The sequence below is a fragment of the Camarhynchus parvulus genome, chromosome Z, assembly GCF_901933205.1.
Source record: "Camarhynchus parvulus chromosome Z, STF_HiC, whole genome shotgun sequence".
Classification (NCBI taxonomy): Eukaryota; Metazoa; Chordata; class Aves; order Passeriformes; family Thraupidae; genus Camarhynchus; species Camarhynchus parvulus.
In genome coordinates this window covers 57,437,505-57,508,680 of record NC_044601.1, presented here as the reverse complement: position 1 = coordinate 57,508,680, position 71,176 = coordinate 57,437,505, and the positions used below count along the sequence as shown (strand labels likewise).

Sequence of the window (71,176 nt, the reverse complement as noted above, 5' to 3'; positions counted from 1 at the left end):
AAATTTTCATTCAGGTGCTGCCTTTCAGGTACTGCAGGTTCTTTTGGGCATATTATAATTTCTGTTTACTTTTGGAATTGTGAACTGAACATATAAATGTAAGAAATTACATATGACTTTAGAATCAACCTACCTAAAAATTTTATTTTCCTGTTATAAGAAGTTCCTGTACTGGAACCTGGGGGAATCTACCAGATCCATGTTATTCCTGCTAACTCTTTGGAGAACTGCAAGTTCCTTTGTGAAAACAAATTCTTCTGGTTGATGTATGTGTGTGTCAATTTTTCTTTCCTTTCTCAGCAATTTTTTTACTTTCTGCTCCCCACACTCTCATTTTGTCCTTATTTCTCTTCTCCATTTTGAATATCTGAATAAAACTGTGTAGTGTGGGTAGTAAATGAAAATATGGGAAGTAAAATTAAAATAAATTACAATCATTATACCCAGATATTGTCAAAGTTACTAAATTTCTCATTAAAAAAAGGAATTTAAGTAATTACAAGAGAATAAAATCCAGCTGCATTCAAAAACAGATGTTTTAATTCATCACCCCAATTCAGTAAGTTTCAGGACCCATCTTAACTATGAACAGAACCCAAGAGGTCAATACATTTGAATTCAGGAAAAATAAAACACATCACAGTGCAGGATGGGAGCAAAGGCAATGAGCTAGTCCCACTGCACTGGGCAGGGGCCATCTTTGGGTTCCATGAGCCTTCTTCCCAGCTTACAGTGGCAGCGAGGGTGCAGCTATGGCAGATACATTGATACATACAATTCACAAGTAGGACCTGGATTTCCTGTGTGAGTTAAAACATAAAGCTTATGGTACAAACTAGGTAGGGTTCTGAATCATCTGTCTGTAAACAAAGAACTATTGCTACAAAACATAATAAATAACTGTTGGAAAAAAAAATAGAGGTTTAAGAATGAACTGTGACTTAAATTACTATGGTTCAGCAAGTGCTCAGTGGTCTGTTTTTTTTTTACTTCAATAATAAAAGCTTCTTAATTGGGCTTTTGCTCCTTTTGCCTTCCGTTTGATTGTATCTCATTACATAAATAGCCTGTTAAGTTAGAGTAGTTATATATAGAGAGAGAGAGAGAGAGACTTCTGCAACTTAAAGGTAACTATCCCAGTCTTTTGGCATTGCCAAAAAGTTAAATCTTTCCAAACTGATTGTGTTGAGCCACAAATTACTTACATTAAATGCAGCCAAAACAAGATGGACATTATGAAACTTATACCCAGTGACCACATTGTTGGGTATTTTTGTACATATAAAGAAGGGAGGAAGTACACATTTACTATGGAGGTTATCAGGGTTAAGCCATATACTGCTGTTTGATGCATACACACACACACACACACACACACATACACAATTACATTGCAGAGGTATGTATATGCGTCACTAATCATTCACGATTTGTCCCACAATACCTCACAAGGCCCTGATTTTACCCAGGTTAGACAATTCAGTGCCAAAGAGAATAAAAAAGCCTTTTGTCTCTGATTTCTTTTGACTTTGTACTAATTAATGATTTTTTTTCCTAAGGTCTGTAAGAAAATCTAGACCACCAGAGATACTGTAATTACAGCTTATGTCTGAAGTCTTCAGACCTTCTAAGTTAGGATTTGATCAGCTGCTTGGCCAGCTCAGCTACTAATTTCTTTTGAAAGTCATAGCAATAAACTAATTTCTTTTCTACTTCTTCTATTTGAAATATAAGAAAATTGCAACAGCAAAATTACATTAATTACATGAATTACATTCATACATGCTTTCAAATGCACTGAACCATTCATTCCTGCCATGCCAGGAGTGTCAGTAAATTTTTTAAAATAAATTTCTTCCCAACGCTGCGAACAAACCTTGCCCTAGTCATGCATATTTACAGGCCCAGCAAGAACCTTTTCCTGGACATAGGGAAGAGTATAGAATTAACAATAAAGCCTCTTCCATCTACTTGGTAAAGGGAATAGTAAGAACCAAAACAGAGTAAGAAACTTGGTCAAATATTTCTGCTTCTCTTTAATGTATGTCATCAGCTTCTGCCATCAAAAGCTGTGTTACCAGCCATGCAGATTTTAATGCAGAGCCTGACTGGTCAGGCAGACAGAGGGGAACTGGGGAAAAAAGAAAATTTTTTGTTTGTGGCCCTGATCATAGAGTAATCGCCACAATTTCTGTGCTTCCCTTCCCAGCAGCAACAACAGTTACCTACATCATTATCACATACAGTAGGTTGTAAATCATGAAATGGGAACTTGAAAAGATTCTGAAGAGAGATTAAGTTCCCCCTTCCCTTCCCCTCTAAAGTGCAAAGAGTCTGTGCAAAAGAGGACTCTCATGCAAAAGCTACTTGGATTATTTTCTGAACTTTGTCTTTGATCTCTATTGGAAACCCTGTGCAAAATATTTTGGCTTTTCAGCTTTTGATCTGAACTGCAAGCAACACATAAGGAGCACAGTAAGATTTCCTTTATTATAAGACAGTTGCATTATTCAGGTGTGTTTACTCAAATCTAGATCAATACCTACGTGTTAGCTCTCATGCCATAGATACATTTTTATACACAGAGCTCTCAGAGTCTCCCACTGCCTTCAGCAGAGACTCACAGAGGTATCAAGTTAAACTTGTACAGAATTGTTACACTACACCTTAGTTACACCTCAGTGTCAACAAATGCAATTCTCCATAATTTACGATATGGCTGGACATTTCTGTACAGAAGTACACTGTAATGAGAACACAAAAGTACGTAAAAAAAATTCAGCTGCATTCTTCCTGAATTTAGTATGGATATTTCAGTCTCAACTGGAAGCCTGAAAAAAAAGGTTTTTTGGTTTTTTTTCCTTGGTATAAATCTAACTTTATTATTTACTTTCCTGTCTTGGTGAAGCCAAAATATTATTTCAGTTCAACTTCCCCTTGAGGCCAAGCTTTCTTTAAACAGCAACACTGGATCAGTGAACAGAATAGCAGATGTGTGTGCATACAATCATTAATTAGGCAAATGAAAAATATGTAACTTCTGACTGTACAAAGAATTCAGTCAAAATACAAGCAGATTTGATTTATAAAGGATAAAACTCCCATCTTTTATCAACTGTAACTTTTACATTTCTATTCACAATTGATGGGGGTCTAAATATACCCTTTAAAACTTAAAATTAGATCTTGGTGAGTTTGTTAGAGAGTAATAAAGATTATAAAACTATCCCTTTAAGAAGAAAACTATACTTAATTATGAATTCTTTGATAGTGAAATAACCAGTGAAGTTAATAACCACTAAGGGAATTGAGCTCCAACCTATTTGCAGGATATAAGGAATAAGAAAATGGACAAAAATTACAAGAAAAATTACACAGAGAACTACAGAAAAATACAGATCTGAAAATTATTTCGCAACTTTATATGTCTGATGTAACTCCTACTGAAGTTGGTCGATTTGAGGCAGTCTAGCTTTTTGTTTATGTCCCAGTGCCATTCTAAAATTGTGATAAATTATTGCTTGACTACTTTCTTTTCCAGACACCTCAGAATTATCATTATGCAAATTTGTTGTTTCCAGAAGCGATTTCCAAACTGCTTTTCTTCCCCTTGAGTCTAGTGTAATTACTAGCTCAAGAGCCTCTCCAAGAGTAAGTGCAGCATTTGGAAAGTGAAGTTGAGAAGTTGCAATGCTCTGCACCTATAAATGTGTGTAGCAGAAGCATGAAAAGAAGACAAAGAGACACAGTTTGCTCATAAAAGACTTGCTAATACAATGATTGGTATGAAAGAGAAATGAGCCCTTATCAGACAATACTTAAGGATGAGGAGACAGGCTATTCTTCTGTCTGGGGTGTCCTCTAGGATGGAGAGGATGGAGAGAAATCTAAGGGATTCCCCAGTGAGAGGCTGCCAGCCCCTGAGTTACCCTAAGAGCATCATTTCAAACATCCCTCGAAGACCAGCAAGAAAAAACCAGTACACACATGAAGACATATGGTTGTCAAAATTGGACAAGGCAATATTCCAGCCTGGTCACAGTGTAGTCTGTATCTTTTCAATTGTGCATTCCTCTACATCCTTCTTATCTCTCTTTTGCCACTTTTTCTCCCTTCTATTGAATCATAATACTATCTATTCATACTGAAGAAAAATAAAAGGCCAGTTCCAGATGAGTTTGAGACCAGGATGAGTGAGGGCATAGGGCTTGACCAGAGCAGCCGGATTACATCCCATCTTGTTCCCAAACTGCTTCTGTCAAAGACAATCCATGAAGTCAAGGTATCAATAGAGGCATGATCATCTCTTCATTCTAGGTCCTAACAGGCTTACGACAAAGTTTCTCTCTACATGGATTTTTTTGGTACCTGTTTAAGTGAAAATAAGAACTATCAACAACTGGCAACTTGGTTTTCAACAACAGACGCCTGGTGGCTTCAATTTTTTTATCAAGAATTTGTACCTGATATAAACAGAATACTTCATATCCATTTCTGTAAAATGATTGCATTTTTGTAACATGGTTTTTCCATAAACACAAAATTTCATGATACTTAATAATTTTCTTCTAAGAATTATTTTTCTTGTGTGCCTTCTAATATCCTTTATCAATTATTGATTTCAGATTAATGTAAATTTTCTCATGATCTGCCCAGAAATGAAACAGATTCCTTTTCTCTCAGAACCCTATATATGTATAGTGTATACAGTAACTGTCTTATGAATGTCTTACTTGTCTGGTTATCCCACTAAAGTGAATGCCCCAAGTCTCAAGGAAGAAAAATTTGAATTCCTGTCACTGCGAAGTTCCTAACATTATTTTGAGAATTTCAGGACCCCATATGATTTTAAAGGAAATTTTGTTTAATTTAAAGACATTGAGCAGTATTTTGACTCATACCTGGAAAGGAAAATACTTTCCATGATGAACTGCTAACAAAATGCATACACTGACATCTCAATCCAGAGTACAGTACATTAATTTATAACCTACCCATAATTTAACAAACAACAAAGCAAAGGGAATAACTAAAAAATAATTGCATTTGAGTTATATCATTTCTGCTGTTATTCAAAACGCAAAGGCCACTTAAATTAGGACTACTTTTAGTAAAATTTCAGAGAACCACAAAACTAAATTAGGACTACTTTTAGTAAAATTTCAGAGAACCACAAAACTCTGAGACAGAAAACTCCATTTTGTCAACTTAGCATCTTTTCAACTCCTAAATGCAGTAAAATCTACAACTAGTTAATCAAGCTGTATTCAACACCTTGTACTGACTCTATTTCTTCTGGAACTTTCCATACTTATTTTAAGACAAACATGTGCAACAGTTTACCTGGATATCCCAAAGCTCTCCAGTATTTTTGAAACGAGCAGTAAAACTGGCTCCCTCAATGCGACAATCCTGGGGTGTAACAACTTAACAGCCTGGTCTATTTGCTAAAGAGGAGTTCTGCTTCTCACAGAGGAGTTCTTGCTTCTCACAAGATACACTTGTGGGTTTCATTATCATGAACAGTAACTGCTCGCCACAGGATATTAGGCAAGAAGTGCTGGAGGAAAAGGGAACTAAAGTGTGTTCAAACTGGTTGGTTGCTTCCATCAGCAGTAAGCACCATGTGATATCCAAAAGCATTGCATTTACCCCCTATTGCGTAGCCCTGTGAGGCATCCTCAGTGCACACAAGCCTGAGCCTTTACAGAACAGCTGCTAAACAAATATGTGGGGCAATTACAGGCATATAGGGTGGACTGGCCACAGGTCCAGTGCCCTGCTACCACTAAGAACCCCACATACATGTCAGCTAGCATGTTCCTTTGCTGCCTCACATTCACCAGTGGGATCTTGAGATTCTGCTGGCCAGTTTTTAAAAACTTCTGTTATGTGACGATACTAAAAATAAAACAAAACAAAACTGTGTTCATACATTTCTTTTGTCCTTCCTCCTGTGTGTTGGAGTTTGAAGGATGGTATAGGATAGAAAAGTCAATACTGAGTAAATAAGCTTCACAAGAAATTCTAAATGTGTGTTTGTGCTGAAGGTAAATCAAAACCACCAAGACTGAACCCCCTACAAAATACATCTCAGTGGATTTGCTGGAGCAGTGCATGGGGAGGAAATTGCAGAAGAAAAGCTGTGTGTCTTTGAATTTAATTAGAAGTCAACTGAATCTTCCTCATGGTCTACCACTCTCCTTCTGCACAAGCTTCTTAGTATTCTTGAAATATTTTGAAGTGTTAAAGGAAAGCATTGGAAGTGCTTGATATTTCTAGCTAAATTTTACAAAAAGTTGTAGCTTAGCTACTTCAGAAGTTTGTTAGGGGGCTGAATGGAGCTTATTTGAGTTAGAAACACTGCTGTATGCCAGTGACAACTGATGTTCTTCTAACATAACATAATGGTTTTTTGTAGTGGGAGAAATGCCATTCTTTATGCTATTCATTCAACTAAACATTGCATTTTATTTCTAAAATAGTATTTATTTGTGAATATAAACAATTATCACAGATCATAATGCATTTATTATTAAAACTAAGGCTAAGTATTAGAATTTGTGACTTGCTGATGTATTTGGCAGCCTTCATGACTGTTTTAAGATGGTAACTGTAGCAATAAAGTCATTTTATGTAGGTAAACACCACTGCAAGGGTTTGCTCACAGTATCAGCTCTAGACAAATCATGCAATGATCAAAGAACCAGCTTATCTTCATAGCTCTGAATGCTAGACAGTTCCTGTTGTCTTCTCTTTCATCCAATACACAAAAATAAATATATCCCTAACTGACAGAATGCTCATGAGAATGTAAATTGCAACAAACACAATGAAAATAAGTTTAAGATGTGAATTTCTATGAAACTTGCCTATCTGCAATATCCACCATGTGCCTCATTTTACATTTGCAGGTGCAACAACTTCCTGAAATCTCTGGGTTTTTTCCCACTTATTTCAGTGAAGGTTATTTGCGAGTGATATAGGGAAATTAGCTAATTTTAGGTGAAGAAAGAATCTGAATAAATTAGTCTTTTAAGTAACAGGACCCAAAAGCAGTGTAAAGTTATTTTGCCTTTTTCACTTTTCAAAAAAACAACAGCAGCAGCAGCAACAACAACAAAATCACTAGCTCATATTCAAGGAAAACAAGGATGCTAATAATGATAATACTTTCTCATGTATACACATGCCATCACATCCTCTGTATAGATCAAACCTAGCATCTAAATTCCAGCACACCAGTGGTGTCTCACTGCTCCTATGTGGAAATGTTATGACTGCGACTTTATTTTTTTTAATCAGAGCATTTATTTGGATGTTTCCATGTAATGTTCGGAAAAGTGGCTACATAGGAATTAAGTTTGTCAAAAATTAAGGAAAAAAGAAAGGGAAGGAAAAGCATCAGAACCTTGGCCATTCAGGAAGAGTGTGGCCAGCAATCCTCCCCCTCTACTTGGCTCTGCTGAGGCCACATCTGGAGTGCTGCATCCATTTTTGGGCTATTCACTACACAAAAGAAAACAAAATATTGGAGAGCTTCAGCAAAGATCAGAAAGATGATTTAGGATGTGGAGCATAGCACTTGTGAGAAGAGACTGTGGGAGTTGGGTATGTTCAGTCTGGAGAAGAAAAGACTAAGAGGGCATCTTACTAATGAATAAAAATATCTCAGAGGTGGGTGCCCAGAGGGTGGAGTTAGGTTTTTTTCAGTGGTACCCAGAGACAGGACAAGGAGCAGTGTCCATAAACTAAAACACAAGATGCACCTCAATGCGAGTAGGAGCTTCTTTCAGTTGAGGGTGGCATCTCACTGGAACACCGACCCAGGGCAGTCATGGAGTCTCCCTCTCTGGAGATACTCAAAACCCACCTGGACATGTTCCTGTGTAACCTTATCAGGAGGGTTGGACTGGAATCTACAGATTTCCCTTCCAGCCCTAGTGATTCTGTGAGACTGACATAAATGTTAGTTCATCTTTTTAAGACATTTTCCTTTAATCTACTGATGTTCTTTGCTCCAAAATGGTTTGAAAAGTCAGGAACTTCCATCTGAATGCCTCCTGCTTTCCAACCCAATGGTCACAAAGAATATCATAGTTAGGATGTTTTTACCTCCACAGTTGTGTCAATATGATTGTTCAAGTTGCTGTAAACTGAAGGGACACGATACAAAAAAAATTCTTTATCTTTTGACATTGTTTTTAACCTGATTCATTTCACTAACTGTAAGTGTATTATATGATTCCAAATAAGGAGAGACTGTGTAACAGAGTTAATTGTGGGGGTGGGTGGGAGAAGAAAAAGGCAAAGATGACTGGTTGGGGCAGCTAATCTTTAAACCTGTGTATATAGTGGGAGCAGGACTGCAGGACAGTATGTGGAAGAACACCTTTGGACAGCTGCATTAATATCATTAAAGCAGTTTGAAAAACTCTTTCCTAAATCAGAATAGTGTTGCTCTGTAATATACAACACATGCAAATATGTGCAGCACAGAGCAAGAGAAAGTCAACATTAGCAGGGTTTTTCACTGAAACTTTGCTTCCTGCCTTCTCCTCCTCTCATTCACAGGGCCTTTGCCTCCTACTTTTTACTGAACAGGTTATATTTCTGTAAAAAGCAGTCTATGCAGCAGTCAGGGAAGACGTTGGAAAATTATTTTAACTTTAGCACATTAGTGTATGGTCCCCGTATTCATGGTTAATGCTTAGTTTTGTACCATACAGTGCTTAGTGCAAATACCAGAGATTAATTTGGCTTTGTGTTAACTCCCTACATCTGTGACTAATAAGTCTTGTGCCAGCTAATGCTTCCTTGTTTACTTCTGATTAATATGTACTAGCTGATATCTTAGTTTTGAGAACAAGGATTATGTGTCAGAGCTAAGAATGGTAAGAGAAGTACATTATGACCTGACAGTCTCAAGGAGAAAAGTTTCATCACAAGATACGCAACCATATCAAAACAACTGAATTGAAATAATTAGTATATATACTTGCATTCAGGAAATATGATGAATGTGTATTAGTTTCACAAATATAATTTGGTCTGTTAGGTTATTGAACACATACATTCTAAGGAGAATTCCCCCTGCACCCAGTGTTACTAATAAAGTAATGTTGTTTTTCTTAACTAACAAGTTTGTTGGAGATTTTATTTCCCAGTTTTTGATGACATAGGGACAGACTTGGCACAGGAGAGAAATAACATATTTATCAATAATCTTTGCACATACTCGTACTGAAAGTTTCAAACTACCTGGTTTTGTGCTACTTCTGGGGTAATATTTTGAGTACATGAACCTCATCGGGGGCAAGGCAAAGAGTCAGCACTCCTGTTTCACAATGCCGTGCCACTCCCCAGTGTCAGAGTTCTGGGGTGAGGTGCCATCTTGCCATGGCAGTGATCCTGTTACAGCATAATTTTGGAAATTACCTGATTTTCAGAATAAACCTGATATTCCTGAATACTGGTAGGAGCTTCTACTTGCCTTTGCTGCAGCGTGCTATGAGAACCAACATTTTTGGTAGTGTAAGTTTGTGTTATCTTTGTGTCTGCAGACAGAGCTAGACTTCCTCAAGTACGTGCTGCTGCATTTCCATCATTTTCTCAATTGAAGGCAGTTTTAGTATTTCTGACAGAAGTTTGGTCATAAGCAAATTAACAGCATTTCCTTGTGTCTACATGCAGTGTCATGCTTATGGGAACAATCTGGCTTTCTAGATGCTGTTTGGGGAATACTGACATGCAGGATTCCCTGGAAGATCCTCATCTCAGCGCTGAAGCTCTTTTAAATTCTTGCTATTCAATATTTATAATCTTATAACTATTTCCTATTATTAATATATTTATACTTGCCTGAACAGGGAATGAAGAAATCTGTTTCCCCTATTTATTTTCTTCTATACTAGAGACAGGCAGGATTGACAAATTCAAGAAAGAAGTCAAAAGACACTGGCAGTGTCTTTGCCCTGACTGTGCCCTGTGAGGGGCACGTTTCTGTCATGAAGGAAACCCCAGTGCACTCCAGGGCATCACAATAGAGTGTGTGTTAAGATCCTGGTTTTCTGCTGGAGTTTATGTACTGTAATAAACCACAGTCCTTCCTCAGAACAGCTGAAGCTGATGCAAAGCACTTGCTGTGTAAAAAAAAATGTTTCATGCAAAAAGCACAAAGTTGCTTCTTTTTGTGACTTGAGGAGAGCTCAAATCCCGAGCAATTTTTATTTCAATACAAAGCTCATATTCAGGCATTAGCTGTCATGTTCGACCAAGGGATTCACCTGCACTGCCCTCCATGCCTGTCTCTGACCCCCAGTGCCCACTGCTGTGTCACAGGCTCCTCTCTGCCCCTTTTGCTGCTGAGCTCACTCACACAGGGGGCTTAGGTGAGGTGGGTTTTGAATGAGGCTTTTTTCCTGCAAGCAGTGTGGGTTCTGCTCACAGCAGCACTCCTGTGTTCTGTCTGCCTGAGTTCAGCAGCAGGAGCTCAGGGGGAATTGAAAGCAGCGCCACAGCAGAAAACAGACAGACCAAATGGGACCCAGGCTTTTGCTAAACCTTCCACAGGGAAACCCCCTGGAAGGCACAGAGTTCACTATGGCATGAAGACCCCCCGTGAATGCAAGCCTAGAGTTCACTATTGTTATGAACTGAATTTTGTTAAATTTTATATCAGTAGAAAAAAACTGAGTTACAGCATCTATAAACCAGAGCTGCTGAGGCAGAGCTGCTGGGCAGGGTTACTTGTTAAGCCGTTAGAGTTAATAGTTCTCTTTGTATCACTTAACGACCCTAGCCAGGGCAGGTTGATAGCCCTCCTTTTGTGTTGGTAAAACCCTGCCTAAGGCAAAACTGCATTTCTCCTTACCAGGCAGGGAGAATCTGGGGTGGAGGGAGGCATTACAATATGTAGATTTTGAGAACCAGTGTACCATAGGACGTATTGAACTTATAAAAACCCCAAAACCAACGAGCCAAATATAAAATTAAAGAATTAGAATGATTCGTGGACGTGAGGAATAGAGTGCTAGACCTGCAGAGATGTTGAGAGACCTTGGTGCCCCTCGCCCTGACTAAAGAAGCTGCCTGGGACCGGGACCTGGAGCTGGGAAGCAAAGAAAAGCGAGAAACACCGGGGTCCCGCCCAGGCGTTCGTGTGAGGATATGGACCCCTAGCTCTGCTCCTCGTGGACAAAGCTGCACATCCTCCTCCTCTGAGCCACGCTGGGAAGAAGACGGAGACGGCCGCCTCGTCGAGCTTCCTAATCCTGAGCTGATCACTTTAATAAAGGCGTTAAAAGGAGAAAAGTCTCCTCCCCTGTGTTTTTGTTTCAACTATGGCATGAAAAGCCCCATAACTGCAGGCACAGAGCTCACTATGGCATGAAGAGCTCCCATAAATGCAGGCATGGAGTTCATTATGGTACGAAGAGCCCCCATAAATACAGGCCTAGAGCTCACTACGGCATGAAGAGCCCCCAAGAATGCAGGCACAGAGCTCTCTATGGCATGAAGAGCCCCCATAAATGCAGGCACGGAGTTCACTATGGCATGAAGAGCCCCCATAAATGCAGGCCCAGCCCCGTGAAACAGGGGCTGAGGGGGCTGACAGAGTTCCACAGCACCACAGTCACACACACCCCACAGCTCTACCTGACTGAGGGCCACCACTGCTCACCAGGGGTAGCTTGGTTACACCATTTAATGAGCTCAATTGCCGGTGATGTGAGTGTAGCTGTGATGGCTAAGTTTGCAGTAACCAAAGCCTCCTAGTCTGAGGCAAGGGGGATGTGGGGGGGACGTGGTGGCCATCTCGGTAAGGCAAGCTAGGCTCTCAGACACTGGCTGGCTAGGAAGTTGCTAGAAGCTGTGTATGAGAGGAAATCAGAAGAAACTGGGGTAAGTGGGAAGATGGAGGAGCAGGGCAGGGCTGCTCCATCCTCCAGGGAGTTGCACACGAGCAGTTTGTGTGGGGAGAGGGCCTCTGGCAGCTGGGTAGGGTTTGTCCTGGTGAAGTTTTGCTCCCTCAGTCCCCCTCCTCCGTGCCCCTCAGGAAAGGCTGTGCCTGTGCCCTGCCTTCCCGCACCATCCGCTCAGCGAGCCCCGGCTCTGTGCCTCCCTGCCCGGGCTCAGGCTGTCCCGGGGGGACGCGGGGCTGGATGGGGCCGGTGCAGGCCTGAGAGCGCGGGGGCGGCGATGGCAGCAGCTGCGCCGGGGAGGGGAGAAGGGAGCGAGCCCGAGCTGCGGGAAGTGCAAACTGGGACGTCAGAAGGGAAGGGAAACTTTCTCAAGGAAGAAGTTGCTTCAGTTTCCACCCTATATACCCTCCTGTAAATGGCTAAGCAGGGGGTTATCAGCTGGTCTGGCTTCCCCTTCAGCATCCCCCCCCAGCTGCTGATACCAGGAGGAAGTGGGAAAGCAACAGGGAGAACTTTAGCAAAACACTCCTGACTTCCCCTCCTCTTCAATATGTCCCTCCCTGCCTCCGCCTGGAGGCAAAAAAGGTATGCAAAGAACCCATGTAAATACCTCACCAGGAGTTGTGTAAACCCTGTGAGAGAAAAGGACATCAGAATATGCAGATTTTGAGAACCAGTGTACCATGGGACGTATTGAACTTATAAAAAAACCCCAAAAACAACGAGCCAAATATAAGATTGAGAAATTAGTGATTCCGGGATGTGAGGAACAGCGTGCTGGACTTGCAGAGATGTTGGGAGACCTTGGTGCCCCTCGCCCTGACTAAAGAAGCTGCCTGAGACCGGGACCTGAAGCCGGGAACGAGGGGAAAGTGGGAAAACGCTTGGGTCCTGCCCAGAAGTCCTTGTGAGGATCGCAACCCCCCCCCCAGCTCTGCTCCTCGTGGGCAAAGCTGCACATTCTCCTCCTCTGAGCCACGCTGGAAAGAGGACCGAGACTGCAGACCCCTTGAGCTTCCCAATCTTGAGCTGATCACTTTTAATAAAGACATTAAAAGGAGAAAAGTTTCCTGCCCTGTTTATTTCATAACACATTTTCCTATATTAGCTTTTATTCCTCCTCCCTCCCCCCATTCTCCACAAATATGAAAAACTTTAACAAATAAAGATCATATGAAGGGTAGTCTTCTGCATCCTAAGCATGTCTGCAAATATGTTTTTCATCCAAGTTGCAAAGTACAGGGATGGAGAAGGTTTCAATTCATTCAGCATCTCTTAAATAGGCTGAAATATTGCCTGATTTTAGTGTGGATGGTAGACCTGGCTTGCCAATATGATGAGGCTCTGAATCTAGCAGGACCTAGGAGTGTCGGCGAGGCTCTGAGTGCAGCGTGTCCCTCTGTGCCAACAGAGGGCATTCTGCACACACAGAGCGGAGCTGCCCTCGGGTGCTGCCGGCAACCCACCTGCTGCTTTCCGGCTTTACCCTTACTGTGTTTTTCCTACTGTCTTAAACAGTGAGTAAAAAAGGTATTTTTGGATTTAATTGGGGCAGATGTTAGTTTACAGAATTTTTGAAAGTAGCATAAATATCCGGGAAAAAAATTTATCTCTCAGTGTTTCTCTACTTCTTATGGTCCAGTTCAGCTTGATGGACAGAAAACCCATGCATGTTTAACAAAAACAGTGATATCCTGAGCAATTAATTGTTTTTAGCCCTGAGAGCTGTATTCTGCACAAACCCATTTCAAAAGTCTGCTGAGTTCCCAGTTATACAATATCTGCTGGTCTTCTGTGGCTGTCAGAAGTCCAGTAATCTCAGTGATTTTTGCAAGCAGCTAGAAGTCCCTTCACACAGCGTTCCTTAAGAGATGATTCCTTCTGAATGTGGTTAAACATTCAGCATTTTATAACCAACATATAATTGTATATAATATAATGTATTTCTGTACAGAATCTGTAGGATTTATTTTTTATTTAAACAAAGAGTAAATCCAAATAGATCAATCAAGTTCCTTGGCTGGCCTTATTTCCATCAGATTTATTACTGAATTCACATGTCTTGAAAGTTATTTTCTTCTTAGAGTATATCTGAGAATTACCAGTATCACTGCAAAAAGACAGACATGTTTAGGGGTCTTTCTCTAGGTCAGGAATCAAATGCAGCCTGTCTTGGCTTGAAATCAAAGAAAAATGCAACCTTTTTCCTTTGGGTTAATAAGCTTCAATCTCATCTGTCTGAGCTATTATTGTAGTTCTGCTATTTTTTCATCTTATATTATATCCAAGTGTTTTGGTCTAAACTTTCCTCTGTGGTGATGATCAGAAATGAAATAATGAATTCTATGTTTTGGTAATCATTTGGATTTCAGGCTTCTGCAGACCTAACTTTCTTCTCTATAGCTCTTCCTGTATGTACTAAAACCAGATTATACCAAATTTCATGTCACATTGACACTTGACAGCAGAATTCTTCTGGATACACAAATTAATTTGTCAGTTTAGCCCTGAAAGAAGTTGTTTTCCTTAATTTTTAATGCCAAAATCAGCAAATCGAATAGAAACCAATTCAGATGATGAAGGACCTAAGAAAATAAAAAAGTTTTCTCATGCCCTCAAAAGAAGAAAGCCAGATTCAAGGATTTGAAAACTGTTAGAAATAAATTTAAAGTTTTACAGTCTCATCCACAGCAGTTTTAGTGCTAATGCATTCATGTAGTAAAAAGTAAATTAATAAAGTCCTGTACTTACCATAATTTCAGTTTTTCTGTCTCTAGAAGCCTGCTGGGAGTATGCAGTGTACTAGAGGGAGAAGAAGATGTTCTTTGTCCTTCACTGTGAATGAAGAGAATAGAGAATATATGTGGTCTATCCAGCCTTCATGTGAAAAGATATCAGCAATATTATTGTTTTGCACAGTATCAGAGACCTAGCAGAATTGTAAACAGTATTTGTTTGGGTTACGTTGCACTGCTGTGAAGGATGAATAGGTTAATTATTTCCAAGATTTTCATGAAAACCAGGTCCATGCTGATAATAAAATTATATAGTTATTCTTTTCAGTAAACTTTGACTGAAGTAAAAAGGCAAATGTATTTTGGTTTTGTTTTTCATACTCAGGGTTCCTTAATTTACATATATTTAGGCTTCACTGTAAATGCTATACATGTTTCCTTCTGACCCAGACTTTCATGGATGTTCAATGTCTGAAGGAATTTTCTATCTCTAATAAGCTGAACTATATCTCTATCAATTAGCCTTTAATTATTGAGCTTATCATAGATGATACTATCAGAAAAATAAGATTGTCCTGGTCTGACAGGATATTACAGTTCTATAGTGCTGCAGAATTCCTGTGCACAAAAATTAAAGGAAGAAGGGCATATGGCCATAAACTTCAGTGAACTAGATCTAGGAAAAAACCCAAAAACTAAAACAAAGTGCTTAATGAAAAGGGGTGAAAGAAGGAAGAAAGGGAGTGAAGTCCTGGCTAATACAGGAAAGAGGGTAGTGGTATATGTTGGTGATGCCTAACTTCTAGATAAAAATCAGCTGAGTTTTCAGTAAGCAATGTTCTCAGTATGAATTAGTGGGGATAAATAAATATTATAGTAATAAATAACAGAGAGTACTGTATCTGTGTCAGAAGCAAGGTTTAAACTGCATTCTGTGGGGAAATCAGAATTTCCCTAAAATCTCAGGGCTATAGCAGTGAAAAGATTACTGTATTGCTGTAAGTCCCAAACCATTTGCTTTCTATTAAACTTTCAATGGAATATATAAATACAACATATAATATAGATAATAGCAAATACAACTACAGATATTTAGAAGGACAATTAGCAAACACACTACCTATTTTCCTAAAACCAGGAAATCACCAGGACAGCAACATTCTTATTTTCTTGAGCACAAGAACAATTTTGAAAAAACTATTTGAATGAGAAAACATCAGATATATGTAGCTACATCTAATGTAGGTTTCACTAATGAAGGATTATGTCTGAATAAATTCATACCTGTTTTGCAAAGTTTAGCTGGTATTTAAGGCAAAGGTAATACAATTTACTTTATTTGTCTAGATTTCAGCAGACTATTTCAGGTGATATCCTTTGTTGAATTTTAAGTAACAGGAATTGGGAGAAGATGTGATCTGTCAGAAAGAGTGTAAGGTAAACTAGGAGATGGTTAAAGCTAAATCACTTTAGCGGAAAGGGAGTTACTGAGTTTAATTGGGATTACTTGTAGTGTTCTGCAGGCATCAGTCATAGGACTGATCCTGTCTGATCCATTACTTGGATCTGGTTCAAGAGAAGATTCTTGAATTAGGAATCTTGTTCAAGGGCCTATAGTGATGTTATCTGAAGGTGTTCTAAACTAAGTAGTTCCCATCCTGAGAGGAATCAAGTGGTTATACAGGAAGGAGGAGAAGAGTTTTTGTATTGGAGTGACTCAACCAAATTTTAATTACAAAGTAATTTACTTAAGGCTGGAAAGAAAATTTTTTGCTTTGTGCCAAGGACACAATGAGTCACTAACAGGACATGCACGTGTGGAAAGTACATGTAATTTGAGTGCAGATTAGGCAAATTGGTTTTGGGATAGGCAGGAAAAGAATTTGTGCAGAGGACTGATGAGGGCTTGTTTAGAGTCTTGTGTGCAGCTCTGGTTGACTATGTTGAGTGACCAAGTGGAGACTTACAATGTGAGTAGGCCTTCCTGGCTTCTGAAAAGACACTGAAAGAGCTTACCTTGGGTAACTTAAGAAAGTGGAGATGAAAGGTTATGACAAGGTCTGTAAGTATCAAGAAAGAAGGAGTATTTATACAAAAAAATATGGGATTGAAATCAAGTGTGTCTAAATAAGCTGCAACTACATTTAAAGTGGGAACTATATAATAATTTATATCCATTCATGGTCAGAAATAATCTTCCAAAGACCATAGAGGAGGAAGGCGATCAGTAAGGCTTGCTTGTGCTACATCCGCAATTCAGAAAAGACATTTAATAGCAGGACAGGGAGAATTCTGCTGGAAAAAGATTTTCTTATCAGAGACAGATTACTAACTGTACTGGAAAGATGCTTGGCCACCATGTCTGCTCATACTGTGTGTTAAATCTTAGATTATGGTGGGTTACCCTAAGCCTATTCTCTTAGTACTTTTTTTGAAGTAGGAATGTATTCATGACCAGTTCTTTAGGATTTGCTCTGTCTATTAAAAGTTTTCTGATATCTGATAATCTGATATCTGATGACTCTCCACCACTCTACTCTTGGTGGAGAGTTCTACTGCTCCCACTGTGAGACAGTAACACCAGAACTTCACCAAGAGCTTTATTACAGGCGCACTGTAGACTAAAAAACCTGTCAGTTTGAGGCTTTCTGAAATGTCCCAGGAAGACTGACGGAATGCTGGGTGCACATGTGGACATAAATTAGCAGAAACCTGTTGCCACTCCTGTGGTCTGAAGGGACTATTCATGATGGCAGGACCAGTGAAAGGACTTTTTTCCATCTAATTTTTGTAGCAGAGTAGATTTTGTGGTTCACTGTTTTCTCTCCTGCTTTCTTTTGTGATGTTTAATCTTGAGTACTCAGTCTTTAGAGTCACTCATGGTGGGCAGGAGGAAGGTAAAGAATGTTCCAGGGGACTCTTCCAGATCTGGACTGCCACTATGCAAAGGACTAATCTCATTGATCTGATGTCATCTACTATTTCTGTATTTCCAAACCACTCAGCCCTCATATATCTTTGTTATTAACTGTTTCCTTATATCTTGCTTCCAAGGGGATCTTCTGATGTAGTATAGCTAAGTTAACATGGTTACCTTTTCCTCAAAGAGGACACTGATTTATTTTTGTTTTCCCAAGTTAGCTTCCTTTTAAAATGATACCTCTTTGAGAACTATCCTTCCTCCTCATTCCAAACAAATTTTCCAGTAATTGTCTGCTGGGTTCAAAAGTCACTGAGGAAGGCAGACATGTAGGTTCATCGACAACACAATTTCATCAGCCTTGTTTCCTTGTTTTGGAATTTCTGCTAAAAATCTGGATAGTAATAGGACAATTCTTCTATCCCTTTGTAATGTGGCACTGATTTCTCATAAAATCTTTAACTCATTGACATGGTCAAGACACAGTGATGAACTGTTCTGCAAGTATTGTGAAGAGCAAGCATAATAGCTCTAGTGAAGCTGCACGTCTTCATAAACATCCTGGTGACCTGTACCATGAATTAGAGGTAAAACACAGGGCTGAAATAAATCTCCAAGGGCATTTTGCTGAAGATAATGACTCTTCAAAGTTCTTCTCTAATGATATACCATCAAGCAAATGATGCTATATACATAATTCTTATAATTGTGCTGGATATGAGTTCTTGAAAATCAGTTTGAAAACATGCTAGAAATAATTGTAGAAAAACATTAATAAAGAGACACTCCATTGACTAACAAAGATGCCATATTCGTATTCTAACGACAGCAACAGACAAATAAAAGGTTGACCACAGCTACTGTATCAGCACATCTCTGTAAGTATGTTTATAGTTTATTACTTTGTTTTTATTACAGATCATTTAAGCTGCAGGTGCTTTTAAATGACGCCGTTACACTGTCCTGGTGTAGCTAGCTGGCCAGCAGAAACTGTGATTTGTGGAACTGGTTTGGAATCCATTAATGTTTTCTGAAAGAAGATGAAAAATAGTGAAGAAGTGATATGAGATAGTAGCTACAACATATTTATTTGGTCAAAATTTAAAGGAAGTTTTACTCTCATAGCTCACTAAGGTCGTGATTTGATTGTGTCCCAAATATGACAGTAATGTAAAAGAATTGTTGTGAAGAACCATCTGGACACAACTGTGTGCCACGTGCTCTGGGATAAGCAGGGAGATTGGACCAGATGACCCACTGTGGTCTCTTCTGACCTGATCCATTCTGAGACTCTGTGTGATTCTGTGAAGAAGCCAAATTAATAAGGCTAATATTTTTTCTTATGCCACAGCAGAGGAAACATTGGTGAAATGTGCATGTCATGAATAATCATTGCGGTGTTTGCTCTCATGGCTGAAGAAGTAAATGTTAATGATACAGTGCAGGAATAAAATTAAGCTGCTTATGAGGTTTGTTTTTATTTTAATAACACCAGCTTCATTGAATCAAGCAAAGGCTAACTTCGTACCCTGAATTTAACAAGAGGGCAATAACACTGACCTAGTGAATATCCAGGAGTAGGGAAACACATAGCAATATGTTCCCAGAATACAGAATCACAGAATCACAGAATCAGTAGGTTGGAAGAGACCTTCAAGATCATCGAGTCCAACCTATGCCCTAACACCTCAAGTAAACCATGGCACTGAGTACCGCATCCAATCTTTTTTAAACGTATCCAGGGATTGTGATTCTACCACTCCCCAGGCAGACCATTCCAGTACTTTATCACTCTTTCCATAAAAACCTTTTTCCTAACATCCAACCTATATGTCTCCTGATGCAGCTTAAGACTGTGTCCTCTGGTTCTGTCAGTTGCTGCCTGGAGAAAGAGACCAACCCCACCTGACTACAGCCATCTTTCAGAAAGTTGTAGAGGGTGATAAGGTCACGTCTGAGTCTCCTTTTCTCCAGGCTGAACACCCCCAGCTCCCTCAATCGTTCCTCACAGGGTTTGTGTTCCAAGCCCCTCACCAGCCTTGTTGCCCTCCTCTGGCCACACTCAAGAGTCTCACTGTCCTCCCCAAACTGAGGGCCCAGACCTGGACACAGCACTCAAGGTGTGGCCTCACCAGTGCAGAGTACAGAGAGAGAATGACCTCCCTGCTCCTGCTGGCCACACTGTTCCTGACACAGGCCAGGATGCCATTGGCCTTCTTGGTCACCAGGGCACACTGCTGGCTCATGTCCAGGCAGCTGTTGACCAGCACCCCAGGTCTCTTTCCCCTGGGCACTGTCCAGCCACAATAGTTTCCAATACTGCAAAAATTGATTCTTGAGAGACTTCCTGAGTGAGCCTGACTATCTACCTGTAATAACCTTCTATTTGTTGTGTTGAGCTTTTAAAATGCATACTTACTTTTGATATGCCCGTTGTGTGAAGGATGGGTCTTCAGTCTGTTTAAAATCTACCTCTTGCTGGTTTATTCAATTTGTACTACTTATATCTGTCCTTCCAGATCTGTATCATATTCTTTCAATGAAAGTTTCAAATCTGCTTTAACACTAGCTTTGTTGGATTTCAGTATTCTATTTATCAAGTAAGAGACTTCAGTCTCCTAAACTGTCTTAATATTTTCTTTCCTGGAAAGTCTCTTCCCTCTCCTTAAGACATAAGCTTTTTGATGGGTAGTCTGACTGGAGATGAAATCTGGTTTTTTTGAGAACTGTATTTTTAGTCTGTTCTTATCCAGAATTCTATTCTAATCCTGAGTTCTGTAATACAACATTACTTGTCAAAACATTCACATACAAATCTAGCCATTCATAAATTCAATACACAGTGGTTGATCAAAGGCAGTTTCAAATCACAGATTCAAGTGAAATATGTAAGTGAACTTACCCATCACTTAGTCAACTGCATTTCTGAAATGCCTCAAATAGTGGCTGAGCATTTATTCTAAACTGCAGTAACATATTTAAAGAGGCTGCTTACCTGGTTTTGAGGAGAATAACTATTTCCCCTCTTCACAGGGCCGTTTTTCAATGCTTTCTCCCTGGCATGGTCTGCCATGAGGTCCTGGTGCAGGATTATTACACTGGCGAGTTCGAGTGCTCTCTCCATTGATGCAGGTGGACCAGGCACTCCAACAGCTCCAGCCTCCATCAGTCACAACTGGGATGAACACATCATACAGGATTAGGCCATCTACCTCTTTCAAGGTAGACCATGATTCAACTCAGCTATGGTGATTCTGCAGATCATTTCAGCCTCCTGAGCACAGCCCATCACAAAGATTCGGCATTTAAAAATGCGTTTGTCAATGGCAGTGCTTAAGAACTCTGGGCCTTCAACATTTTTGTCATGCTAGGAAACAAGCTCTAAGGTCAATTTTGGGCACTTTTGTGTTAAAAACCTGGCCCCAGAGAATGAATTTACTGCACAGTAAATTTTTTACATTGTCAGCTGTGGAACTGCATTCTTTTCCTTTTCCCCCAACCTAATATTAAACTAGCACAGTAATTGTGAAACATGATCATGTGCTAGCAGACACCAAACTGAAGACAAAATAATTTAAGACATGGTGAGATTGCTTTTGCCTGAAATTGGTTTACCAGTATTGCACCAGGCTTCAATACTCTCTACTTAAATAAACTTTGTGTCACTCCAAGACACAGTAATGTAGGTGGGACAATGAACTTCAAATTAGAGTACCCTCTTTATGGAAAGAACCCAGCAACTTACCTTACCTTTCACATGTATTTGACAGCAGTAGGTATAAAGGAGTGCTATTTTCTTATGAAGACTCATTTTGTCAGCATATTGTTACAACAGATATGTTCATTTTAGTTTAATTTGAGTATTTACTCACCTTTCACTAATGTAGATTTGGGAATTTGACAAGCAATTCCCTTAAAATAACTTGAGCACAGGCATGTACAGACTCCATCTACCAGCACAAGGGTGCCTCCATTTTTGCAGGGTTCACATTTGCACACACTGTATTCGGTAATGTAGTCTTCAATTGCCCTTTCCAAATTTTGTTTCTTTAAATATGCATCTCTCATCTTAACTGGAACAAGTGTATGTATTGGAGAAGGCTGTAGAAGGAAAAAAGCCCATGCATAACACACTCTTCCAAAGTTCTGAATCCTTTTGATATAACCATCACTAGAATAAAAATCTGAAGAAACAGTTAAAGGCAGTGTGTGAAAGTTCATTATAAACTTGGAATCTCCCCTCCATCATAGTACAAAAGCTTTCAAACTGTAAAAAGCCACAGCTTTGAAGAAGCTGTACTTACCCGTTGCTGTATCACTACTGGAGCATCAACCAAAGATTTAGCCCACTCTATGTAATCCTCTACATCAACTGCTTTGGCTCCTCGTAGTAACATTTCTTTGATTTTAACTGAAAAGTCAATCTTCCCTCCCTCAACTAAGGAAAGGACATCGTCAATGACAGCATTATCATTCATTTCTGCTGCATGAAAAAAAAAAGAGGGTGAAGAAGGTTGTTTAATGTCCATGCATCTGGAAGAACAACTGTCCTCCTAGTGCAGCCAGTCCCTCTTTGTAAAATGATTATAGGGAGAACTCTTGGTTGTAGCAGAATTCAATATCTCCTTGCTTATACCTCTCATGTGGGAGGAAATCTTTAATTTTGCAGTTAAATTAGAAAACCTTAGATCTGAAAGGAAAAGAAAGGATAGGACAAACTGAGACACATTATGGAGATCATAGTCCCTTGATGACAAGCAGAAGATAATGAGTACTGTATCCCCTGAGCTAAACCAAAATAAGGCAGGAATTAGCATAGTAGGAGCTTTTGCTTCATAATTAAAATACAAGAATAGAGCACTGAAAATAGTTCCCTCTTATGCACTTAGTTGTAAATATCCTTCCCTTTTGCAATTTTTATTCCGTATAAAATAAAGCCCATCTCCAGACACTTATGAGGAGCTGAGGGCAACAATGACAGGCAGGGGAACACAAACAAGGTAACCAGAGAAAGGGAGCCCCTGCTTCAACTCTTCCCAGGCCTGTTCCAGCAGAGCCATTAGCCCTGTGTGATGGGGCTGAGGATGAATCAGCAGCAAGATGAGTCAATGGAAGGGCTCTCTGGATGCAAAGAATGGCATTTTGTTGTTGCATGAACTTAAATTCGTAGCATATATTTACAGGAGTGCTGTTGAAAAGATAAGGGGGGTTCAGGGTGGCTTTGGGAGGAGCAAACCTGAGAAAATAAAGGGATAAAGGCAAAGAAAAGGGGACTGATTGCATAGAGACAAATGACTGATCTGTGAGCTACTGTGCTGTGTATTGTCCTTCATCTTTGCAGTCTGTCTGGTGTACCATTAAATGCCATTCTAACTCTTTCCTAGGGTGAAGGGACTCTATTCTGTGTGCATACATGTGAATAGAGCCCTGTGTGCCAGCAGCTAGAGCTGAACAAGGGCTGATAGGCACCTGGTGTTTGTGGTGGCAGCCCCTGGAGCAAGTGACAATACATATGCCAGGGTATGATGACTAGCAGGTGTCAAGCCAGACTAGCAGGTGAATACAGGGTATTGCTGTGGCCTAGATCTGGTGGCTTTCCATGATGCAGTGACAGCAGCAGTCAGCAAGGGACGACCAGCAGATGTCATCTACCTGGCCTTCTGTAAGACCTTTGATACTCTTCCACATGACTGCCTTATCTCCCAATTGGAGACATATGGACCTGAAGGGTGGGCTTATTGGTGGGAAGAAACTAGCTGGATGGACACAGTCAGAGGGTTGTGGTCAATGGCTGTATGTCCAGGTGGAGGCTGGTGATGGGTGGTGTCCCTCAGGGCTCTATTTGGGACCGATTCTCATCAGTATCTTCATCAACGATAGAGTGGGGTCAGGCACACCCTCTGAAAGTTTCCAGATGACACAAAGCTGAGCCATTAACACAACAGAAGGATTGGATTCCATCCTGAGACACCCAGACAAACTTGAGATGTGAGCCCACAAAAACCTCATGAAGTTCAGCAGGTCTAAGTCAAGCAATAGCAGGCCTGAGCACAGACTGGAAGAAGAAGCTGTGGAGAGCAGCTCTGCCTAGAGGAGCTTGGGGGTGCTGTGGGTGAGAGGCTGCACATGGCCCAGCCATGGCACTCACAGCCCAGAGAGCCAAACATGTCCTGGGCTGCATCCAGAGCCTGTGGGCAGCAGGGCAGGGAGGGGATTCTGCCCCTCTGCTCTGCTGAGACCCACCTGCGTTCAGCTCAGGGGTCTCTAACACGAGGAAGATGTGGACCCTGTGGAGAAAGTCCAGAGGAGGCCACAGAAATGGACAGAGTGCTGGAAGACCTTTCCTATGAGGGACAAGCTGAGAGAGATGGGGTTGTTCCACCTGGAAAAAAGAAGGCTCTGGGGAGACCTCATTGCAGTCTTCAGGTACTTGAAGGGGGCTTATAAAGAGAGAGAAGGGCAATATTTTCACTTGGTTAGATACTGACAGAACAAGGAAGAGTGATTTATAAACTAAAAGAGAGGAGATTTTGATTAGATAATAGAAGGAATTTCTTTACTCAGAGAGCAGTGAAGCAATGGAACAGATTACCCAGACAAACTGTGTCTTAACCCTATAAATGTTCAAGGCTAGGTTGGATGGGTCTCTGGACAGCCTCATCTAGTGTGTTGAACCCCTTTCCAAAATGATGTGCTGGAACTAGATGATCTCTAAGGTCCCTTCCAACCCAAACCATTTTATGCTTTTATGTCTCCAGAGTGAGACAAGTGGAGGAGATGGATACTGGGTTTCTAGGCCAAATACTGGGGAGACCTCACAGTTCTGGGTTTGACTGAGATCTTTTCTCATATGATTGCACTTCTATCTAAGGCAGCTGGAGGTAAGAGGATCTAAGGGCCAATTGCTGGATCAACTGAGCACCTAAGGCCAGTCCCTGGCGACATCCACAGTGTGTGTGTCTTGGTGTGCATCAGAGAGTCTGCACCAGCAATGGGAGTGGAGCAATGTGCCTGGTGTTATATATCTCTGTTGCTAACAGGAGAGCCTAATGATGCAGTTGCTGGTTCAACTGGATATTTAAGGTTAACTGCTGGAGTTATCTGTACTGATTATTTATAAATATTGTGGGGGGACTGAAGGCGTGTGTTGCCTTGGACATGGTGGCCTCCAGAGGACCCTCCCAACCCTCAACTTTGTTGTGACTCTGTGATACTGCCCACTGAAAGACTTCTTCCTGATTAAATGGAGAGGAGAAAAAGATGAAACCATTTGTGCCATTTGTGTTTGCCTGAGCACTGTCTGTATTTTGTCTGTTTTTATTTGTGGCCAGTGATCTGTGTATGTATGTAGGTATGCATCATGCTGGTGTTCATGTGTGTGCAGGCTGGGAACACATTCTCAGGCTGTCTTGACTTGGGAGCATGGAAGAATGTGAATCTCACCTGTAGTGCTCTGCTGGATTTGTCTTTCCCCTGATAGCAATAACTATACTGATTATTCAGGGGAAGCAGCTGGTATTATCTTTTCTTAAGCAAAAGATATAATGTAAATCAAGAATATACTTACATTTGTCCTTCCTATGAATATTTTCACATTTACCACCAGCAACATTAAAATTGGCTTGTATGTTTTCATATGCAGCATTGGCATTTAAGTGATAGCCAAGGCACTTTCTTACATCTTCTACAGTGATTCCTGGAAGTAGAAATAGGTAATTAGATGGATTGAATAAGCATAAATAACAAGATATTATTATTCTTACAGAATACATTTCAGGCCTATTGGAAATGTTTGTGGCTTTCTTCTTGCCATTTATCTTTTTCTTTGTCTATCTAATGAATATGAGGATGACTGTAATTGAAATGCCTGAACAGATGCAGGTGAGATCTGTAGTGACTAGGAAAATACCAAAAATGGATTTCTGCTTTTCTTTATCTAGTTGAAAGCAGGTTCAAGAAAATGGTTCATGAAAATGGCTCCTTTAGGAAACATTTTTTTCCTTTTATTATATTGAACTTTTGTCTTTTGCAGTTGCTCAATATTTACTTATTTTATATACTAAATTACTGAATTCTCTCAGTCTCTCTCCTAAACTCAATTATGTTGCTCCGCTCCTTTTCCCCATAAAATTAATCAAGGCCACTGATCTCTTAAAAGTATGCTTTTTCCATTAATTCTAATCTACCTCTACCCACTACTGTTTCCAATATCTCCTTTCTCCTTTTTGAACCCAAACCCAATATCATCTGCCACTTCAGCACTGTGTTCAGAAAGAATTTTGCTTAAAACTGGGTCTTAAAAGGTCCAGAACTACAATCTCGAGGTGATGAACAGACTAATAGTGGGAAATGAAAGTGACATATTTGCCCCACGTCTCTTTTCATAGCCTGAATATTTGATAGTAATATTGATGTTGGTGGTGCAAGCATCAGGTACTGATTTTCTAATCTCCAAAATCAACATGAGAATTGTCTTTTCTCACTTTATTCCCATGTGATCACTTTAATCCAGCACAAACCCACATATATCTGAACTGCACATGAGGGAAGATTAAATTTCTACTTTCCTATTTTAATAAAGGCATGGAATATTCCAGTGAGAATGTTGAGAGCTATGAAATCAATTTAAACACACTCACATGCTCCATGTGGTTTCTAGATAGCACTTCAGTTTATTCCTTGCTTTTTGTCACCACCATACTCGTAGAGTGATTGCACCACAAAAAGTTACCAAACAGGATTTAGAGTTTAGGCAGGTTTTCTTGTCTTTGGATAAGATCTCTTGTGAATGCTGCAATTATTGCTAATGTGTTCATGAGGTTTGTTTAAGGTTTCTTTGGTCCTCTCAGTCACAGACTTAAAACGGAGATTTCAAATAGTTTTGTAAGTTATGAAGTTGACTCTTTTCTCTGTAATCTCACGTAATTCTGTAATGTCACTGGTGTGCCACAAGCAGCATGCACTGAACTGCACTTTCTCAGTATTTTTCCACATACACAGATCTACCATCACATGTCTCTTTGAAAGTCTGGGAACTTGGTCATAGCAAGGCCAACAGAAAGCATACCTAGTTGAGACATAACATAATTATCTAGCACGTAAACAAGTTCATATTTTCCTCCTACAGTTCCAGAGACTGCATAGTGAGTTCCATAATCTTCTAGGAATTTGAAATACTCCCCCTTGTCATATTCAGCAGGCAGAAATTTTAAATCATCAAGGAAACTATCTGTGAGACGAACATCACGACTCCGAATTTGGAACCTTCCCAGCTGAGTCTGTCCTTTTACATGCAGAAAGGTTTGGTTCTGAATGCAGGGAGAAAAAAAGAGAAGAGAGTGCCATTCGGGTATGCAGCACAGCACAAAAAAATCAATTCTGTTTTACTTGTAAAGAAGCTGCAGCACTTTTCAACATGACATTCAATCTAGCATTATGGAAACGGGACAAATTTGTTTTGTAACAGTTAGAAAGCTCTCTGATCTAAACTGAGGAACCAGCAAGAGGGTTATTTTAGTTCTTCCAATTTAGAACTCTTCCCTTATTTCAGCAAGGCCTTTGTGATCTATTTGACAACTGGTGTCTTGAAGCACAATACCTACTGAAAAGTGGCTTTCTGACTTTCGTAACATTGAAAAGTAGTTCTACATGGCTTGCTAAATAGCAGAAGCTGTCCACTCAGGTCAGACAGAGTTTCCTCTTTGTTTATAGTCAGAGCAGACCTAAGTTCTCTCTCTTTTTGGACCACTTCCCTGTTATTCTCAGATTGTCAGAAGGAAGGGCACAGCTCCAATTAAAAACAAAACCCTCCTCACTGTTAGAAAGAAAAGCACAGTTCCAATTAAAAACAAAAAACTCCAAACCAACATCATAAAAGGAAAATTAATGAGGAAAAAACCCTCCATATTATGTATTTGAGCCATACATACATTGTAAGTCTAGATATAACAACTGATATTTTTGTAAATTTCACTCCAGGTGATTTTATATCATATTATAAGTAAGGACCTATCTACTGCCCATAACTTGTGAAATAAAATCTTGTGAAATAGTTGTACTTAAGACTCTAAGGGAACACATACCTTCTAAACCCCATTATTATTTGCAATATTTATGTGACTCCCTTAATAGTAGTGCCCAATAGGAGGTATGTAAAAGGGACCTTGCTCCTGACCATTATGTTATCCAGCACCATTAAAAGGATCTTAAACTGCTGACTCAGATGCTGCTTAAGACTGGCAGAAATCTTCAGGTACCTAAATCACTGTGAGGAAATTTTTGTAGGTGCAGTATTCCTGCCAACCAGCATACACAGTTTCTTGCCAGATGCCTCCAGACACCTCCAGGATTATGACTTTAACTTTCAGGTGGGCCCTGGAGGGTTCTCATGCAGGGACTTTCACTCCACTACCCTGTAGCCCTGTGACTTTGCAGTGATAGAACTCTTCTTGTGACAGGTTGTGACTCATTCTCTGAACTGATCTCTCAGCAAGAATTTGAGTCCAAAGCTCCTATCGCAAACTGCTAGACTATAAGCAGACATTAAAACCCCCTGAGCTATAGAGCTTGATCTTTTATGTCTTTGAAGATTCATGGTTTGAGGTTTAAATGGTTTGTTTCTGTCCCAGGAGAACTCATACCAGTACAAAGGCAATGTTGGGTTCAGCTTATCTTTATTGTGCAGATCTTTATCTTCAGCATTATTTCAATTAATCAGTGATAAAACTTAGTTTAGCTTTTCCTTATATCTATTCAACCTCCAGAGCTCTGAATGGGTCTTAGGCAACAAGACTGACAAACTTGAAAATATTAATTAGTAGAAGCAAATCTAGTATTCCTTGCACATGGTGCACTTCAGCTCTGTGGAGTTGATATGCCTTGCATATGGTGGCATATTGTAGTCACAGACCTTGGCACAATGTGTGGAAAATTCTGACCTGATCAGTTAATTCCATTAGCACACAGCTGCTGGATTAGGCCATAATGTTTTGTTCTGCTCATTTTGGCTGAGGAAAAAGTTAATTTTCTTCACAGTGGCTAGCATGAGACTGTGTTTGGGTTTTTTGCCGAACACAGGTTTGATAGTGCAGAGATGTTTTTGTTACTGCTGGGCATTGCTTACACACAGCAAAGACTTTTTCTTCTTTTTGTACTGCTGGGCTGGCAAGGAAGTTGGGGCTTCTTGGGAGTTTGGGGGATACACAGCTGGGACAGGTGACAAATTGATCCAAAGAATTTTTCAATAGCTTATGACATTGGGCTCTGTATATAAAGCAGGTTAAAGAAGGAGGAAAGGGGGGGATGTTTGGAGTGATGGCATTTGTTTACCCAAGTTCAATTTACAAGTGATAGAGCCCTGCTTTTCTGGAGGTGCCTGAACACCTGCCTTCCCGTGGGAAGATGTGACAGAATTCCTTGTTTTGCTTTGTTTGTGTGAATGGATTTTGTTTTCCTGTTAAACTTTATCTCAACCCAGGAGTTCTCTTGTTTTTACTCTTCCCATTATCTCCTCAAGCCTAGTAGGGGAGTGAAGAAGCAGCTGCCTGGGGCTTATCTGCTGCCTGGGATTCAACAACAGCGTGTCTAACATCAGTTTGTGTGATCTACTGCATTTTAACCTCACTAAATGCTAAAGCTATGTCTTTACTATCAAATAAAATGGGGCAGGGTCTTTCCACTGTTTCAAAGGGCAGGTAGAAGTATGGCTTATGCACAATCCCAAAATGGGCTTGCTTTTCTCCAGACTGTCTACAAGAACATTCCCTTCAAACATGCTGTGGGGAAGTGCAGGATGGGCATTGCTTATGAGAGCTAGCACGGACTTAATTTGTGCCAGCAAGTTAGTAAAACTGCATTATGCAATTTGGTAAAACTGGATTATCTTTGTACCAGTGCTAGTGCCAGTTCCCTATAGCCCTGGCTAGTTTATTAGTACACATGTACCCACATATCTGAGATTTGACCTTATGGTCATTATTCCTAAAATTTATTTTGCGTTTATGTAGTATAGGCCTACTCAGTGGCAATTTTTCATCATAGGTCTTGATCTAATTTGCCCACATTGCACTAGCTCAGAGCTGCTCTTTAATCAGGATGAGATCAGACATCTTGATCCTTTCTAACACCAAGCCCCTGATGAAGGTGAGAGTGCTTGCTAGTCGAAGATAAACAGTGGGAAAAAGAAGATACTTTGAGTTGCCATTTGGCTGTGTCTGAAATCTTAACCCTATTATCACCAGTATTTCATTAAAAAAAAATTTAAAAAAGCAGCAGCTGACTAGAATACTTAGATTATTATTGCCTAATTCTAACAGTGCATAAACTGTACCATTTGTAAAATAGTTACATTAAAACATTTAGAAGAATTAATCTCACCCTTTCTGTGTAGCTTTGCAGGATGGAACTAAGAGTATAATTCTTTCTGTAGTCATATTTGAAATTTCCTTCTGAATCATTTTTGTTGCTCCCATCAGTAGGTGTGTATTTCAGAGAGGCATCAACACTAAAATATCTCTGTTTTTCTATGTAAACCTCTTGTAACATTTTCACACGATCATGGTAGTACACAGATGAGAAAGTTTTGTCTGCTTTTGTCTGAGAAAAGATAGAAAAAAGGTTGTATGAGAAAACAACAGGCAGTAGTTGAAAAATCTATGTAGCACTTCAAAGCTTTACTTGTTACAGAGCATATCAATGCATTTTTTTACAGCTCTTTTTCCTTTTAAACCAAAACAAATGGAAATAGCGCTCCCTCCACAAACTACCTCATTGGGATCAGTTCAGTGGTTCAAAAGTGAACAGAAAGCTGCAGTGACAATAATTTAGTGACTAATAAATCTCAGCATGTAACACTGTAAAAGTAATTTATGTGTGTCAACAGGCCTTTTACACTGTCTACAGCTTCCTTGTGAGGCAAGAGGAGAGGCAGACACTGATCTCTACTCCCTGGTGACAGGGACAGGACCCAAGGGAATGGCCTGAAGTTGTGTCACATGAAGTTTAGCTTGGATATTAAAAAAGTTTCTTCACCCAAAGGGTGGTTGGGCACTGGAACATCTCTCCAGGGAAGAGGTCACGGCACCAGCCTGGCAGAGCTCAAAGAAGCATTTGGAAAATGCTCTCAGGTGTGACCCTTGTGATGTCCTGTGCAAAGCCCAGGGTTAGACTCAATGATCCTTTTGGGTTCCTTCCAGATCAGGAGATTCCATGACTCTATGTGAGGAATAATAGTCTCTCTTTCCTAAAACAGAGTTAAAATTTGCTAAAAGCTCCTGACTTCTGAAATAAGTCAGAATTATTATTCAGCCTTCTTTTCTTACAGCAAATAATAACTAATCCAGTTATTTTATTATACTTTAGCAGAACATCACATTTTAGCAACTGAAAATTGTCATACATCATAACCAAACATAACCAGAGATCTCTGGGTCAGGTTTACTCATTTCAGGAAGGATCTGGTTTAAATTATATTTGTTTTATCAAGTTCCTACTTACAATAATTTGGAAGGCAAAATTGTGCTCTGATTTCTGAAAAGTGTCTAACATTTTTTTCAACAATCATCAATATTTTTGGTGTTCAAACCTCACTGAAAGTCGCAGTCTGAAACTTAAAAACCTAACATTTTTTTTTCCTTCAATAGGACAGAGAAAATCATCACTGGTCAGAAAAAAAACAAGTAGTACCAGAATATTGTATTATTATGTCTGCCTTTTTATCAGAGGCTTTTACATGTCCTTGAAAATGTAGCTTATTTTGTCTTCTACCTAGTAAAATTTGGGTCTCGTAATCCTTTCTGTAGATCTTCTGTTTATTTCTTCTGCTCGTATTTCAAACATTCCAGATAGATAGTTCCATTTATTTTGCAAAGGTGCAGCACAAAGATGTGGGAATTTGTCTGGCATAACTGAGCTTAACCGCCAATCTAAATGATAATATAACCTCTTTTCCTCTGGACTTTAGTACAAGCCTGAGCCTAAAAAGCTGCTGTCTGGCTCAAGAGATATGCTGAGCCTTCCAAGAGTATTCCAGGAGCTGGCATTCAATTAATCACATGATATCTTGCAAAGGATTTAAACTTACATCGTAAGTGAGAACAGCCACATTCCAGGGCTTGCGGTAGTACGTCCGTGTGTTGCCATCACGCACCCGCTCACAAAGACCATTGAAAAAGTCATTGTCAAATGGGCTGGCCATTGGTTGCATCCCAAAAACATTGATTCTACAAGAGAAGTACAAGAGAAATTATGTCAGCACATGATCTGTACATGATGTGTAGACTGGAAAAGCTGTATTCTGTCAGAGATGGAAACTACAGCTGTGGAACTGGATCTTGCTCCATCCAAGCAGCTTGTCTCATCTCTTGTGGCTTCTCATCTGTGTACTGGAGACAGTTACATATTTTGTAAAGTTCTTGAAGGATCATATATGAGAAATAAACAAATAAAAGACATTAAACCTCAAACATGGTGAAAACCTTAGGCATAAAAGGAGGTAAAAAACATTTTTCCTTACCTATATATTTGTAAGAAAGAGCATTTGTTCTTGACCAGTACATCTGTGAGAAAGCATTCCTTGTAGACTTAAAATGTACATCTCAACAGCCATATGTATTTTTAATAACTCAATTTATTTGCTGGTAGGCACTTGTTTATCAAGCGTGTACAACATCCATCAAATGTTTAGAAGGAATATACAGCTACTCCTAGCATTGTCTCTTCTTGCAGAGTGTGACCTAGTGGAATGGCAGCATTTCCTGAAGTATAAGAGAGGAAATCTAAACCATTACAAAACCAGGGAGGCAGGCACATCAGCTGTATACCTCTGTGCATCTATATACTGATGTACAAGAAATACTTCCAAAAATAACTCCTGGGAGGATTCTGTATAATTTATTTGCCCTTTTGTGCATGTTTGATACATTTCAATCTTTTCAGTATTTCCAATATTTGCATCTGGCAAATGTATGTGCACCTTTCTGAGTGTAGAAAGTGGTAAACAAGCTATCAAAGTCACCAGATTAGTGTCATTAATGAATCTCTACAGAACACTTTTTCATGCAAGATTTTAGTAACAGATTGTAATAGAAGCTTCTAAAATTGCATTTATGCTTCGTTTACTTCCCCATGCTAAAAAACCAGCATTTTTGGTCTTGCACAGTAAGAAATTAAATGAGAAGGATGTATAATTTTCATTAAACACACTCTGGTGCTGCAGTGTACTTTTATGTTCTGTTCAGTTTGGATTGCTGCCTTCTAACTCTATTTGTAGGTAAACAGTATGTCACATTTTCTTTTTGTTAGAGATTAAAGAAATCCAGCCGGATCTGAGAACAGAAAGATTAATTTTCAACTTAGATTAATGATGAATGCTCCTGTAAACAACAAAGATCAGGAAGTGGAGTGGACAATGAAATACTGGAAGAAAACTGTGCATAAAGTGTTGTTGCAGTAAGGCATCCCATTATATAAATAGTCAATAGGTATTTTCTCCCTTTTAGACGTGCATTTTAGCAAAGTAATTGACAATTATTGGTTGGCTGTGAAATATCATTGGAAACAAATCTATATACCTATAAAATTTACATTTAAATAAAATGTAAGTTTATTCATGTGACATGTATGTATGATTCTGTTTACTAACATTATGATCCATTTACACTGTCTGCAGTGCATATAACACTGCATGTTTTATCCTCACAAGTATACAAAATAAAATAGTAGTTAAGTGTTCTTGCAAAGGCTACTTAGCACTTCTGAATACAAATGCTACCATGATTCATATTCCACTTTTGGGAATGTCACTGTGACCCAGTTTTTTCAGCTGGCTTTGGAGACAATCCCAAACTCTTCACTAGGCCCTTTTACTACATACCCATGTCCTGCAGTCCTGCCAACTTCAGACACATCAATGTCGTGGTTTCGGCATGGTGACCGTGGGTCAGATTCACAGTCATCTTCATCTGAAAAGTCTCCACAGTCATTATCCACATTGCACACAAGTCTTCGCTTTATACATCGACCTGATCAAGGAATAAAGCATTGCCTGACTGCATTTTTATCAAGATGGACTTTAAATGGCACCCTCAGCTACTCCTTATTAAGATCTTCCTCTATGTATGGTTCTACTGTTGTCTTGAGGGATTAAAATCCTATGCTCTCCCACTTTCAAATGGAAAAACCTGCATACTACTGTTATATGTAAGTTAGTAAGATGACTGAGAAAAGTAAGTTGCAGGAGAACTGCTATCATCTAAGAAAATTGTTGCAATCTAGACTGTTCTATAATAAAGTTCAAATTCTTGGATGGTTAGGATTTCTTGTGTTAAGACAATACAGGGAAATATCAATTCAACATCAACAAAAAATTCTTTCTAAATCATTTAAATTGTTGCCGTTTGGGCTATGTTATTTGAATAATATGGACATGTAGTGTCCAAAACTATTGTGATTTGTGCTCTAAAGCAACAGGGAAGTAGTAACTTTCCTGAGTTTACATATGATGTAGTTTTACAAAGATTTTTTTTCCTACAGGATTTAAAGACTTTAGTAAATTAGCTGTAGCATAATAAATTAACATTTTGATATCATCAATCTCACCTGTAAATGCCACACAATCTCTGTGAACTAGTAGTTAAAGGTTTACTTTCTAATTTTAAATTGCTTTAATTGCAATTTTTCAGTGTTTGAGTTAAAAGCAATACAAAAATTGGCTTGGAACTTTAAATTCATTTACCATCATTCTGTTTTTGTTTTGACTAGTTTTTACTACTATTAACTTTTCCTACTTTATTTTGATTTCTGATGATTCTTGAGTACTACATTTGTATGCCTTGTATCACTTTACAAATTTATATCTTATTTTGGATCTAGATGCATACTCCAAATAGATCTAGATACATGCTCCAAGTAGCTGGTATCATGCCAGCTAGATTGGTAAACTTCCTTATCCATTCTGTCAATATTCCTTCAGTCATAGCTTTTTTTTCCTGGTGATTTTTTGTAAAACCTAGTGATCCAGTAGCGAGTGGGGCAGTTAGGCTAGAAGAAAGGATGTGGTCAGTATGGTGCTTCTAACCATGGAGTAGAAGCTACAGAAGAATTTAAATTAGGTGCAAATTAAAATGGAAGATGAGAGGAATGTACCCCTTATTAAGTGGTTTTGCTGCTGTGTTTTGGCATTGTGGTTTTGAGCCCACCTGTCCATGGACTGTTTTTAAGTGCTAGCATGAGGTTGATGTAACCTATTCACAAAACTAAAATGTGGTTTCTGACTTACTGCTTTACTTGCTATGGCATGAAACAAACCCTACCTGAACTGCACTGAAAGTCAGCACCACAGTCTTGTTCTGGGTCTTCAGGACAGGCTTTGCTGGTTTTACAGGTTTGTGTGTCTCCTAGGGCTTCCAGGCATGCTTTTCCACCAAACTGCCCAAATCTTTCAATACGTCTGGAGCGAAACTTGAAAGAGAAATAACACTATTAATGTTGCTCAGGAGAACATATGGGTTTCCGGCTGAACTAAGAGCTTTTCAAAACTAAACATCTTCGGTGAAATTTTTGTTGAAAATCCACAGGCAAAATTAAGGAATAAAATAACATTGAAATAATAATTATGATTAATAATACTTAGATAGTATGTAAAGATGCTAATTTTCACTATTTAGTTTACTTCATTATTTTGTTTATCTCTCTCTAGTATGGAAATGAATAATTTATATTTTCATATATGTTTTTATATATGTTTTCAATTTTTTTATTTTTTAAAGCCCTAAAATAACTCCTCTGAGGAAATAAAAATTTGCTGTGCAAAAGAAATTGTGGTGGTTTTTTTTTTTTTTTTTTTTTTTTATTGTTTATTTGGGTTTTTTGTTTTGTTTTGTTTGTTTGTTTGTTTTAATTTAAAAAGGAAAGAATGTATTGAAAAATAAAGTTTTTGGCATAGATGCTTTCTATGAAAGTTTTTCCATAGATACTTTCTATGAAAAAACCTTTTTGAATGAGAACACTTGAGCAGTATTTCACAACTGGTTGTAGTATTCTCTTACTCTATGGCTTCAAAAGCTGACATAATTATGGATTTCATCAAATCATGAACATACAGTATTAAGAGCTGAAATCTGACACTTTCTGATAACCAACAGGCAGACAGATATCCCTTTGGTTGTGACTTTGGAACAAAGACTTCCAAGTTCAGCTTACCCTTTGATTGGTGCATGGGTCACAGGGCCCCCAGGCGCTCCAGCTGCTCAGTTTGCAATCTATTGGGGATGGAGCATTCAGTTCCCTTGTTCTCCTGTGGAAATCTTTTTCTGAAGAGCTGCCAAACAAAACATTCCAGTACAGTCCTGGGCAGTATACTAAAATCACATGTAATCACATTGTATTTAAACCGTAGACCAATATTTTGGAAGCACCTTCAAGCTGATTTCTGTTTCACTTTCATAGCACTACTTAGATGTATCAACAGCTGCCTAATCTTAAATTCTTTGGTGGTTTAAAATTACATTAAAAACAACTTTGAAGACTTAATAAGTCAGGTCTTTCTCCCTTTTTTAGGTCTTTGTGCATACAAATGCTCTTCTGGTAGGTCATGAGAGTGGTTGTGCTCCCCAATATGTGAAGCTAAAGACTAACACACAGCAGCACATCTCAAATGGATGTAGCACTTCAATACATATTAGTGATTTTAGCTAATTGACTTTGATGGTGTTGCTCTTAACCCTGCATGAAAGCATAAGTGCCTACCAGAATTGAAAGAAATCTCATAAACAAAGGTATTACTTGGTAACGGGATAGCTCACATTGCTAGAAAAAACAGACATGTTTAATTTCCTTACTATTGTTCAGCTTGCCAAGTTGAATACTTTTACAGTTAGGCCTATTTTTTTGAGAGTGACTTGTCATTTTGGTGCTCAGTTTTAAATATAATCAAACTTCCAGTTCTCAGTACATGTAAGGCCATTACTTAATAGAAATCAAGTTTCTTTAAAGCACCCACTGGTAGATATTAAAAACTGATGCATTATAGCATAAACTTGATTTATATCAAGTTTAAAAGCCAAGGCTATTCATTTACTGGTGATCTTATCTTCAATTGTAAATAGCAGAGGAATAAAGGAGCATTGAAGTATGAATTGCCTTTTTTACTCTCAGTAACTTATTCCAATTTGGCTTTACATGATGATTATTCATTCTCTGTGAAGCAACTCTCTCTGCATCTCTCCAAGTTAAGGTCCTTGCCTCTGCTCTACGATGGGACCTTCCTTGCTGAGCCCAGCTGGTTGGCAGATCTGCAGCTCCTGCAATGTGAGGTGCCAATGGGTTTTCACTGCAGTCAGGGCTTTGCCCTCTGCTCTTTGACCTCCTTACATCACACAAATATCGCAGGAGTCCAAGCAAATGTAACCTGATTCCATAAGATTAAGAAATCTGCAGTTTGGACAACACAGACATAGCAATTGGTCCAACTTTCTGGTGCCATTTATTCTATGTTAAGTTTACATATTTACTAAGTTGTTATTGAGAAAATGAATCTACCTCTTTTCAGCTGTCAAGCCTTAACCAGCTCAGGGATCACAGACTTGCCCAAAATTTTGCCATGACAGCTATTAAACATACAAATAGGCTATCCAGGGAAATGGTAGAATGTCCTTCCTTGGAAATATGCAACACTATTGTCAGGACTCCTGGATAAGCTAATCTAAAGACCTGTTTTGAACAGGAGATCACCAGAAGTTCCTTTCAACATAGATTTTTCAATGTATTCAGCCATTCTGTGAAATTCTGGAAAGCTGTGTTGTATTTGTAATTTGATGTAGCTCCCTAGCCTCTTCAAAACCAACTCTTCCATCCATAAATAGGTCATCTTACAGCTACCCCATACTAAGCAAGTAATTCTTATAAAGTTCCTGTACAATTTTCTATGTATTTCCCACCACTCAACATGACAGTAACATCAACAGTGTGAAAAAATGAGGATCTACAGCCCTAGTAAATGGATGAGAATCAGCTTGTTCCTTACTGTATCTTCAGGATGCCTTTCCATCTTCTTACTGATGGAGGACTGAAAACCTCTGAGTAACAATATCTATTCTGGCATCTTGGGTTAAAGACTGACAGGTTGTCCTTAAAGACAGTAGGAGTGAGAAACCTTAGATACTAGACCTATAGGATACATTGACACATCTGATGGGGTGTCTGGAAGCAGATAGTTATCTTATTCCTAGCAATTACCAACTATTCTGATGTTAGACAACTTTACATTGAAATATATTTCTGAACTGTTACATTATTGCTGTAAAAATAGAGCCAAAAACCCTTACAGGCAATAAGGATTAATCATGGAAAGCAGCCATGTGCCTAAAAAAGCAATCAAACTCAAGAAGCTTCACATCCTAAAGATTTTCCCAGAGGTTGTTGTTAGACATTATTTAGAGTCTAAAGTAAAAATCACAGGCAGAAAAGACTGAGTTGAAGTCTCCAATGCAAATGGAAGCCTTGCCATCAACTGTCTGCAAACTAGAACTGATGGTAGTCTCTCACTGACTTTCAGGTAGCAGTATTTTTTCACATAATTAAAGATCCTTTTCCAACATAAGTGATTCTATCATTTTATAATCCAAATTGGCCATTAATAATAATCACAATTTAGCAACTTTACCAAAAATATTAATTGAATGTTGTGCACATACCTATGGGCCTTCTCCAGCAGAGTATATGAGGTTCACATGATTTGCTGCAGATTTAGCTTTAGGGTTTTAAATTTACTTGAGGTTAGATAAACAAAAATAAAAAATATCAGAAAAATCTCATTGCAAATTATTCATAAACTCTGAAACACCACTAATGCATCCACTATTATCTGGGAAATCAAAGGTACATATATTCAACAACATTGTTTAAAAGAATCAGGATACTGCCAAAATTTGCAAACTTGTCACCTCCACATTAAATTTAAAGAAAAAGTGCTACTGGAAAACCACATTGAAACAGATGCTAAGTCACACAATTTAAATAGGAGACGAAGTAAAAACATCTCAGCTACTGAAGAACATCACTGAAGGCGACAGTTAAGAGCACAAACTTCAGGGGTGGGCATGGAAATCAAAATACCTATTCTGCTATTCTTTATTGAGAGGTTTGAGGGACAGAAGAGTACTCTTTGGAAAGCAAAAGCTATTTCACAATCAGTACACTGAACAGTTTGCACCTTGTCTTGGATTGCACAGTGCACTCTAAACACCCGCAGGCCACACTGCTCTTGTGATTTGTTGTTGAGTCATACTTCAGAAGAGACTTCACTGCTGACTTCATCAGTTACAAAAGGGATGACTCAAAAAAGAGTCCTGATTTGATAATTATCACTCACTAAGAAATAAGGCACATCTCTCTTGACTTTGAAGACATGATAGCATCCCATGAGAGCTTCACTTTGCCAACAGTATTTGCTAGCGCCATCTTCAAGCTGCACAGCCTTGGGTATGCTGGGGAGCCAAGATGCTGGCCAATGTTGCCTGCTATGGATTCTCTCTAATAATCAAATCTTCTATCTGGACCATTTCTAACTCAGCATGCTAAACCTGTTCTTTAATTGGATCTGAATGTTAAAATAAAAATAATCATCAAAACATAAGGAGCAGGTTCTGGCCTTCTATGGTGGAATGCCTCCCTCAGTGAACAAGAGAAGGGCTGCAGATGTCATTTATGTGGTCTTCTGTACAGCCCTTAACATGGTCCCTCACAACATCCTTCTCTCCGAATTGGAGAGAGATGGATCCAACTCCATACTGATAGATGGATAAGAAAGTGGTTTAGTGGTATCATCCAGAAGTTAGTGGTCAATAACTTGGAGTCCCAGGGACATCAGTGGCAAGTGGTGTCCCTTGGGATCCATATGGTGATGAGTGTTGCTTGATATCTTCAATAATGACACAGACAAAGGAATTGAGCGCATCCTCAGCAAATGAACAGGTGACACCAAGCTGAGTGGTGCTGGTGACATTTCTGAAGGATGAGATAGCATCCAGAGGCACCTGGACAAGCTCAAGAAGTGCCCCTTGGGAATCTGATTTGGTTTAACAAGGCCAGGTGCTGGTGCTGCACCTGGGTAGGAACAGCCCCTGGTACCAGCACAGGCTGGGCATGACCAGCCCCAGAGCAGCCCTGCCCAGAAGGGCTTGGGGGTGCTGTGGGTGAGAGGCTGCACATGGCCCAGCCATGGCACTCACAACCCAGAGAGCCAAACGTGTCCTGGGCTGCATCCAGAGCCTGTGGGCAGCAGGGCAGGGAGGGGATTCTGCCCCTCTGCTCTGCTCTGCTGAGACCCACCTGGAGCACTGCATCCAGCCCTGGGCTCCCAGCACAGGAGGGACAGGGACCTGTCAGAGAGTCCAGGGGAAGCCACTGAGATGATCAGAGGCATGGAGCACCTCTTCTGTGAGTAAAGGGTGAGAGAATTGAGATTGTTCAACCTGGAAAAGAGGCAGCATATGAGTGACCTCACTGCAGCCATCCCATATCTAAAGGGAGCCTACAAGAAAGATGCAGAGGGCCTTTCTACAAGAGCATGGAGTGACTGGATTAGGGGAAACAGATTAAAAGAGAGTAGGTTTAGATATTAGGAGGAAGATTTCTCCTGTGAGGGTAGTGAGGCATTGGCACAGCTTGCCCAGAGGAGTTGTGGATACCCCATCTGTGGAAGAATTTAAAGCCAGACTGGATGGAGCTCTGAGCAACCCTGTCTCATGAAAGGTGTCCCTGTGCTCAGCTGGGACTCACAGCACAGACAGCCAAACTTGTCCTGGGCTACATCCAGAGCAGTGGCAACCTCCAAAATCATCTTGTCCCCACCTTCCTGCTGTGTGCAGGGACACCTCCCATTAGACCAGATTGCCGAAAGTCTCACCCAACCTGGATTTGAATACTGCCATAGCTTCCCTGGGCAACCTGTTCCAGTGTCTCACCATGCCTACAGTAAAGAACTCCTTCCTAATATCTAACTATAATTGCCCCTCATTTAGAGTGCACCCATTACCCCTCATCCCATCACTGTAGTTCCCATCACTCCAGGTACCATGTATGCACCTTCAGATACTGGAAGGTCTGAGGAATATAAGGTCTCCACACAACCTTCTCTTCTCCAGGCTGAACCACCCCAGCTTTCTCAGTTGTTGCTGTAGGGGAGGTGCTTCAGCCTTCTGATTAACATTGTGGCTTCCTCTGGGCTTGCTTCAACATATATATTGATTATAAGGCTCACATTTTTTCATCACTTAGTTTTGACCATTCTGGCAAAGGACAAATTTCTGGTAGAGTAGCTCTTCAGTTTTTTTCACATTACTATTTGGTAGGGACCAGGCCTTCCTTCTCTGTGGCAGCAGCTCTCTGGCCACAGAGGGCAACAGACTACTTGCCCAAGCGTTTTCCTGGGGCAGGCTGTGAGAAGATCAGAGGAAAGAATGAGTAACAATTCTTATCTCCGCTTGCTGCACCTGTTGTTGTGCATATGTGGAATGTGTTATGGAGATTTGTTTATCAAAGGGTGATTTCTTAACTGGACACTGGATGGTGTTTTGAGGGATTGACTAATTAGGTTAAAGCTGTGTTGGACTGTCTGTAAGGGATACAAGCTTCTCAACACGTATAATATAATATAGTAGAATAAAGCAATTGATCAGCCTTCTGCAATCATGGAGTCAATGCTAACTAGTACCCACTGTGGGCCTGGGGCAACAGTTCTCCTCCTAGTGATACTTGCAGTGAAAACACAAAAACTATCTCCAAAGATTAGAAATAGGCAGTCTAGGAGACTTTAAATATTAAGAGAAGCACTGTCAGCACAAAATTGTTCAGCTTCAGTAAGAAATAGATTGAGATTAGGTATTTTCACACAGCATGCAACAGAAAAAAGGTACCTGAGCTTTACCTGCCTGCAAAAGTATGCCTTCAACTGCTTCACAGGCACCTTTATTGTGTCACATATATCCAAAATAAAGAGATAAATCATTGCTATCTGACTCCTCAAAATACAGCAAGAAGTAGAGTTTTTTTCATAGGATATCTGAGCAAGGTACCATATTAGAAATATCCACACTGGATGTTTATGCTCTGTGTCAGAGAAACAAAACAGTGGAGACAGCTGCAGAAGAAAAGGAACACTTACCTTCTGCTTTCCTGCCAAATTGAGGCAACTGTCTCTGCACTGCATAGTATGGCTATAAGCTGCAGAATAACATGCATGGCTCTCATTTTGTAGGTGAGCAGACTGGAATTATTGTGACTGAATTTGTAATTTATTTGTTCCCTTAGTTATTTATTACCAAGAGAACAAACAAAAAGCAGTGTGTACTGAAGAATGCCAGTAACTGCCCAAAACTTCCTTACTGTAAGTGCTCCAAAGTCCACTTTTCAGAAAATTCCACATTTTCCCTGAATGGGGAAATACTGTGAAGCACTTGCAAGGTTAAAAATAAACTAATTTTGTTTAACAGTACCTTTTGAATATAGGAAAGACATTATGTATTGAATTAAGAGAACCATTAACTGCCTAGTGAAAAAGTTGTTGTAACTGTGATTCATGTAAAGAACAAATAGTTCCTAAAGCAGAGCTGTTTACAAAAGCAAGTTCAGTGCATAACAGTTTTGGAATCCTCATTTGGAGTACTGCAGGACTGAAGTCCCAAGATTCTTCTTTTATTCCTCTCCCAGCCAATATAAAAGAACAACTCTTTATTTTTGTGGATTTGAATGAGACTAAAACTCTTTTAGCTTTCACTCTGTCACAAAAATCCAAACCACAAGCCAGCTCTTTAGAAGAGCATTCCTTTTCAGTGGTTTGCTGTAATCCAGATTTAAGGCATCATGTGTTGGACACAGTCACAAGTCACTCATAAATAACCTTCTGTTTAGCTGTTAAGAATTACATATTTGGATACAATCTTAAATAATAATCAGAGGTAAAGATTTTCCAAATTACCATGGGTAATTGAAAAATACAATAGAAGCAGTTTTATTTTTCTCTATTCCCTGTTTTTTGTGGCAGGGTGAGGGAAGTGTATAAAGTAAGGCAGGCAAATTTCCCCCCAATCAAGCCTTGATTTGGATTATTTCCCTTAAGGAAATCTTCATCTGCTGCAGCCTCAGTCCAGCTTGATGAGTCCAGGTACAATAAACTCATTTGTTAGGCAAGAATGCAAAACAGACACATGTAATTTGTGTTGTTTCATCAAAACTGCTATCACAGTTCATGGTTCTTTAAGACAGAGACTCAAGAGTAAGCAGCTATTTAAAGTTAGCTAGCAGACCAGCAAGCATCTTTGGCCAGATTGTAGGAGGTCCTGGTGAGCTGGATGCACAGCATCCTGCTGGCCATTTCAAAATCTGAACAGCAGTGATTTAAATCCTTAACTCAAATGCTGGTAAACATATTCCTTCATATTGGCATTAAGGCAGTCAACTGTCCTTTTATTTTTAATACTAAATTATATATTGCCATGCAGTCAAGAAGATAAAAAAAGCAAAAAACAACAAACAAAACCACAAACTAAAAAAGGCAACCAACCAACCAAAACTCCCCAAAACCAAACCAAAAAAACCACCCAAAAAGCCCCATTGTGATTCTGTAAACCCTCTTAAGACCTATATTTCAAGCTGGATAACAAATCCCTTGCAAGGAGTTGTTTTTAACCCCTTAACCATCAAACAATATTAGAAATAAGAAGAAAAGTCTAAAACAGCAGCTTGCTAATGGATTTATTATTTTTTTAATCTATCTCTGTTAAAGGAGTATGTAATTTCTTCTGAACACAAGATGTTCTAACTGAGATTTCCCATCATCAGTTTAGATCTCCTGCAAAGCTGGAATATACAAGCTGAATTATTGAAACTTCTGAGTGCAATGCAATTTAAGTACTTAGCTCCCACAGTCCTGCAGAAAGAAGCAAGAAAGCACCTTTAGCAGCAACAAGCTCAGGCTGAGCAGCCGAAGTTCTAGTGACAGTTTTTACTAAATCAGTTTGAGATTTTTATATTTTAATATAGCACAGCATTTGTTGAACAGGTCCTATGCAAGGAGTTACAGAAAGGCACTTTGCCATCAGACAGCTCCAGAACCTGCAAGGAATGATTCTCAGCAGGTTTTGAACTTCTAATGTCAACTAGACCACAAGACAGTTACAGAGGACAGAATGAACAGCCACACCGATGTTCATTTGGTATGAAGAGTTGCTTCTTTTTAATGCCATTAAGTAACAGGTACTACAGTTTTATATAACAGTGTAACATCAATACATTTCTACATTTCCAGTTTGAGACAATACTTAAATTCGTGATTTTTTTTTTAATTTTTAAAAACATTTTTGCATTACAGAAAGTGCAAGAGAAGTTTGTATACAAGACTAATTGCATGACTGGATGAATTGGGTACTAAGGCGGTATTCAAGTTGACTTTCTTAGCTCTCCAGTTTAGCAATGGCTTAGGCATTTGATTTAACAATAACATTTCAAGTTTGTACTTAACATTAACAGAAAAACTTCTGACACATCAGTCATCACCACTGGCCAAGAATGTAGCTGTCACAGGCAGTTGTAACTGGTTCCAAAACCCATTAGTAAAGAGGCTCTTGATTAAAGGCAAGCTTTTCAAGAGATGATTTTTTTACCTCACATTAATGGCACAGAGGTGGTGCATCTGTTCACCAGGAGCCTAGGCATGCAGTGAAGCCTTTTTGGTGTTTTTGTTTTCTAGCATGCTGGAAACATACCCCAGTACACCAAGTGACAAATCAAACTGAGCACATCAGGGATTCACAGAGACGTAAGCAAGAACCCTATCTGCTTGTTTCATTTGTTTGCCAAGCCACCTTAACAGGAAAGTAATCCTAGTAGTTTTCCCTCCCTGAAAACTGCCATATTAGCACCAAGACAACAGTTAGTGTCCCCAGCTACCTAAATGTTCTGCAAGAAGTGTTTCAGCTTACAGTGTAGGCCTCTAGTACTCAGGGCTTCAGCAGTGCTGTTACAGACTCCGCAGTCCCTTAATGACACATTTATGGTGGAATGATGCTTTTACTTTTAGTTAAATAGACCAATATTAGATTATTTTCCTCTACACAGTTACATTTTTGTGGCTAAGAGACCAAGTAATCTGTAGAACTCCGTAGCATCCCCTTTACTTTACAACTGGCTGCTGTCATCATGGGCAGCTGACCTAGTTGTTTGAGTTGTGGAGTTTCAGCTACTAATTCTACACCCTTATGCAAAGGCAACATCTCTCCCCTAGGAGCATTAAGCTTCTCTATTTTGGGACAGTAAGTGCTATGTAAAGGGAAGTGGTACAAGACCCATTACTCAGTGCTGCCAACCTCTCTGTAAAGGAGTACAAAGAACCAAAGTAAAGGTAACATCCACCAATTTGAATTTGGGTTTTCAGCGTGAGTCAATATCCCCATTTGCTTTGCCCTGAATTATTGTCTTCACAGCATGTTCTTTGAGGGTCCATGCTTCAATCCACCTGGATATAGTTTAGACTGCAGACATCATGAAACATCAGCAAGAATAGCAGACAGCAAAGTGAAACACATAGAAAAATCACGTTGAGGAGAGGTCCAGTTATTCCATTTGTCCTTTTCTGGTTACACCTAGTATGATGGAAAGGAAGTAGTGTTAGGATGGTTATGAGTTGTACTTTATTGCTTAAACAGAGCTACTGAGAACAAAACTAAAGCAATAAATATCAACACTTGTTCTTCTGTCAGAAGCTAGGCAGTATTTCAGGGGAAGACTGAAAGGTATGGCAGAAGATTTGCTGGATCAGTAGATCATGCTCTTCAGTCAATGGTATGAAATTTCAAATTACATTAGTTTCTAGCAACAAAAGTGCTTGTAACAGCTTTTGATTAAAAATCAGAGTAAGAGTCTAGTAGCCTTACTCTAGTTTTATTCCAATTTACCCAGAGTCCAAAACTGCCATTGTTGAGGTGATTAAACTTCAGAAAGCTGTACGCTGTATAAAGGGCACTCTATGCTAACATTCCCCACAGATATCTGAAAGTATTGTAGTCAGCTCCTCTGAGTTCTGCAGCATGTATATAGTCATTAATTTTCCTCAAAGAAAGGAAATCTAGATCTACTGTGGGCTTGGGATTTAAAGACTTTATTCTTCCACAGATTTATTTCTAACAAAGTGAAGCTGGCTAGGCTTAGACAGAGCACAGCTATGTACAAGTCTGATAGAGGTACTCTAGCAGAAGTTCCTCCAAGCACTGTTTGCCGTATTTCAGGGAGCATTAGTGTGAAGCTACTGCAGTTTTTGGATATCTCTTTGCCAAACATTTCCTCAATAAATTTCAGAGGATGAAGTAGGTTGGCTTGTTAGTGGAAGACTTACCTGATTTATGCAAATGGGTTGCCAAATTGATCATCAAAAGGACCGGAAGGTGGATTCTGAGATTCCTTCTAAGGAAAGAGAGATAAGCTGTTAGTGGATTTCCAGTTTTCACCAGATTTACACTGCATGGCTCTATGAGCTATTTTGTGTTCAAACACCTGAAAATAATACTTCAGAGCTCCTGCTAAACACACATTTACTGTACTGCATCAACAAAAGAAGGGGGCTCTAAGCCATGTTAGCTTTTATGCTAGTCCAAGGCAAGGACTTTTCTTCAAAAAACTGTTTGCTACTGAGCACTCCTTTGGAGCCAGTGGAGTCATGATGAGATATTTTTAGTCAAATGCTAGAAGTCTTAAGTTAGCACTCTGGTATTGGTCCAGAATTTTCATTGAGGGCTTTAAGTACTTGTTGTGGGTTTACAGGAAGCAGGTTTTCTGGGAATGGAGTGGCCAGAGGCCAATAGGTGTTCAGATTCTAAATTGACACCAGGCTTGGCCACTGAGGGTGGATGCGCCTCTGAGAACACAGGGGTTAGAAGCAGAGCACTCCCTTGGGCTCTCTCTTTGATTTCCAGCCAGCAAAGAGGCAAGGCCTCCCCTGCCCGGCTTCGAGCTGGGCAGGGGAGGGAAAACCTGCGGCCCGGCAGAGGTAGGCCTGACCCCTCAAGATGGAAGGGTGGTGGGGGCACCAGGAGGTGTTGGGCAGCCCCCCCCAGGAGAGACAGAGGGAGAGAGGCCCCGAGAGGATTTGGGCAGCTTCCCCCGCCCCCAGCTAGAAGATGAGAGAGAGAAAGCCGGTACGGGCCTGTGGCCTTGAAGTGATATCGGCTGTGGAGAAGGAGGGGGAAGGGGGGAGTGCAGCAGGGAAGGGCCTGGCTGCGTGCAGAAGTTTGTTAACCCCTTTCTAGACAATGAAGACCTCACAGAGCATTTGGACCTTTCCCGGAGGGGAGATGGAGTGGATGATAAAGAGGAAATGGGCAAGAGAATGACAGTCGGAGCAGTGAGTGAGGCTGGGAGAGTAAAGAAGAGGCTGGACAGAGATGATGGAGTAGCTGGTTGCTGGACTCTTTTTGGTACAGCCATGGACAGAACCATGCTTCCTTGTGATACAGAGGCTGCATGCAGGGGGGAGGCGATGGCTCAGAACTGAGAGGGTTCAGTTTTGGAGACCCCCCGGCCCCAGGGGGTAGACAAGTATGGGGGGGACAAGAGGTCCCGAGAGTGATGAGGAAACTGTGCTTTTTTTGGAACTGGTCAAAGCACCCTTAAAAGGATAACCCTTGAAGCAGCTCTGTTCCATGTCCAGTGGTGAGCGCGCTGGGCATGCAAGGAAGAGGTCACCATGGCCCCAAGAAGGACTCCTCTCCTCTTGATGGACTGGAATTGAGTATTTACAGGGTGATGGATGGAGACTTGAAATTTGGAAGATGTATTGGAAATGTGGTGGGGGGAGGAGGAAATGTTTTTGTGGAGTTTTCATTTTCCAGGTGTGTGTGTGGTTTTTTTTTTTTCTTTTGTAGTTTAGTTAATAAATTTTTTTTTCTAAGGTAGAAGCCTGCTTTGCTTATTTCCTGGTCACATCTCACAGCAAACACCAGGGAAGTATATTTTCATGGTGCACTGGCATTGTGCCAGTGTCAAACCATGACAGTACTCTGTCTCAAATAGAGTGTAGGGGAGAAAGTGGCTTCACCAGATCAGAGTCCAGAATATGGAACCTCTTCAGCTAGAGAGCTCCACAATCCACACTGCTCAGTCTGCTCTAAAGAGGGTTATATGTAACCAAAGAGGAGTATTTCTGCAGCTATATTGTGATACTCTTTTGTAAAGTGTCCCAATACTACAGAACTTTGCACCATGGGCAACTGATTGTGGCGCCAAGCCAAGTGGAATAATGCTTTGTTAACCTTTGTTAACCTTCTTACAACAGATACCCTCTGTTAGATCACATATTAGCCTCAAAGATGCAAAAGTTTTTTCTTGTATGGCCTCTAAAGCCAGAACTAAACTAGTGCTCAAACATAGGCACCACAGTAACTAAGGAGAAAAAAAGGGTTTTGATGGCTTTTTTTTGTGGTGGTGATGTCACTTGGGCATTTTGTTGTTAGGGTGTTTGTTTGTTTGTAATTTTTGGTTTTTTATTTGTTTGTTTTGTTGGGGTTTTTTACTACTTACAGATGAGGCACTGATAGGGTCTGTTTTATCTTTACTTTCAAACAGGCCTTCAGCTGGCAACGCACTTTGTCGAGGAACAGGCTTTGGTGGTTCTAAAAAAGAGAGACATACTGCTATAATTACTTGACAGATTTAGCAACCACTCAGGTCTGCTTGTATAGCAACACCACAACTCATCTAATTAGAAACACAAAAAAATTAACTGGAATTTTGTTAGACTGACTTTGAGTCACAGTATTAACTCCTGCTTGTCCCTCACTAAGCTTAAAACAGATGGAAATTCTATCATTGTACAGACTTAGGTTTACCTCGTTCTAGTAAAATAATTTAGGCACTAGGTGTCAGTGTTCAGCCATGCTGCTGCTAAGTCTTCGATTTTCTAGGTGAGCCAGCTCTTCAACCCTATATTTCAGTAACCATTAACCCCAAAATGTAACCAGTCATTTTGGCATACAGCTTGCAAGCTGCCATTTCATCATGATCTGTACTGTCTTTAGAAATGCCTACTTTACTACTACAGTAACTGCTGAGAACTCCAGGAGCACCTGAAAGGCTTTGCTGTTCTCCTCTCCTCGCTGGTACTGCAGGTGGCTTTGTCAGCTGGAAGTCTTTGAACATTTCCTTGACATCCTTCATTTCTTTATCCCCAAGTGGATCCAGAGCAATGAATGCATCACTCTCTTTCTTGGACGGCTCCTTCGGCAGCGTAGTTCTGGGTGGTGGCTGGGGCGGGCTAGCTGCTGTTGACATGGAGGGCAGTGCTGAGGCTGTCTGAGCTGGGAGTGGTGTAGATGAGAACATGCTGCTCTGGAAGGGATTCACAGCACTGACTGGTTGTGGCCAAGAACTGGGTGTAACTTGTGCTGGCTGCGACCAGAGACCAGAGGACTGAGTGGGTGTGGCACCAAAAGATGAAGACTGGTTCCAGCCGGGCACTGCCTGAGTACCAAAGGCAAGTGCTTGAGTAAATCCTGGAGACTGAGCAGGCATCATGGACCCATGAAAGACTGATGTGGCCTGACTGAAGGAAACTGTCTGCGGGGTCCAGGGTGATGAAGTTACTTGCAAGCCACCTGGGGGGAGATTGTTGTTACACAGCACTTCAGTCATCTGAAGATCACAAGCAGGAGTGTGTCAATTCCATAAACGGTACTAGCAAAAGATTTTCATGTACTGTTTGCAAAAATCTCTTGATTTGCACTTACAAATCAAATCATTTCAGAGGAAGGTGGCAGGAGAAAGGGTTTACATTTTAACTTTGCTGCATTTCAGTGCTGCAAGGACATAAATGACGTTGTTTTAAGCGAACAATGAACACAGTTCTAGCACAGAAATGACAGGTGGATTTGCCATACAGCTGCTTCTGTTTAAATGATTATTAAGATACTGTGCAGCAATGTTACCCTGACCTCACAAGTTGTGCTTGGCTCACTTGAGCCTTGTGTACCTGATGCAGGAATCTGCTGTCAAAGTTAAAGCAGTTAACTACTTTAATCCTGATTCAGTTGAGGATGTAGAGTTTAGCACTCACAGAACTTAATAGTTTAGGGCAAACAGCACATGGGTTAAATGGTATAGCACTACACAAGAAATAAAGGAAGACTAGAATCCATGTTCTGGTGTTAGCAGATATCTTGGAGTAGAACAAAACATTTACTTTTGTAAACTAACCTAGAACAGCCAATGGAGATGCTGTGGTAGAACTTTTTTTGAAGAGGTCCAGTGGGTTAGTTGGCGAAGCTGCTGGCTGTGCCCCTGAGCTCAGGTTTTCTGTAGATGGCACAAAGAAGTCTGAGCTGAACAAGTCATCCGATGCAGCCTAGAAAGAAAAAAAAAAGTGAGATGCCACGGCAGAACACATGCTAGCACAATCAGGGCTCCCTAGTCCAGAGTCCAAAGAAGACTTTTTCCATCTAAAGCAGAGGAGGGAGTTTTGATGTAGCATTTAGAGTATAGGAGTTTCAAACATCACCCTTTTGTTCATGCCTAAGGAGATACATGGCATTAAATAGGTAAAATATGTAGAAGTCACAAGCCAACAGCAGAAGAGCAGGACAAAATGGCTGAATTATTTGCTACAAGTGAGCTTCCCTCTGCACCCTACCCCTTTAAACTCTACTGCTTAGTCTGCAGAAACCCCTGTGGTTGTGACAAGTTTTGCATAATTTGAGTACAAGACAAATGAAGCTGATCCAGGGCCACGCTCTGCCTAATCAGGCAAGTTAATTTCCTTCAGTAGGTAAATACTGGGAAACCACATTGGCTTTGGTAAGCTAGTACTAGTATCTTACTGTCATGAGACCCTAGGTTGATGGGCATACTGCTATCATAAAAGGTTATACTGCTATCATAACAGATTCTGGCATGATATCAAGTGTTAATATGCATAGCAGCATACTTACCAGACCTTTACAGGAGTATGGCAGCATTAAAGAAAAGAGTATAGAATTTAGTGACCATAGCTACTATGAAGCATTCATTCATAGATATTAGAAGGTACTTTGGCTGCAGAGAGGTTAGTGTGAGCAGGGCAGGCAGAAGCAGACATGTTGTGAAGCTGGGTAGCCAGTTATACAGTAATAAGAAAGAAAAGCTTCCTTCAACCCAGCTTCTCTAAATAAAGTCATGCATATTACCACAAATTACTCGAACACTGTTCACCTTGACGGATCTCCTTCCTCTTCCTGGCTTGGTACTCTGTGGTGGTGGGCTAATTGTTATAGGCTCATGTGGCGTGAGTTGGATATTGTTTTCAGAATCCAGTTTTACTCCATTCTGCAGAGATGTTCCTTTGGAAGCACCTTCCAGAAACAGGTTTGTTGGAGTTTCAGGAAAGCCATTCCTTTCTCTCTCTGGTATCACATTGGGAATTCTTGCTGCAGGTGACTTACTCTCAAGTGGCCACTGGCATGTTAGTGCTTCTCGTTTGCCAGTTCTATTAGAAATCTGGTCAAACTGTTTATCAAAGTAGTCAATATCACCATTTGGATCACCATTACCCCCTGATGTCAAGGTAGTTGGACTTTTCTTCTGATCAGATTTTAGAGAATCACATGAAGGTGGTGCAGATTGGGCTGGCTGTGTGAAAGGATCATCACTGAAAGGGTCTGGATTAGGTGTAGGAAAGAAGCTGAGATTGGTAGAGAAAGCACTCTCAGGCAAGAAGGGTGTCTGTGCCTTTGGTTGTGGAAGAGAGACTGTGATGCCATTCAAGAAGAGATCCTCTTTTGCAAAGGTTTGTTTGGTCTCAATTTCAGAATTAAAATCCACTAACAGAATCTCTTTAGCTTCCTATTTTTTCAGAGAGAAAAATGAAGTTAGTTATATATAGATTTTGCTGCACAGTGAAAAAGATCAAGGAAAATAGCTGCAAAAGAAGAGGTCCTAGTATCCAAAACATTATACAGGTAAATATTCAAAGTCACACAGGAAGCACTGGTGTTTATAGTCAAATTAGAGCTATTTGGTCCCTGAAACCCAATAATGAAACATCTGCTTTCAGATCCCTTACTTAAATATCAGATACTTATTATTCAACCTAGTGACTGTAGAGTGAGTAGGAACTAATTACACCTAGGCTTTCACTTGAGTCACAGACCCCTGGTTGAGTTCCAGTCCTTAGTTCTGACAAGTTGTGAAATCACACTGTCTTGGTATGACTTCAAATTGCAGTCTCAGCTTCAGAACAACACTGAAGAGCTAGTGGAAGGTAACATGCTAATTCTCCACCAAGCATGCAGGAGAAGGGTGAGACTTGGTCACTGGCTGGGTTGACAGCACCAACTGCATCCTGCTGATGGTGGCTTACAGTGCCACGTTTAACATGATGGATTTTTGGCGTCACTGAGCTATGATAAGGCTTATGCACTCTTTTGTGCAATTAGGCCAAGTTTTGAGCTAGAGCTACTGGAATGATGTTAGTGAAATTAAGTACTAGAACGACATCTAGTGGCTAAGTGGATACTTTTATGGCCCTACCCCACCAGTAGAGTGATGATTGCTAGGCAGGTGTCTCAGTAAAACCAGTACTTAGTACTAGGACTAAATTTGCTTTCAAAGAAAAAGCCAAGGCAAGTAAGCTAGACTGTACTTACTGTTGGACTGCTCATATCAGGGGGCGTTGACATATCCCCAAACAAGTCCATCTGGTCAACTCCCTTGAAATCAGAAATATTAAGAGTTGGTATCTGTTAGAGCTCTCAAGAAAAAGAATCAAGCATCATGCAGACTTACTTTAAAATCTGCAGTAAACACTGTAAACACTGCATTTCCTACACAATATGGGGACAGTCAGTTATGAACATCAATAAAAAGTTTTGAAATTTAACCTACCGGTTTCATTTTGTCAGCTTGATCAGCAGGCAGTTCTTCACCATCATTCTGTAACAGATGGATAACAGCATCAGAAATAATTGGAATTTGAAAATTTGCCTTAAGCAAGGAACTTTTGGGCTTTAAAAAGCAAGTGACAGGGGAGGGAAGCATGAGATTACTACTCAGTATAGGATCCACAGACCCCTTTCACTTCCATTTCAATGTAATTGGGTATCTGGCATTGCCTTCATAATGCTGGCAGCAGAGAGAAAGTAAAAGTTAGATGTGGTGCAGCAGCATACCTAATCAACAGAGGCTGAGTAGAAGTGACCTACCTCAGTCTTACTTACTTCACTCTAAAGAAAAAAAAAGACTTAATACCTAAACATCATGTAGAATATCAGAAGTCTCTCACTTTGGAGGAGCTCACCAGACCTAGGCAGTCAGACACCTGGCACAACTGCCAACCAGTAGCTTCCAGTGTTTCTGGATTTAGGCAGAGTTTAGTATCAAGTCTTACAAGAGCCCAAAAGTCACCCAAAATTGAAACCAGCTTTATGCAGACTCATGCAGTTTCTAGATTTTTACTCACCTTTTTCTTTTCTTCTTCTTCCTTCTTCTTCATATTATAAATTAGTTGGAAGAGGTCCTTAAGATCAGAAACCAGGGGCTCAGCCTGGAAAAGAACGTAGATTTTAGGCCATTTATTACTTTTACCTGGACTTCTACTGCTGCAATCTGTGCAACAAAGCAAGCTTCCCTAAATGGTGCAAGACTTAGGTTGGGATAACTGGAAAAGCAATAGTTTAAAGACTTGTTTAGTCTTCATATAAGATTCTGCTTATGCATAATCCAAGGGGAACAGAACACAACCGGTGCAGAACTGTTGTTAACTCCACAAAAGTGGCTGTACATGAATTTGTGCCAACCTGCTATGTTTTTGATAAAAAGCTGATAGCAGTACTTCTTAAGTGCATGGCAAGTCCTAGAATTGCAAAATTTATCCAAGCCTTCTGGTAATCTCCAGAGAGACAAATCCAAAATGTTCTTCCTATTTGCTACCAATTCTAGCACTGAATGTGGAGAAAGCTTCTATATATAATACTACTTTTATTTGAAACAGTGTACAAATAGCAAAGGAGCAGGGCGAGCATAAAGGTTATCATCACCTCAAATGTGTAAAGCTTTAGAGACCAGCTTTAAATGGGATCTGTGACATGATGAAAGTTTAATGTGAATTAGAAAGGCATGGCATGCCTTGCACATCCATTAACAAGAATGCTGTTGTTCAGATGGCGGCGAGCTCAGCTGCCCTGCTTTGGAACACTTGTATCAGGCATACAGCAGCTTGTCAGTGTCTGGAGTAGAACACCTCCCCATCTTCAGCCACTACCACCACTGACACAAGCAGAGAATCCTTTGTACAGATCTCACTGCTTTCACCTGAGCACCATCCTCTCCTAATCAAGGGGTCTAAGACACACAGCTGTGGGAAGAGCCATTGCAAGAATCATCAGCTTTAACAAGGAGTACAGCTGCAGCAGGCTAGAGCTGCAGAAGTCTTTACCTACAAACAAATTACTTACTTCCTTACTTACAAATTTATGACAAAAACACACAGCAGCAAGTCAAGAGCTGTCTAAGGCCTGGCTGGGCTTAGAGGTTGGCAAGCAGCACCCCATGGTGAAATGAAGGAATAGACTCCAGAGTGCATACCTAAGGCTTTTGTGCTTAACCTACAATTCCACTGAAATCAATACAATTATTGGCCAGAATGCTGACAAACTAATAAAAAAGAATTAAAAGAAGATCTTATAGCTGTTACTGAAGTCCTAACATGCTCCAACAAGGAGCTCCCCAGTGGAGAACCTGTAGTGGGTCCAAAGCTGCCAATAGGCTCTCCAGGAGGGCAGGTAGGAATGGGTAAAAAAAAATCTAGCTTTGAAGTCTGGGCTCATTAAGTCATTACAGTGATTATTATAAAATCATTATAAAGACAAGCTGATAAATAAAAAATACCTAACTTCAAGTTGTTAATGAAGCTGCATAATTCTTAGTGGTATTTTTAAGTAGCTTTTCCCAGAATCCAGTATTGAGATTCCCCTCAGAGAGACTAACCTTGCACACAGGATTTCTGCATGTGAGGAACTTATCACAGAAGGATCTGAATCCCTCCCAATAAGTTTGGGTTAGAAGGTCCTAGGAGGACCAGGTCTGTCATTTACAGGCCCCAGAATCATTGTTGCAACTAAGTGATTTCCCTGCTGCACAAGGCAAAGCATCATGTGAACAGACTAACTAGTTCTATATTTCTGTTAATTCAGAATGAAGCTCTGGCTATTTTACTTAAGAATTAGTACTTTCACAGTGGGAAGCCTGTGCTAATGGCTCTGTTCATCTCACTAATGACTTTCATAGACAAGTTAAGCATTGTTAATCATAGTAACCAAGACTACTTGAGGGATTTTATTCTGGACTACAAAGAAACTGTACAAGACAGAAGCCAGTGGTGACACAGTTGATTCCTATTGTCTTTCTTTCAGTAAAATCTGTCCATGCATGCTGGTATTCTCCAGAGGAATTTTGTAGGATTACCACAAAACACTAGACCCTCATCACATGTTAAATGTTTACACAACAGCATTATTCATAGCACGTGAAAGAAAGTGTCTGATTCATACCTGCTGGGCTGTTTTTATGGCAAAAAATTGGTGCTGGCCTTCTCCTCCACATATATAGCCAAAGGCACGATTGTCTGTCACATCCCGAGCAATAAAGGAGATTTTGTTTACTGGATGCTCATGTTCTATGACCTGGAATTGGGAAAAATCCAAAAAGTATTGGTTTAAATTTCTGGAAATATAATAGCTGCTATTCTCTGTAGTTAGAATGACTGTTAACAGTCCAAACCTCAGATTCATTAGCCTTTGATTAATCACAATAGGACACAGCTGTCTTTCTGACAGGACTCTTCAGCATTACAAACATTTCGCAAGATAATTTTTATATGTGGAAGTGAGGTATAGTGCCCAATAGGAATCTAGTTCATATTGGTCTAACTTAACTTCCAGGTGCTTCACTAGCTCAAAGAATCACAATAAGAAAATAAGTTTTATCTTACCCCAGTTTTTTCATCTATTATCTTGATACCAGAGAGGGAGATGTTTACCCAGATCTTCTGTTTGTGTTGGCCCTGGGAACGGGCTGCTGCTGCCATTCCCTAAACAGAATGAATGCCAAAGTATTGATGAGACTTCTGTTGGACTGAGCTTTTACTTGTTCTTTGTAATATATGACTGCTTAGGTGTAAAGTGATACCACAGATCTAGATGGTTCCCTCTGTAAATATTTTAGAGCTTTAAAACAGGTTTTAGTCCACAAAATTGCTGCAGCAGCAGCATCTTTACCTGCTTTTCCAGTCTGATTGAAGGTATGTGAGTGTTCTGCACTACAGAAGCATTGGTCATTGTTGCTGCAGGGATTAATTTATTTTTTAATTTGTCTGTATCTCTCAGCATCACCACTGACACAGGATGCCAACTTGTGCTTTGAGGTCAGTGTTAAATTTCACAGCAATTCCCCCTTCTCCTCCAACACTCAAGCTCATAATTTGTGATGAAATTCATACTGCCATCATTCATACTGGATGCGTACAGACCCAAAGGAATGTTCCCAGACTTTCAGAGAAATGTCCTTTGAGTCAGAGGTTACAGTACAGGAAGCAACATCCATCTAGATGGTGCTATCAGTAACTATGTTACCATTAAGCTGTATTTGAAGTTTTGTCAAAGCGACTGATCTGCTTTTTGAAGGCTAACCAGAGATTGTTCCTTATGTGACAGATCAAGCCCTTACCTTCAGCTTCATCATTGAATCCTGACTCATTTTGTCTCCTCTTGCCTCGGGAACATCATCTATGCCAATCAGTTTAGCCTTGTATTTTACACCATCACCTTTGAATCTAGCCAAGAGAGATTCATCTGTTTTTTCTGGCCCTGGAGAAAGAGAAAAGGTTTGGTGGGTTTGTTTGTTTTTTGAGGTTATTTTTCATTTGGGTGAGTTGGTTTTTTTTTGTTTGTTTGGTTGGTTTTGGTTTTGTTTGTTTTTTTAATGATAGAAACAGCTATGTCGAAATTTGTGATCTTTAAAAAATGTATATGCCATATAAGTATAACCAAGTACATGTTAGAACTGTCCCTTGAGCACAGCTGACTAACAATCTGTGTGCAGTGCAAGACAGGTACTCCTTTAAGTCACAGTATTCTTGCAGAATGTGGCCTCAGTTCAAAGAGTGGAGCCCAGTGCTTAATGTCTGGGGGCTTCACAACAATTGCTCTAATAAAAGACTAAAATGTGGATAAGCAACAGTCAAGTAGATATAGGTGCTAAGAAAAGCCACCATGCAGAAATGGTACTTCCCATAGCTGTACAGGGTGTTCAATAAGGCCTTTAGGTGTTATCCCCATGTTCTGATGTAGGCAGATCTCTTCTTGCTGTGCAAAAAGAATCTCCAGTTCACATTCTAGAACCTGATATCAGCACCATCATACAATGAGTCCTGGTACTTTTGTTCTAAGAACTTGGGATTTTAGCTAATTTGTTATTTCTGCTGTTCCTGCTACTAGGAACTGCTTGCTTTTCTTCTCTGCATGCTCAACATTGCTCAAGTATGTACCTAGGTATGTATTTTTATATGAGGTAATTATATTTACATGATCTAATCTATCAAAAAATCTATTATCTGATATATGGTAATTCTCATTGAATGAGTTTTCTAGCTTCTCTGGACTAGAATTTGTATTCAGCACAGATCTCCTTTCTGGAGGGTGCGGAGGAGTCAGGTTAAAGTTCAGAGCAACATGATGCTCCAGGGTCTGGTCACCTCCTCAGGAGAATTTCTCTTCTCTGGGCTCTTGCTTACTTGTCAGGCTCAGCGAATGACTCACTTAACAGTGGAACAGAGAGCTTTAGAATTTAAGGCTAGAAAAAAGCTTTTAAAACAAAGCCTACCTTCTGGTTAAGTTTATTGTACTGGCATATTTACTTACTCTGGTCAGGAGGTAAACTCAGTTATTTCAGCAATAGTGGGAGGGTGATATTAGTATTGGCAAATGCAAAAGATTACGGACACAGAATAGAGGAGGTGTTCATGTGGTAAGCATTTCTTACCTTTCTTTTTTTCCTTTTTTGAAGATTGTGCCTTTGGTGGAGCCTGTTGTTCAGGCTGGCTGTTGGTAGCAGTAGTTTCAGCTTCAGCAGACATGATGGGACTGTGGCCAGTTATGTTCACTGTAGGCTTAAAAATCCAAATAACAGTTAGAAGACAGAAATAATATTTTACCTTGAAGAAGAAATACTTTTATTAGAGCTTTTAGTCCACCTCAGTTCTGCTGCACACCGATGCCTGGCAAAGCCTGAAAGCATAAGGAGTGATCATATGGCAAGTCTGGCTCTGACCACACAGAGCATGAAGTCATGGCCAGGAGGTGATGAACCCTCACCTCAGTAATACCCGAGCATTAGGGCACACTGATCTACACCAACCAGCTGTACTTGCACCAACAGGTTTTAATCTGTCAATCTTTAGCTTTTTTTACCTTTTAAGGCTATTTATAGAACCTCAGGTATTTTGGTCTATTCTTGTTCGGCACTGCCAGCTGCATCTCTAAAGTAGTGTAGGAGACAACCCAAGAAACATTTGCTAGGATCTGTTCCAAACTATTATGAGGATGGCATCAAAACACCCAAAAGATGCCAGTAGATATTGTTCATGTTTCTATAACAAGCAAAATCAGAGGTTATACCACCCAACAGGTAAAACTAAATAATTTCCTCAGGCTGCAGACAGACTGCTCCAGTAAAAACACAACAGAACCTCAAGCCAAACCCCCCACATGCTTGTCTTAACAGTAATCAAGTAGCCTTTAGATTTTCAAAAACCTGAAGGCTAGAAAATTAATAAGAAACTATGGACTTTTACAACTTACCTCTACGCCATGTGATCCTTTTGCCTCTGAGACACAAATTATAAAAATAATTTACAGTCACCATGTTTTGTTCCAACACAGCTGAAGCATTCACTCTCACCAAAAAGAGGTACTCAGAGCAGATTTATGGAGTTAAGAAGATCTAAACCAAGCCAGAAAGAATATCCACATCTGCTACCATTCTATCAATCTTCTGTCTGGGATATTGCAATGGCTGCAGTTAGTCCCTCAAATTTTAGGATGACAAATGAAGTCAAGATATTGTTTACGCAATAACTAATAATATTTAAATAACTGGGCTCATTTTTAATTCACCCTGCATCCAGGCAAGGTGCTACAGACCAAGCCATCCCTTTTATCTAGCATTTGAGACACAATTTGTATGTAGATACAAGTACTGAAGCATTGCATAGCCCCTTGCATTAGAAGTTTGTTAGTCTCAATAGTCAATTCCTCATTTGTCTTAGTAATAGTTGATGCTTTAACCCATTACTTGAAATGTACTTTCAGGGTTTTGCTTTCACTCCTGCCTTCCCTTCCTCCTCCAATTTACAGCTAACTAGACTGACTCAACCAGCTTGCCACTAACTGAGTAATGGCTATCAATTCTTAACTGACTCTTTACCCAGGAAGAGCACAAATGCCGAGGTCCTAAAGAGAGAATTTAACCCTGAAAGGCTCCATTTCCATTTAACCAGGAGGAAGGCCTTTAGAAACTAGCTAATCTAAGCAAAATTAAACCTAGCTTCTACCAGATGGTTTGTGAATTGCATTTAGCATTGGTCAAGTAAATCAATAGAGATAAGGGTGCTCAAATGGGAAAGAACTGTCAGCTATACCTGTTCTCCTCTGAAAGCAACTTATCTGGCCACAGTTAGGGAACATTTAATGCAAGGGAACAAAGGTGTTGCTGTGAAAGTTTCAAGTGGCTCTGAGTAGAAATTCATGTTAGAGGAGGAGTTTGTTTAGCAAGCCATGGTTATTTAAGAAATGTTATCACTGAGAGTGGCTTGCATGTCCATTCTGACAAAGGGTCAAGGGGACAACTATCAAGCCTGCAGGGATTTTGCAGAATACTTGCAACAATGCTGAAACAGATTGTGCCTATTGAAATCCACATTTTAATCAGATAAAATTAAGTCTACTGAATTCTTCTTTCAGAGTAACTAAGGTAGTTTGCCTGATAGTATAGTTTTGGGTAGAGATAGCTTTTAGACATAAGCATAAGGAATCCCACCTTAGATTTATCAGGTCCTTCAGAAATAAAGAAGGGAAGAGAGTTAAGGTAGGATCATTAATTAAACATCCACTCCTGTATGGAAGATTACTCTTGAGAGAATAGAAGGAAAAGGCCCAGAAGAGAGAAATAAGACATGCTCTCGAGAAGCTGAGTTATAACTTTAGGACATTCTGCCTAGCTCCATTCCAGAAAGAAGAAATAAAAACCTCAAGGCACTGAATCCTGCCTGTCAGTGATCCTTCTTCCTCTAATTAGCAGAGCTACACCCAGCTGTGTTGGTATCCAACTTGCATCACACCTTGAAGTAAAATTAAGAGGCAATAAAAAAGAAATAACTTAGGAAGGAGCAAATATGCACGAGCAAGACCTCACTTTGAGAACCATAAAATGGTCTAAGTCTACATGTGCCGCTGCCATCTTTGCATTCGAGGCATCTCTGATCATCACTGCCATCTGCCTCCATTGTATGGAAGTCAGACCACAAATTTTTATAAAACAGATTTTTTTTTTGATAGTAAAAAACCCACAGTGAAGGAAGATGGGAAGGGATGCACACAAGTGTCGCTGAACCTTTGCAAATACCCTGTCTTACTATGATAAAGGTAATTTTTAGTGTTGGCAATGCAATTTTAGGTTAGTGAGGGCCTTCTGGCTAATTCACGGGACCTACTCTCATATCTGAGATCTGCCAAAACTCATCTATCCTGGTGAGATTTTGCATGCACATGATGGTCATTTATCATACCTTTGGAGAACTTGCTGTCTTTGTAAAACACTTTAGAAACCACAGAATTAGTGAAACTAAGAACGCAATGATAGGCAAAGGCAAGCTTAATACGTGTTCATATTTCAAATAACTACTTCTTGATACCTGAGTTAAGCCACATGTCTAGCACTAAATTGTCTCTGTCTTCACCTTAAAATTTTGCTGGGGTGGGGGGAAACATGTGGCTTGAGCTAGGAGTAATCTATTCTGCTCACTATAAAAGAGCCTCAACCACAAGTAAATACAGTTTCTGGGCTTTACACTCAAGCTAAAGCTCTGCAAGCTTGAGTTTGTGTTATCTCTTAGTGGAAAGTGCTGGTGTGCTTAACATGCAAGTAACTTAAATAAAGTTAAAATCTTCCATTTTTTTTCTTGGGGGCTTCCTTTCACAGTACTCAACCTCTTAGTAGATTTCCTTACTCCAGCTGCAGGTGGAAGGCAACAGGACTAGAATTGTTTTCTTACACTTTGATTTTGAGGCCATCTCAAAAGAGTCAGCGAGGAAGCATGGCAAGGTTAGAGATGCATGTGCTTGCATGCGAGGGTGAAAGGACAGCCTTCAGATATGCTGGCATAGTAAAGAACAAGGTCATTACCCCAGCAGCTATGTCAGCACTTAGTTTAAAGCAGTTTGGATCTTGTCCATGTAGACAAGTCCATTGGTATCACCACACTTTAATTACTCACTGATCAGTTGTATGGCCCATCTTCATTGCTGTGCTAAATGTACTGTTTAAAAATTCAAAGAGTACAGATTTACAGATGCTGCCGCCTTGGGAGAAGTGCACCAAGCTCTGCCTGTATCACTGCATACATATCATACACATTTTTCTCACCCACTTTTCAATTCACTCCAGACAGAGCTTGTAAAGAGACCACTAGCAGTATCTTCCTCCTTTCCTTCAGGGACTATCCTGTGGAGAGCAGATAGATACTGATGACTTCTCAGACAAACACCATGTCAGGCCCATAACACATAGTTCTTGATGTACGACCTACTACCTACTCTCCATTCAAGACTTGCACTTCATTTCTACACAGCTGCCTTAGGAAAGTCAGTCTCATAACTTCTGGTATACTGTACTGTTGGTGTCCTCCCTGAACTCTTGCAGAGAGGGCTGTCAGTAATGACAAGTCATCCCTGAAATACCTGTTTTTTAGCAAGACTTGGAAGAACATGCCGAACAATTTTTGTTGAGAAACATTTAGTTTCCCTTACAGATGCTTTTAACAGATATCTTTTATTTGAGAAAGGAGTAGAGACACAATAGATAGCCTTAATGATTATGTTTTTGTCCTGTGCAGTGAATTGAGAATCTTCATTATAGCTGTAGTTTGTCATAGAATTAAGGACTGAACAGAATCCTCACCAACAGACAGGTTTTCCCCCCTCAGCAGACAAATATGAACGTCTCAAGGTTGATGAGACATTATCTAAGAGGTTAGGGACACCCAAAAAGTCAGAGGTAGATAAGCTAAACATCTGCTCAGCAGCCCAATACTTTGTCCTCTTCACGCCTGTGCTCCTTCTTTGTCCCTACAAGTACATGACTCAGCTTAAAGAATTATCGCATGTAAATATTAACCTTGAATTAGAATCTGTAAGGCCAGGAGAGGACAAGAGAAGCTTTTACTGCTGAGTGAAATACAGTTAGGATGAACTAGTAACAGGAAGCACAGCAACAGCTCAACTGCTGAATATGCTTCTGGGGCAGGTTGTTTCCTCCCCCATCATTCTTGCAGGGTTACTCAGGTTCTTCTGGTTAGAAGGCTGTGCTAGTGAATTCAAGATTTTAGTTTTCAAGCTAAGAAAATAGACTAAAGGCTGAACAGCAATTCACACAGTGACTGGGAAGAGTCAAAGTTGTGAAGCTGGATAGTCTGTTATCAGTAAATCATCTTGACTGGCAGCCTCCTGCTCACATCAGAAGTATAGCAGCAGATTTGGGTGAGCCACTGTAGGGCTGACTGACATTTACACCTAACAACTCCCCATCTGATCATCACATTTTCTGCTTAGTTCCTGCTTCAGTGGTAGTAGCCTTGAGAAGCCCTAGGCATGCATTAATAAATCAAAAACATAAAAGTACTAATCAGACTTTCGCTTTTTAAACAGGACCACTCATGCTGAGGAGTCAAATAAAATATAATCTTAAATGTTTTCCTTCACTGCTAGAACACCCATTGCTCTGGTATCTGACAGTGTCTAAAGAGTTCAAGTTGGATAAACCTTCTGTAACATGACACAAGAGATTACAATGATTTAGATGGAACATTCCAGATGCTTGTTCTGATGCAAGCATTAACATTAGCCTGTTTTCTCTATTAAAACAATCAAACTATTCTGTTATGAACTGGCATATCCAGCAACTAATATCCATGAGAAGCAACTGTCTTACCTACAGGTAGGCTATATCTGATGTGTTCACACTTACACACAACTAATACCTGCATGAAGACAAGTAGTAGTAGAATAAAGTTTATGGACAGCTTGGGAACGATTCGCCTCCAGTTTTAGCCATGTCTGGAATGTGAGAGCAGTATTACTTGTCAGAAAGGTGACTGAATACATACTTTTATACTGCAGAGTATAACCAAAGGTCCCATGGTTTGTCTTGTAAGAGAGACAGATTAAAAGGATATTAAACTGCACTGCCTGGCAAGTGCAGCTAATTGTCTTTCCCACAATTCAGTAAGGCTTACATTACCAATGCACCCATCATTCAGTTCAAAAATCCTGTTGAACTGTCCTGCTTAGGCAGTAGATTGGTAGAAATGTGATTTGTGTTCAAGAGATCATTTGCTTGATATTGTGACTTGAGTTAAACCAGGCACTTACCTGTTGGACCAAGTACTTCTAGAATAACAGGATTTTACTTTAGGGAACTTCCAATGTGCGACTTGCTTTTCAAGCCCTGTTTGATGTTTTGTCTTCTTACCCAAGAGGCGGATTGGTACTTTGTTGCAGTATTAAAGGCAGACTTAAGCCAATGGCTTCCTCTGTCAACACCAATTCCAGTCTGGAATAAACTGCCACAGCACTTAACATATTGCAGGATGTGCAATATAGTCCAGCTGTATTCATCATATGCAACCAGTAATGAGAAACAGGGAAGGGTGACCTTCATCTGCTTGCTAGGATAGAAGTGCAGCATTAAACACACCAGGGAATACCTCCCTCGTGCTGCTCCCTTCCCTAGTACCAGCTACAAAGCAGATAAAGATCTCAGTGCACTAATTAGCCATGTCAGCTACAGATGTTGGCATGTACCATTGCTGGTGCAGGATCATGCCTGCGAAACCACACAGAGAGCTCACCGTTCAGCCAACTTGCCAGCTGCTATTTCATCGCTTGAACAGAACAGTCTGTTCTCATCACATCAGTCTCCTCTGAACCTCTTGGTTTTTAGCAAGAACATAGAAATTCAAGTTCCTGAAAGTGTTTCATACACACTTGAATCATGGCCAAGAGAATATCACTAAGTTAGAAGCTGAGGCTGAACAGGTCATCCTGTTCAAGTGGTGCAATTCGATTGGTACTTTTTTATCATTCTACTATGCTTTCAAGCACATGATTTCTGAACAGATAATAAGTCACTTGTCAACCCAGCTACAGCAGTGGCTCTATTTTGGATGTTTCTTCCACTTGTCATGGAAATAAATACATCTTTTGCAGGAAGATTAAAGCAGAGGGCCCAAGAGATGTAATGACCAGTTTAAATAAGCTGTACCTGATGAACACATGGAACAATACCAATTCACGAGTGAAAAGCATTTAATGAGCTCATGCTATCTGGTTCCCTGAAGACTTAATCACAAGATGAAGTAAACTAGCACTGTCATACTGTTGATAGAACTATTCAGCCAGGAACTTCAGTATCCAAAGGTAGTGCCCAAATATCTAGCTAGTCCACCTTAAATTATGAGTTGTTCCAGGAATAATGCTGCAACAAGACCTGATAGCAGCCTTTCCCACTCTGTTCATTAGCTATGGTGACCTAATCATTAATTTATTGAATTAAGAAATTATTTTATTACCAGCAATACCAACATCTGAACTCCAAATTCTTCCCTTAGAAAGAAATTGAAAGGGCATACTGGGATACCTTTCTTGATAGAGAGCTATTACTTTGGAAACAGAGACTAATTAGATTATGTATTTAAATTATCCACAAGAATTTTCTTCCTTTCAGCCTTCAAGAAAGACAGCATATTTTACAACCTACCAAGGGAGCACTCCTCTATACCTCTCTCTAGTTTCCAGTTGTGAAGCCTCACAAATTAGTGGCACCTGAGCCAGAGCTCAGCTGCCTGCTGTAGTTATTACTAAGGAAAGCATCAGCTGCCCAAGGGATGAGGAATCTCAAGCAATATGGCTGCAGTGCCTACAGCTCAACCTTTTACCAATATTCCTTGTTGAGACTCGCTGGCTATACCAAACAACATGGAAGAAATGCAGTTCTTACTCAAGGCAGCTAGTGTTTACCCAGATGCCAGAGTTTGAACTGAACAACAAATCAAACACTTCATTTCCAACTGTATTCCTAAAGCCCTCCTGCCTAGAAGGCCTGTTTCTGATCTTCTTGCTTGCTAGTATAGTGAAGGACTCTTGCCAATAACCATGCTGTTCAGCCCTCCTTCTCAGAGCAGGAACTTGACATATATTGAAGCTGTTATCATAGGTTATGTCAGCTGCATACAGTTAACTGTCTGCTGCTGGCACTGCTATCCTTCTTTGCAGTCTGGGTATATGCAAGCTGTTCTGAGAGAAATTGCATATGTTTTGCACAGCTTACTCTTAAGTGTGTTCTCTACTGGTTCACAAGTTTATCTGTGTGATAAATAGGATTTTCCTGTACTATTCTTGCATTCACATGGCCTAAACCCGTGTAATCCTGGCCACGTTGTTGAGTACTGCAGTTTGCTTATCCAGCCCGGTTACCCCATGAGCAGCCAAAAGCCTATCATTAAACATTCATCCCAGCAGTAACTGAAGAGCACTCCACCTACCCCCCAGATACTGTGCCTCTCAATACACAAATTGTTGTAGCAGTTACTGCCACAGGAGTCACTCCATACTGCCTCTTGTAAGAGATGCAAATGATGTTCATTACGTATTCTGAGAAGACTGATGAAAATTCTGCTTGCAGAGCCTACAGCAGTTCCAGTCTTGTTAAGTTTTATGAAGCATATTGCTTAATATAAGGGTTACACTTGCCTTCAAGATTAGTTATTACCAAGGCCCTTAGCTCTCCCTTGTATCTGCAGCAAGAAAGGCAATGAATAACTACACGACTCAAATCTAAAAAGGTGGTACAGAAGGATCTGTACCAGACGTAAGAAAGGATTAACCAGGAATTTTAGAGTTCCACTACAGTTCTTACAGTAGGTATCCTACTGAATAGCTAATGGAGTTTCATAGATGACTGTTCGACAGTAAGTTTCCCTACCAGCAATTATAATTACACATATTAGAGGAAGTTTACACTACAATTCATAAATCCAGACTATAAAGCAATCTTGACCAGGGTCTCTCTAATTTTCCATCTCTGTGATAGTCCTGACAGCACATTATAGAGATGCCCCCATCCCTCAGAAGCATACAATGAGAAGTGTCAGAGTTTACCTTCCATCAACCAGGGCAGCCATTGTTTGCAGACAGACCTGTGATTTGAGCTACCAGAAAACTAATCCTTACACATACAGTGACCTTTGTCCCTTGCCTCAAAGCACAAATGACCGCATTCTGACAGGGCACAGAAGAGATCTGAAAGGTAGAAAAACAGGCTGTAATATTAAAATGGCATCCTTAGGGCTCCCAACTTCTTTTGCCCACTCCTAAGAGGAAGGTTTCATCCATAGGCATTTTAGCCATGGGGCTAAAATGATTAGGTGTGTGGCACATCAGCATCAGGATTTGAATAGACTTTGCTAGAGGCACAACCTCCTAGCTGACATTGTCATGCAGCCTCCTGACTGTCAAGGTGAAGGTCCATTATCCTGTCTCTTAGACCTACTTTTTCTGCTGAAGAGATAATCCTCATCTTATTGCTTAAGATGAACATGCAACATGAACTGACAGAACAGCAGGAAATTCAGCTCCAAGGCCAATAATTTGTCCTTAACTGGCCCTGTAATGTCTGAGCTTTTAGATTTAAGGGGACATGCACCAGCTACAAAGCTAGATTAAAAACTTTTAAAATAAATTTAAAATCACATAGATAATTAGGGGCAAATATCTACAGGGCATTTCAGCTGAGACACTTCATCCTCAAGCACTCCAGAGCAAATGCAAGGCATAGTCTTTCAGATGAGGACAGACTAGAATGGTCTATGTCTCCATCAGCCAGGGCTGACAAGACCTGGATGGGAGAAGATGCTTCATTCAGCACTCAACTGCCCAGCTTGTATAAACAAGATAATCCTGTTGAAACTGGTACCTCTTGTTTATTGACTAGGCTTGACACTGTGCTTCATCCAGCCTCTTTATAACCCTGAGACCCTTGAACCCAAGCAGAGCCTCAGAATCAGGTTTCTAATGCCAGTTTTTCTTCTCAGTTACAATCCTCAGACAGCTTATTTGATTTGATCTCTTTAACACAACCTCAGGTTGTACTTCTGTGGAGTCCATGCTGAGGTAGCGAGGAGTGGCTTAACCTTGTTTGTGTTTCACAGCAGAAACTCATTAAGACCTCTTGGCAGTCCCTGATCCCAGTGGTATCATCTTGATTCTACTAACAATCCATTTGTCTGCATGCAAGATCTGAAGTTTTTCTCCAAAATCCTTGCAGGTTACAAGTTACCTACATGCTGCTTCAACATTTCTTTTGAGAAAATCTAGCCAGCAAGCAGAATTTGCATCAGCCCTGTTTCCAGATCAAGCTAGCTTTCTCTAGATGTAGAATTTATTGCTTTGTACAGGCAAATTTATGCTTCTGTAGTGGTCACATATTGCTATCCTTGCCAAATAAATTCCACAAGCATTCCCAGGGTTAACCCAGCTGGTCACACAAACTTCCTAAAAGTGTGAGGTTTACTAGGAAAGGAGCACATCAACGAGACAGAAAAAGCAGCAGGTTTGGCAACAGTACCCAACAACTATGGAATATTGGTGCACTTTTACATCTCCAACTATGGCTTTTCTACTTTGATTTCTGAGCATCCACATTGGATTCACCCTTCCTTGACATTAAGTGCATTTATTTGCTTTCCCACAGAGAAAAAAATCTACCCTTTCCATACATTATAACCACCTGCTTAGTGTGTTGCTTCTCATATCTGCTTGAGAAATAGAGGCCTTGAGCAAGAAGTACATCTATAGCAGCTACTGGTCTGCAGGTAGTTTAACAAGTAATGCTCTTCTCAATGAGAAAATAGATTGTGTAGAGATACTTAGCAGCATTGTAGAAGGCATATAGTAGATTAGACATCACCTTTACCTTCACAAAAATTCACTCAGTTTTACACTGAGCTTTCCTATGCACCAAATCATGGTGTTTGCTAGTTAAGCCTCTGTTCTGATGACTCACCTGACATTGATTCAGCACTCTCATCCTCCTTACCTTTGCTACCACTTGGTTGTCCTTCTTCCACAACAAACCTACTATTAATAAAAATTTCTGCTTTGGATGTGACCACATCCTTACACCATCCAGGGAATTTTGAAAAGCTGATTGTGCCTCAAGAAACATTGTGCTGGATGCAACTGCAGTGATTCTTTGAACAGATGTGGTGGGTGACAGAGAGTGCTCAGCTGGGAAGGTTTTCTTTGGATTAAAGCCTCACCTACCTCTAGGAAGGTCCTAATGGAAGCTGACACAGAGACCTGCTAGCATTATAATTGCCTAGGAGGTCTCTATCAGACACAATGTCATTCTTTAAGTTTAATGTTGCCTATCAAGTCTTTACAGCAAACTACAACACACACCTTCATAATTAATTTTTTGCTCTAATTGAATCTGCATCTTTAATTTTGTCTATTTACAGAGATGTTGCCTTCCTAGAGCATACCTATGGCCATTCTTTAGCATACAGTGTACCTTCACGCTCTCAGATTTGGTTACTTTTGGGCAGCCTTGTTTACAAAAGTTACAAAAGACTTGTGAAGAAACAAATGCTCCCTTTTAAGGCAAGGCAAACTAGCTTAATTAGGAGAAGACTTAAAAATTTCCAACTCTCAAAAAAATAAAATCATCAGCATTACCAGTGAATTTGTAGAAAGCATTTGAATAACCAGTGTCAACATTTTTGAGGGGTAAAACCTCTTTACAGAGAAGCCCACCTGAGGAGATCGGTCCATGTTGGCAACACCAGCATTTGTCTTACAGCTCACTGCACTGGCACCATGAAGTGTCACCATATAATGGACATTGGACATTATATATCGTCACCTGAGAAGCCAGTTTCTCTGTCACAGTAGAAGACTAATTCCAGAAAATCGTCAGCATCTACAGCTGTCCCAGTTTACCCCAGACTGAGGTAGCAGGCAGAAATTCATTGGCAGACAGAGGAGTGTTCCATCAAAAACAGCAAGGACACTCCATCCAAAAACAGAGCAAAACACTACTCCTGCTTCACAGCATCCTAACCTGCGCTCTCATTATCTCTGCTATTAGTGAGATCCTTTCATATTAGTTATTTATTATAACTAATTGGCTACAAACCCCAGGAAATTTAGAGTTTATATAGTTAATCCATGTAATGATTTCAACCCCATCCTCCCCAGAAAGCCGAAAAGGCGCGTTTATATTGCTTTACTCTCACGCTTGCCCTGCCGCCCGCCCCGCCGGGGCCGGGAGCAGGATGCGGGTGGCTTCTCCCGCAGCTCGGCCGGGACGGGCTGCCCGCAGCCCGGCTCGGGCAGCGCCGAGAGCCCCGCGGGACGGGACGGGGCCACCGCGGCGCCGCCGCCCCCGGGGCAGCGCGGCCCCCGCGGCCGGGGAGCTCGGCCCGGCGGGGCACTCAGCGCCCCTCAGCGCGGCCGCGGAGCCCGGCCCGGCCGGGCACTCAGTGCCCCTCCTGCGGCACCATCCGTGCCAGCGCCCACCCCGCACTGTACCCCGCGCCCCGCCGCAGGCACCCAGTGTCGCGTCGCCGCAAAAAAAAAAAAAAATCTCCTTCCCCCGGTGACAGCTCTTTCGCCCCCTCCCCCGCTGTGCGAGAGCCGCGCCCGGCGCGCAAAGCTCCTTACGGGCTAGATCCGTACCGCTCCGTGCATGATCCGATGAGCGCAGCCGGTAGCCTGCCTGGGACCGGGGCCCCGGTTAAATATTCGGTTGCACTCTCGCCTTCAGATTAGTTAGCCACTCACAGCGAGCGATATGGTTTTAATCAGATGCTGGCAGCTGACGACTACCCAGGAATGCGCTGTGATGTTTTTGCTGCTTGGTCTTGGCTACTCCCCCTCAACGTGTCGGCGCTCACAAGTTTAACCCCTTGCGAGCCGCCGCTGCGGGGCCGGGAGGGGGCCGGGGCCCGGACAGCCTCCCACGGAGGGACGGAGCCCCACGGGGACACTCGGGACGTGGGGACAGGCAGGTGGGACCCTGCGGGGACAGGGATCGAGCGGCACCCACAGACTGTAGCACCCTCCCGACCCTCCATCTCCCCCAGTCTGTGACCTGCAGAACCAAACTATTGGGTCAGTGCAACTCAGTTTCTGGGTCACATCGAGACCTGACCTTCGTACTTCCCACTCATCTTTATTCAAACATCTATCATGGTTTTTTCCCCCAGAGTAGTGCGGCTGTTTTCCAACTTGTATGAAAGAACCTCTGATAAAAAAAAGATATTTTTGTCCTTGTAGCAGAATAAGGTTTTTTTTTTTTTTTTCACGGCTGTCAACCTAGCTTAATTTTTTTTAAGTTTCTGTTCAAAATTGTGCATTTGGGTCTGCACCAATACCCAATTAAAAAAAAAAAAAGAAAAAAGAGAGAAATACTTTTTCCTTTTTTCCCCTGCTGAATAAATACATTTGATAGATATTTCGAAGTGTTCAAAAGGTGGAAATATTTAACACTAATTTTACTGCCAGGAAGGTCAAGGCTCAAAACTGGCATTTGGCAAACATCCTCATCCAAAGCTACTAAATGATACAATGCCTTTCTAGATATGGCATGGTATTCTTATTTTTCATGAATAGCTGGACCGTGAGTACGAGCTGATAGTTGTGTCTCACTTGCCTGTATCAGCCTTTCATCTGAGAAGCGCTCATTTTAACGAAAAAGGGCACGAGAAACCTCTTTTTGTACTCTAGCCTAGTGTTCACAGAAGCAAGTGCACGCCGCGGAAGTAGGGAGGATTTTGCTACAGTTAGCAGGTTGCTGGCTACACACACGTCGGTATTTGCAGGATTAGATCTGAATTCCTTGGGACACTGTTAAATTCGTGTTTAACAATGTTGGTTTTGTACAACTGGCTCTGCCCTGTACATTGTTTTGAACAACTTGTGCTAAACACCCACCAGCAGGACTGGAGCTTCTTGGTCCTGGGGCAGTATGTGTTTTAAAGAATCATACTTAGCATCCTTTATGAGACTCACACAGGCTGCCTGACATGAAGGTTGACATTGTGCCTACTTTAAACGTGGTGCAGTAACAAAGCAACTTCTATGAAACAGGCCAGCCTGGAGCTGGCATAAGCAGAATTATCATCTGTGTTTTGCCCAAATAAACTCCTCGCACATTGCACCAAAATACCTCAACTAGTCACACTAATGATTAAAGAT

The 71,176-nt window shown here is 40.5% G+C and overlaps 2 protein-coding genes across 5 annotated transcripts; both read right to left on the bottom strand.

Annotated features, from left to right (window-relative positions):
- Positions 1-20,593: 20,593 nt before the first annotated feature.
- Positions 20,594-41,825, bottom strand: C9 (complement C9). Its single transcript, XM_030969152.1, has 11 exons — positions 41,740-41,825; positions 35,778-35,895; positions 34,889-35,036; positions 33,451-33,598; positions 31,660-31,798; positions 29,955-30,173; positions 26,647-26,887; positions 25,147-25,275; positions 21,884-22,062; positions 21,452-21,680; positions 20,594-20,754 (listed from the first exon to the last, which is right to left on the bottom strand). The coding sequence occupies exons 1-11, from the start codon at positions 41,823-41,825 to the stop codon at positions 20,594-20,596; spliced, it is 1,797 nt and encodes a 598-aa protein (XP_030825012.1).
- A 1,888-nt stretch (positions 41,826-43,713) lies between these two features.
- On the bottom strand, positions 43,714-69,819 carry DAB2 (DAB adaptor protein 2). 4 transcript variants are annotated; one of them, XM_030969068.1, is made up of 14 exons: positions 69,656-69,819; positions 57,627-57,753; positions 56,313-56,452; positions 55,579-55,677; positions 55,139-55,270; positions 53,050-53,133; positions 52,476-52,523; positions 52,238-52,300; positions 50,805-51,434; positions 49,815-49,962; positions 48,689-49,216; positions 48,144-48,235; positions 45,964-46,031; positions 43,714-45,214 (listed from the first exon to the last, which is right to left on the bottom strand). In XM_030969068.1, exons 1-13 carry the CDS (start codon positions 69,665-69,667, stop codon positions 45,969-45,971), a joined length of 2,166 nt encoding a protein of 721 aa, XP_030824928.1. In that variant the 5' UTR covers positions 69,668-69,819; the 3' UTR covers positions 43,714-45,214; positions 45,964-45,968. The 4 variants fall into 4 exon arrangements, with proteins under 4 accessions (XP_030824928.1, XP_030824929.1, XP_030824930.1 ...); XM_030969069.1 differs by having other exon boundaries at positions 45,964-46,028; XM_030969070.1 differs by having other exon boundaries at positions 44,875-45,214; positions 69,641-69,819.
- Between the last annotated feature and the right edge of the window lie 1,357 nt (positions 69,820-71,176).

Coding starts and splice junctions, on each gene's coding strand:
- C9 (XM_030969152.1), bottom strand. CDS start 41,825: ATGAGAGCCATGCATGTTATTCTGCAGCTTATAGCCATACTATGCAGT. Junction 31,799..33,450: donor GGCAGGACTGCAGGACATGG/GTATGTAGTAAA, acceptor CTTCTCTTGTAG/AATCAATGTTTTTGGGATGC. Junction 20,755..21,451: donor CAAATCTACATTAGTGAAAG/GTGAGTAAATAC, acceptor TGTTCATCCCAG/TTGTGACTGATGGAGGCTGG.
- DAB2 (XM_030969068.1), bottom strand. Junction 53,134..55,138: donor CCATAAAAACAGCCCAGCAG/GTATGAATCAGA, acceptor GTTCTTTTCCAG/GCTGAGCCCCTGGTTTCTGA. Junction 51,435..52,237: donor CTGATATGAGCAGTCCAACA/GTAAGTACAGTC, acceptor CTGAAAAAATAG/GAAGCTAAAGAGATTCTGTT.